The 69753-nt window shown below is 37.3% G+C and overlaps 9 protein-coding genes across 13 annotated transcripts; 5 read left to right on the plus strand and 4 right to left on the minus strand.

Annotated features, from left to right (window-relative positions):
- Positions 1-3057: 3057 nt before the first annotated feature.
- LOC103456013 (protein NONRESPONDING TO OXYLIPINS 2, mitochondrial-like) lies at positions 3058-5596 on the minus strand. Of its 3 annotated transcripts, none has more exons than XM_008395636.4 (3): positions 5366-5596; positions 5052-5209; positions 3058-3313 (listed from the first exon to the last, which is right to left on the minus strand). In XM_008395636.4, the coding sequence occupies exons 1-2, from the start codon at positions 5494-5496 to the stop codon at positions 5062-5064; spliced, it is 279 nt and encodes a 92-aa protein (XP_008393858.2). In that variant the 5' UTR covers positions 5497-5596; the 3' UTR covers positions 3058-3313; positions 5052-5061. The 3 variants fall into 3 exon arrangements, with proteins under 3 accessions (XP_008393858.2, XP_008393859.2, XP_008393857.2); XM_008395637.4 differs by having other exon boundaries at positions 5091-5209; positions 5366-5595; XM_008395635.4 differs by having other exon boundaries at positions 5034-5209; positions 5366-5594.
- Positions 5597-6181: 585 nt separating this feature from the next.
- On the minus strand, positions 6182-9235 carry LOC103456014 (uncharacterized). 2 transcript variants are annotated; one of them, XM_070813852.1, is made up of 8 exons: positions 9062-9235; positions 8488-8697; positions 7581-7641; positions 7398-7434; positions 7215-7292; positions 7015-7087; positions 6839-6878; positions 6182-6649 (listed from the first exon to the last, which is right to left on the minus strand). In XM_070813852.1, exons 1-8 carry the CDS (start codon positions 9092-9094, stop codon positions 6600-6602), a joined length of 582 nt encoding a protein of 193 aa, XP_070669953.1. In that variant the 5' UTR covers positions 9095-9235; the 3' UTR covers positions 6182-6599. The 2 variants fall into 2 exon arrangements, with proteins under 2 accessions (XP_070669953.1, XP_070669954.1); XM_070813853.1 differs by lacking the exon at positions 9062-9235 and adding an exon at positions 8805-9017.
- A 1482-nt stretch (positions 9236-10717) lies between these two features.
- LOC103456015 (uncharacterized) lies at positions 10718-11810 on the plus strand. The gene has a single exon (XM_008395639.4). It carries the CDS (start codon positions 10894-10896, stop codon positions 11635-11637), a length of 744 nt encoding a protein of 247 aa, XP_008393861.2. The 5' UTR covers positions 10718-10893; the 3' UTR covers positions 11638-11810.
- A 983-nt stretch (positions 11811-12793) lies between these two features.
- On the plus strand, positions 12794-16003 carry LOC103424708 (ultraviolet-B receptor UVR8). Of its 2 annotated transcripts, XM_070814883.1 has the most exons (4): positions 12794-13198; positions 13717-13758; positions 14281-14366; positions 14442-16003. In XM_070814883.1, exons 1-4 carry the CDS (start codon positions 12925-12927, stop codon positions 15750-15752), a joined length of 1713 nt encoding a protein of 570 aa, XP_070670984.1. In that variant the 5' UTR covers positions 12794-12924; the 3' UTR covers positions 15753-16003. The 2 variants fall into 2 exon arrangements, with proteins under 2 accessions (XP_070670984.1, XP_070670983.1); XM_070814882.1 differs by lacking the exon at positions 12794-13198 and having other exon boundaries at positions 13717-13836; positions 14208-14366.
- Positions 16004-16330: 327 nt separating this feature from the next.
- LOC103456017 (nuclear pore complex protein NUP85) lies at positions 16331-22133 on the plus strand. Its single transcript, XM_008395641.4, has 18 exons — positions 16331-17000; positions 17141-17243; positions 17345-17455; positions 17573-17656; positions 18147-18218; positions 18359-18415; positions 18647-18766; positions 18865-19065; positions 19256-19366; positions 19465-19502; positions 19705-19861; positions 20413-20514; positions 20654-20710; positions 20868-21014; positions 21116-21186; positions 21261-21348; positions 21453-21509; positions 21717-22133. Exons 1-18 carry the CDS (start codon positions 16597-16599, stop codon positions 21909-21911), a joined length of 2175 nt encoding a protein of 724 aa, XP_008393863.2. The 5' UTR covers positions 16331-16596; the 3' UTR covers positions 21912-22133.
- Positions 22134-22294: 161 nt separating this feature from the next.
- On the minus strand, positions 22295-26943 carry LOC103456018 (protein unc-13 homolog). The gene is made up of 5 exons (XM_008395642.4): positions 26251-26943; positions 25006-25872; positions 24182-24637; positions 23808-23997; positions 22295-23719 (listed from the first exon to the last, which is right to left on the minus strand). Exons 1-5 carry the CDS (start codon positions 26803-26805, stop codon positions 22782-22784), a joined length of 3006 nt encoding a protein of 1001 aa, XP_008393864.3. The 5' UTR covers positions 26806-26943; the 3' UTR covers positions 22295-22781.
- A 2989-nt stretch (positions 26944-29932) lies between these two features.
- Positions 29933-31575, plus strand: LOC103400190 (uncharacterized). The gene is made up of 2 exons (XM_029093314.1): positions 29933-31140; positions 31506-31575. Exons 1-2 carry the CDS (start codon positions 29933-29935, stop codon positions 31573-31575), a joined length of 1278 nt encoding a protein of 425 aa, XP_028949147.1.
- Positions 31576-32131: 556 nt separating this feature from the next.
- On the minus strand, positions 32132-37362 carry LOC103415461 (carotenoid cleavage dioxygenase 8 homolog B, chloroplastic). The gene is made up of 6 exons (XM_008353792.4): positions 37017-37362; positions 33928-34671; positions 33639-33832; positions 33003-33192; positions 32781-32883; positions 32132-32568 (listed from the first exon to the last, which is right to left on the minus strand). The coding sequence occupies exons 1-6, from the start codon at positions 37332-37334 to the stop codon at positions 32423-32425; spliced, it is 1695 nt and encodes a 564-aa protein (XP_008352014.2). The 5' UTR covers positions 37335-37362; the 3' UTR covers positions 32132-32422.
- A 26654-nt stretch (positions 37363-64016) lies between these two features.
- On the plus strand, positions 64017-65030 carry LOC108172533 (uncharacterized mitochondrial protein AtMg00810-like). Its single transcript, XM_017330214.1, has one exon. It carries the CDS (start codon positions 64017-64019, stop codon positions 65028-65030), a length of 1014 nt encoding a protein of 337 aa, XP_017185703.1.
- The last annotated feature ends 4723 nt before the right edge of the window (positions 65031-69753 follow it).

Here is a 69753-nt window from a genome sequence, read left to right on the forward strand (position 1 = left end):
GTATTTAGGGTTCCTCACAAGTACTTCAAAACTCCTTTACATGAGAAAAAGGGCTTAAAATTCTATTATGATTCATGAATATAAAATTATAAAGGTAACCGTTATCTCACTTAATTGTTATTACATTGTAAAAATGCAGTGTTTTGTAGTAAACTGATTCTTTTAAGTGTATGCCTGTCACATCCTAACCTGGGCGGTCCGGGCTGGGATGTGACAATGCCTATGATGAAAATATGCATTGTTAGCAGTGTAAATTAATTTAGTGTGCAAGGATTTTGCAGCTCAGTTGATTAGAAGATTAACCTTTGTATTTGAAGCCTCGAGTTTAAATTTGATTTTTCACACCTTCAATATCGTTCGTACAAAAAAGTTATTTTCTAGTAAATGAAAATCAAATTGTTAATTGAAGTTGACATATGCTATGATATTGCATACATGTGCATGGAGGATCCAGGCGGTGCTGATCCAAATGTCTGTTAATTAAGTTTAATTTGTACATTGTCCTATAAATTAGTGATATTTTCTTAAGCTGGCTTTCTAATTCGTACGATTTTCTGTCTCTGAAATTTGATTTGCTTCTTATCGTTGGCCAACAAAGTAAACAGGAAAAATAATAAGAAATTAAGCAGGGAACCTTTAGCCTTAGTAGTACTGGTGGGAATAATTTAATTTAAATAAAAATTGCTTCTTTAATTATTAAATAGTTAATTCTGTTGAATATTTGTACATTAGCGTGAGGGTGTAGCAAAGTTTGCGGTGGTCACGTGCCTCTTTTTCATGCCCTCATGCACCCAGTCTCACTGGTTTATGATGCCATCACTGACAAACGCAAACACACCAGTTTCTGCATTAATATTAATTTGTAACAAACAATAAAAATAATATTAATCTTATAATATAACTGAATATATTACTTTAAAATTTAATTAAGTTTAGCCTTACTTTCTAATGTCACGAAAAGGGGGAAATGTAAATGACAAGTAAATTGCAGGTGGTTGATTGTTGCATTGGTTATAGTTTTCCTTTTTAGTTTAATAAGTTTTGAATTTGAACACTCCTTTTTTTTTTCTTCAATGTAATTTAATGTAGAATATCGTGACTCTTCATCCACCGGAGAAGAAAATGCTCCAATTTTTCATTCTTATATGAGGCCGAAAGGTTTATTAGCAACAAGTTAGCACGAAGTGATTCATCATACTCAAACATGAGCCGGTATTTTGAAACAGAATGAGAAAATTTGAATTTGATTAATTCCACTCATAAGATTCCAAACAATTAGAAAAGTACGTTACATTCGAGTTAGGATTAAAAATATGTCCTCGCACTCCTCAATAGAATGGAGTTTCGAGCGAAAACATCGCCATACTTGTAATAAAAATTATTTTCATGATAGGAAATACTTTTGAAGAAAAAAACACAGGCACTCAATTGTTATTTCACTGTACAATTGAGAAATGTCTTTAACCATACTTATTGCCCTAACTACTACTGCACTCAACTGTTATTCAACAACTGTTGCACTAATAAGATGAGATGTGCTTACATCTATAATTTAGTTCTTTAAGTGTTTTACACCAACATTATCAGATGTTTGAATTAGGATAATACAAAATCGAGATTAAAAGTGAATTAATTCTGTTACATTTGACCTGGTAAGGAAATGAGAATCCCTTCAACCACACTTCATGGAAGAAAAAGCAACTCCACTCAATAAAATGACCAAATCAAGCAAAGGTGAGAAGACTGCTCATTTAGTTGGGAGGATTAGTTTAAAGCTTAATACTACTTAGCATGGTCATTAGTCACTAATTGAAATCTTTGAAACCAAAAGTAGTAAATGGCTTCCATGCATGGGGGCATATGTACATGTTCATTATTAAAGGGTTTTGTCCCCTTTCCCACCACCTCTTTATTCTGACAAGGACTTGGCCACCATTTGTATAAGCTTCCCAAAGCTTTTTCTCTCTCAATTGCCCTAACATGGTAACCAACCAACTTTGATACATTTTATTAATTAATTAAACTTCCATTCAACAAGTAGTAACTGTACAGATACACAGGACAGGTTATTTGTAGACACCAGCAGAAGGAGCTGCTAAAGACAACTGTTTATTTATCTATGGAGTGGGGTTTTGATGTTCATAATATAAGATTTGAAATATCTGGCAGTCATGGCTCGTTCAGTGGGTAATGGATTTTTAGTATTATTCTGGGTCACGCGATATCACTATTCTAAGATAGACTAAGGAAAGGAGAAGTGTTTAAATTCAAGACGTAATGAGTTGAACAACAAACCCTATCCATCATTGCAATTCAAAGACAATGACTTGCAACTACTAAAACTGCACAGACTGAAGTGCAAATTCACCCAACTATAAAGAATCAAAATCGCCCGTACAAGCAATAACAAGACAGTAAAAATCGAACACATGATCTAAGGCGAAAAAATAAAGTATTATTAACCACTTGAGCAGTAAATCGCTTGAATACGAAACAACCGATTAGATTTTGGTTACACTTCAATCATGTTTGGAAAGTGACACATTGACAATGAGTTCCGTACATGCACATAGCTTGGATCTGAAAGCAGTGTGTAGATGCAGAGGACCTTGTATAGAGAGAGAGCGCACATGTAAGTGTATTGTGTGATGGAGCAGTTAGGAGGCATTGAAATTGGGACTCAGGCCAAGCTCTTTTTTCAAACAAATGGGAAACAATTTGGACGTTTTCAATTTATCACATCGACCGCCCCGCATCCTCACCTGCCCTTCACGTTTCCTATTCCTAAACCTTTTATCAAATTTCATGCTACGTGGCAGAAACCCAATTGCCCACCTTGGCAACGGCGCCTTTACTTAACTTCCAGGTTAAAAGAGAAAGTTGGAAAACTGTAACTTACAACACACGTCAAAATATCACCCTTTGAAATTTAACAAAATCATCACTATTATTTTCTCCTCTACATTGCTGCTGTGCCGTTATAGAGTATACGAAAAATCCCGAAAATTCTACTACGCTGCAATGTATGACATGCATGAGTGAGTGTACATCGGTGTATAATGGAAATTTCTGTGGTAGCCATGGGGAAGGTAAACAAAATATTTGAGGGAGAATTTAAAAAATTATAGCAACGAGTCAGAGAATTCATTTCTCGCAGCTACTGTGCTACATCTTCAGGATACAAAACTGTTTAGAATTTAACTCCAATGGATGATGAAAAGGACTTGCTGGTAGCAGAGGTGATGAGACTGATCCATTGGCCTCTATCTTCCAACTTCTTCAATCTCTTATCGAGGCACGCTGAGACCTAGTTCTGAATGTATTAAAGAAGCAGAAAAACAAGCAATGAGTTATAATCAACTGATAGTAGCACATCTTACTAAAAACGACTTAAACGAGTAAACTACCTCCTTATCAAACTGCAGAACAAACTAAACCAGACGTATAATCAGTATTACTACATGAAGTGCGAAAAGTTCAGTGGTTGCAAACTACTATTAGAAGTTGGTAAATGAACCTATTTTGATAATTGAAATATCTTATTAGGAAGGGCAGTCAGTAATAATAATAAAAACAAACATCCATGCTTCTGTTTACCACTCTGTGCATATATAGAAAAACTGCGTAAAGGTTAAGAATCAAGTGTTGGAGACCCAAAGAATGAAGGGTAATTCACTCATAAAACAATATTATTGTTTTCACATCTATCTTCAGCCTTAACAAAGAGGATGGAGCCTCCCACATACTGACTATTGACGTCAGAATGGGAAAAACACACAATCTTCATCTGATGGCTTATACCCAGAACAGAATTAGGTTTTCAGGATTGTGATTAGAGAAAAAGTCAACGACAGTAGACATCTAGAAGTTAATTATAGTGCATGATTAAATAAACCCTTACATATCACCAGGTATTCCAGCATGGAATTGTAATTTTTACTATCACTATCATATACAATCCATGAAACGAATATGACTCATTTAGATTGATAATGTTCAAGCATTCATCAAACCTAAATAGACAATACAAAACAGCTTAGATGTTAGCACTGAACAAAATGGTTAAAGTGACGACCGTGTCCACGTTTGTAAGGACTTAAATGTCTGGAAAACAAATTGAAGCTCAAACTCCGACCATGACTTCACAAGATCATCTGGGGAAAAACATCGAAACATTATGAAACTGGACCTCAAGAATAGGAAATTTAGGGTAGAGACAATTGCTTCAGTACAGTGCATGGACTAGATGCATACCCCTTTTTCTCTTTTTTTAAGACTATAAAGATTATTTGGCATTAGTTTCTCAAAATACATCAGATGGACAAAATTCTTCTTGAAAGTTCCTATTATGTGGTATGGGGTGTGCAATTTGGCTCCAGGCTTCCATGCATAAAACTTTTGATGAAATCTTTCTTCCCATGCATAGAAGTTTAAAAGTCACTGGCTTTAATCTAATAATTTAAAAGTCACTGGCTTTAATCTAATAATTTAAAAGTCACTGGCTTTAATCTAATAAAGGAAAACACAAAACCAATCAAGTTTGAACACCATTGGCAGCATGAAACACCTACCATCCCCAATCTAGGTGCCATAGCTAAAATTTGAATCTTTCCGAAAGCTAAAGTATTATCACAGGTAACACATAACAATAGACAAATTCAGAATTGTGACATGTTGTATGTTATTTACTTGAGCAGTACTAATACTCTACCAGTTTTAGATGTTATTTACACTCTCAATTTTCTAACTAGGTGGTCCAAACTTGCTTCTGTAAACTTAATTATCAGACCAAAAATATGGCTAGAAAAATCACAATAAAAAAAAAGAACTCAAGTTTGCACAATCTGAGTAAGAAGCTAATAAAGACATAAAGGTTCAGACTGATCTACATGAATACCAATTTTCTACCTCTTCGTTTCACAGATTTTGCAACGACGAGTAAACAAATTGAGCATTATAAACTGAGAAAATGAAGATCAATACAAATTCAGGATTCAAATTTTAGCTAGCTATAGAGTAAAAAAGTTGCTTACAGATAATAAATACAATACATTGGAGAAATCAAACTCCTGGGTTTGCACCAAGCGTACCCTGAGACAACGACCTTGAGCTCCTAGAGTCAATGCCAAGGCACGACGTGAGCCGAGCTGAAGACACCGCCGTGTGAAATGGAAGCAGAGATTGTAGACAACCCAACTGCGGAATCGGCCTGAAATTCAAAAATATCGAAAAAAAAAGTCAAGAGCTTTGCTGATTTGAGGAAATCCCCAATTGAGAAAACGACCTGAAATCCAAAAGTTCGACAATAACCAATTGAAAAATTCCCAAAGACTGAGAATTTTACAGGTTTGAAGGCTTCGCGTACCTTGAGAGATTGATTGAAGGGCGGGTGGAGGGGAGAGAAGACATGGGAGTGGCCTTGAACGCCGGTTTGTTGACGGCAGATTTGAGAAGAGAAAAAGCCGGCTTCGAGAAAGATCTGCAGCGAGAGGCCATTGGAGCACTGGGCGGAGAATGAGCGGAGTTAGGGTTTTGGGGTTTAACACTCACAGCGGTTGGAAGTTGGAACTTGGAGAGGCAGGGATTCTAGTGGGGTTTTTGCATTTTTGGGAAAATTACCAAAAGGTCATGGAGAATATTATTATTTCACTTAGCCAGTGTTGGGTGAGAAATTATATTGTGAATTACGTCAGTTGGGTAAGACAATGTACTAAATTTTTCTGCGCCCAAGTTCTTATTTTTGTTTCCGTAGGTTAGGTTTAGAATTCTATTTTGTCAAAAGTACGGGAAGAAAAAAATTTGTCGTAGTTAAAACCAATTAGTCACATAATAATTAACAAGAGATTTGTATTGTTGGTATTAAAAAAATACAGTAGCTTAATAGATTAAAAACTTTCACTTCTAGAAATGTATATTCTTGCGTTAGTTTTCTCTTCTCGTATCGCTTGTATCAAACAAAGTGGTTTTATGGAAGGGAAAATATTGGATTAATGTTTCCTTTTAACAAGAAAGTGTACTGGGCTCACCTTCTTTCCCCAAACAAAAAGAAGATTGTTGTAATTACTTTCATCACATGACGCTTTTGAATGGTGAAATTGGAAGCTGTAAATATTAGATTGTTGTACATTTACATCTTTCAATTTCACCATAGAAAACTTCAGGCTGAATTCTTCACAAGCAATTACCAACAGTAGATTCATTGCCCAAATCGACGAGTTTTCGTGTACACAATTCATGCTACATTTCGGCAGTCAGGAGAAATGAATGATATTAATAGACCTAAAAATTTTACAATTTGTCTAGCAAGCTACACGTCCACCTTTCCTTCCTATCTTACCTCCGTCCGGGATGGAGAGGGGTTAGGTCTACCGGGAACTTAATGGAAACCTACTAGAGAACCAACGACGTTTTTCCTTTGGATAAACACTAGGGAGAAGAGAATCACGTCTGGCCACTGCTTGCAACGTGATGTCAACCACCGTCACCTTGATTTACATTTCAGGGCCTCAATTAGAGAGGCAATAAAGAAGAAGAAAAAGCTACCCACGAATACGAGAGAGACATGAAGATGGAGGAAGCCTTTGCTTTCTACGGCACTATCATAGAAGAGCCTGTTTCCCAGTCACTGAATCTACTGATTCTTTTGGTCCTGCACAAAAACTGAGTAATGAGAAGACAGTGACACCTCTCGCTGTTCTTCGGTTATACATTTAGTTATGGGTGAACTTAAAAGCAAGTAATGTAGAAAGCCTAAATAATCACTAGACAGCCATGTGGTAATGTCAGATTTTTCTGTACTCTAAAATCTAAAACATATTTCCAAGTGTGAGATGCATACCAGGTCCAATGGCAAGAACTGTCTTCGATCCACTCACAACCTGGGAAAAATAAAGTGAAAGTCAAGATCTCAACTACACTTATGTCGAAAATCCAATACTCCTCACAAATATGCAGTTCTCGTACTAGTTGCAGACTTCAGAGTAATTTTGTACTTGCATGATTACAATATCTTACCTGTGTTCGCCCTGCATCAGCAACGACAAAAGTTGGAATGCCAATGTTCTCAGCTGCTTCCTTCAGCTTATTCCTGATTTAGAAAATTCAAAATTATAACAATAAAGAGTAAAATCTTAGCCCCACAATTCATCCCAATAGAATCGTATTTATTTATGTTATTTAGAAGTCAGAAGTTCAGAACAACATCACCGACTTACATTTCTTGTTGATTCTTGCATGTAACCACTATTTTGGGTTGCCCGTATTGCTCCCACTGTCTCAAAAGGGATCTGTGGCTGCAGTGAATATATACTGTTATAGCGTTGATATAATGAAACTTGTAAATAAGTATATGACTCGTGAGAGGATCCACTGAATCAGCAGAAACCACTCATAATCACCTTTGCATCAGTTCTGCATACGCGCCAGTGGCAGCATCTGCAAGTTTGTGAAAGAAATATTCATTAAATGGTTCAGCAAAAGGTTTCGAAGAATAAGGTGTTGAGGTTGGGAGAGGGAGTCTCTCACAGAAATCAATATTAGATGCAAAAACATATGTAGAGTAGAGAATCTAAGGTACTTACGAGCACACTGAGATGCAATTTTACCCGTTGTCATCTTTAGGTCTCGTCTAACTACCAGTACCTGTCATGAGCAGTTCAGCACTTGAAATCAGAGAATACATCAACAACCAAAATAAGAAACCTATTAAGCAAAGGAACTCAAATCATTTATTCATTACTAATCTGATAATAGTACTACGAAGTTAACAACCTCTATGAGATACGGGTATGGCTATTCATTGGCATTGGTAGAAAGAAAACCTGAAAAACACAAATGCGACATACAACGGTTCCCCCAAAACATGGGATGGTAGCTTTCTTTATTATTTATAACTTTTCATTTTTTAAAAACAAAAAATCAGACATTTTTCTTTGTGTGTACAAAAGAGGCCAAAGGAGGAGGCAGAGGTTCAGACTCTGGCCTTAGTTGTAGGGGCAAATGCTCTCTACCACTGGAGCCATGACACCTAAAACTCAAATGGTCTCGATGGAGGTATTAGTCATAATTTTTTTTATTTTTTTTTATTTTTATAAAATATCATTAGGGAAAGTTGCTCCCAAATTCATGAGTTCCACTTTGTTATTGTTGCATCTCATTATCGATGCCACTAAATAACCTTACTCATCGACACACAATGACACAACGCGATTTAAAGAGCATGCTTATTTGTCTATTGTCTATATCGCCCTGGCCAACGAGATTCTGATATAATTAAACAAATTCATTCATCAAGTTTTCTCAATGATAAAAAAACCAGACCCTCTATAATTAGGCCTATGCATCATGTTAACAAATATTAAGAATGCAATTATGCAATAAACCAACAATAACACTATTCCACGCAACGATTATTCAAAAGCGAATAAGCCAATAGCATAACAACTCAATAGGATTAATTTTTAAGAACATGAGGCTCCAAAGACAAACCATTTTAAGTTCTTCACCACCATTGACATTGCTTGTGACCAAACTCCGCTGTTGGAGCTGGCCTACCGAAGCAGTGTTCTTCTTTGATCGACCCTTACCAGGCTGTGATAAATCCAGCAACAACCCAAGGATGAAGCCAATGACAACTCCTGGAATGAAGTTCTCTGGCTTAAAGCTCACTGCCAACCATTCTCTTTCTTGCTTCTGTGGCTGCATTCAGTAACACCCATGACAGTAAAATCGATACCAATTCCGGAAGTTAGCAAATTAGGATAAGAAAGCGAACTATGAAATTGAAATTCTCCTAATTTTGTTACCTGGGTCATAATAACTAGAAGAAATTCTCACTGAACCAAACTTATAAATTTATAATACAACAATATGGGCTCTTTCAAACTTTCTGATTGACCCATACGAAAAAAGAAGCAATATTTTCTATTTGGAAGCTGGGAAATCCGTGTGTTCTCCATTTTCCCGGAAAATTCAGAAAACCGAACCCAGAAAATTTGGAACCAAAAACGAGAGAAGGAGAAGTAAAAGTGATGAAATTGGAAGGAAAGATAACAAGTAGTACCTTGTTTGGATGCTGAGAAGCGTTTCGAAACATGGGTTTCGTTCAGTGGTTTGAGTTGAGAGCAACGAAGACGAAGAGTAAACTGCTCAGTGCTCTGAGAGAAGCAGAGAGATTTTTGGTGGGCTTGTAAGCCGGAGGATGAGGGTAAGGTAAAGGTAAGGTGAGGGATGTCATAGGGTTAACTCCTTTTACCGTTTTCATTTTATCTTGACCAATTCAGCAAAAGTGGGCCCTTTTCGTGCCAACAAAGCAGTTTTAACCCTTTTTTTTAAGAGAGTTTTAACGAAACACTTATGGTATTGTTCACTTTTAACGAAAAACCACATTTTTACCTTTCCTGGTACTATTCACTACACCTTTATTTGTCATTTTTCGTTAAAACTAAAGTTTTTTGGACTTTTCGTTAGTTTTTTTTAGAGGTATTTGTTGATTTGTCCCTAAACTTGTATGAACCTGCCAATTTTCTCAATTGAACTTTAATTTTAGCTAATTACCTCCCTAAACTTTTATGATTAGCCAATTCCCCCTCGGCGTTAGATTTTAAAAACTTTCATTCAATTTTTCATCCATCCGTTTTTTAATTGTTTTTGCCCTCATATAGTTGTTTTCGTGATCAAGATGGATGAAATTTTTGATGAAATTTTTTAAAATCTAACGTTAGGGGGGAATTGGCTATTTATAAAAGTTCAAGGGAATAATCGGCTAAAATTAAAGTTCAATGGGGAAATTGGGTAATTATAAAAGTTCAAGGGGGTAATCAGCTAAAATTAAAGTTTAGGTGGGAAATTGGCAGCTCTATACAAGTTCATGAGGTAAATCGACAAATATGCCTTTTTTTTAACGGAATAGTAAGGGTAGACGGTAGATATTCTAGAGAAATAAATTGAATTTAAAGAATGAGGATCCCCGGGATCCTCAAAATTGTGTCCGTTTATCGTACATCGTGTGGTCAGAAATCATTTTAAATACTTTTATTTAAAATTAAATATGAATAATACTTTACAAAAATTAGCCACACGATGTACGATAAACGGACAAGATTTGAGAATCCCTATGAGAACGAATTTGAGTTTCAAGAGTATTAGATGTAATTAAAGTCTTAGTGGTTGAAAGGCGTTGAACTCTTGCATGACGGCGTGAGCTTGAACTCCGTCGATAGTTAATCTAACAAAATCTTTCGTTCGACAAAAAAAAAAAAAAAATACAAATATTTTTGTTTCTTTAGGGCCTCAGTCGTTCAAACTCACAAAACTTTATGGGTGTAGGCCCAAAAGAACCAACATGTGGACCTAAGTCACCGTACATACATTGTCATATAGTTTTAACCAACTGACCTAACTCATATGCGTTTGTAACCTATAATGTTAATAATCTTTTCTTACTATAATATGTTGCGTGTACTCTAGGGGACACCCGAGGCTTGTTCAAACAAAAAAAAAAAAGGACCGAAGTGGTGGAATATGTGCATTCCCAAGCGGGGAACGCAAGAATCGTCCAAAGAGAAAGTATATACAAAAGGTTGGTAAGAATTTAGAGTTATATAGGCTCACTTTTTTGGGTGCTAGCTAATGCATTACAGAAAATAAATAGTCTTGGAGACCAATTTGCAAGTGCAGAAAACAAATGGTTGCCCTATAACGTGGCTTGAGGGTCTACCATCACAATCCAATTCCCTACGCTCCCGCTATCCCTCACGTACTCCTCCATCTCACACAAAGAATCCCACCATTCCCACATAACAAACAGTTCTTTCCCATTTCTCACATTTTTTGTTCTCCAACAATACAATCACATTTCCGACTGCCACCCTAACTGCATGCGTAACTGCCCTAATGGAGTCCGTCGCCTCCAACTCCTCCCCACAAAACCACCGCCTGGCCCAGCGGCCGCGAACACGTATCATACCCACGCAGCCCTTCGCCGACCGCATTCTCCGAGCCCTGCACCACAACCTCCGACTCCTTCACCACCGCGAATCCAACTTTTCTGTGTTAGGTGCCACGGGGAATGTGTACACTGTCTCCTTATCCGCCACCCCTTCATGCACGTGCCCTGACCGTACAACCCCATGCAAGCACATCCTCTTCGTGTTCCTTCGAGTGTTGGGCCTCCCCCTCGATGACGCGTGTCTGAGGAGGAAGACGCTGCGGTCGTGCCAGGTCAGCCGCCTCTTAGGGCTGCCTATGCTGCCGGAATCACTGGCGGCTGTCAGCCTTCGAGAGAGGTTTCATCAGCTGTTTTTTCAGGAATCTTCGTCGACAACAAGGCCACGCCATGACCTGGAGATTGAAGAGGGGAGGAGCTGCCCTATTTGTTTGGAGGAGATGGCGGGAAGGGAGGAGAGAGTGGTGGCTTGCGGGGCGTGCAGAAACCCTATTCACGAAGAGTGTTTGATGAAGTGGAAGCGGAGCAGCGGGAGAAGGTCGGCGAATTGTGGGATTTGTAGGGCAAGGTTGAAGGATATTAATAGGATTATGGAACAGGATAAGTACTTGAATTTGGCTGCTTATTATGCCACTAATCATGATCAAGATGACATTGACAATGCTGATGAGGGTCTATATGGTAATCGTTGATCGATCCAAATAATCTTTCTAATGTAAATTAAACTAAATTATTAGAAGGGATGATTTATAATTGTAAATAGATTGAGGGATTATGTAGATTTGAAAAGGAAATGACAAATTGCTCAGGGGAAACTTGAAAATTAACAAAAATCTCGAAGAGATGGCCAAGGGTTTACTATTAATTACTCGAACAAATATTGTCTTCAATTTTCATATTACTGTCTACAAGCAGGCATGAGAAGTGTTAGATTTTATCCCAAAAAGATAAGTGTAAAAATAACGAAAATTACGAGTATTTTGAAAGAAAATGACAAAATAAGTGTTTTTTGCATAAATTTGATGAAACTATAGTATTGCTTAATGAAAGAGATGGATGCTGACCAATTCATGCACATTCTAATGTGAAAGAAAATATGTCGTGTCACTTAGTATACAGACTCGTTACGCCTTATAGAAAAAGAAATGTATATTCGATGCCATGGTAGAATCTCTCATTGTATTGTGAAATGAATTGACATGTCTCGAATTGTTGATTAAGCAAGAAGTTAACTATACATTCAGTTGTGACAGATTTAGTCAAATATAATGATCAATTGTTTGACAAGAAACAGAATTAAGTGGATAAGCTTCTTAATTCCAGTTAAGCATCTGACAATCACAACTTCACACTACAAATCAAGAAATAGATTAGCATTATCAAGGTCGACTAAAGTCACCTTGAACAAGACCCAAGTTTTATTTTTGTTTCACATTTGATTTACGGTGTTTTTCAATTGGTTGCTCGTAATTGCATGGAAATTTCAGGTGTTTTCGTCACCTTCTTTTAAGCCCTTAGTCATAATAACAAACAATAAGGACAATAACAAAAGAGAAGTTCGTTGTGATCATCGAGCTGTCAAAATACAATACCGCCTCATATTATACCGAATGTACAAAAGGACGATTTGTCGGTCATCAACAAAAAAGAAACAATTTTATTTTTTATTTTATCAATTAATAATATTTAGATTGGATAAATAAATAAAAATGAGATAAATAAATAAACACGAGTGCGTAAAAAGCGTGGGAAATTCCAAATAAGAAAATATTACGGTTAAAATGTGCTCAACTGTCACATAGGTAGTACATATCTCTCAAAATTTTAGCATATAAGGGGTAACTCTCACTGGCATTTTGTCATACATCTGGTCAGCAGGGTCATTGCACAGAGAAATTCCTGCAAAAGAAAAAGACCTCTGCTTTTTTCATCGGCATTTTCTCAAACACCTTATCTTCTGGGTCTCTCCAGCTCCAAAAATGGAAGAGGAAAGCGCCAGTCCTCCGCACGGCCGCAACTTGTCTCGCAAGGTGGTGGCGGTGGCCGCCGGCGAATCACACACTCTGGCTCTCACCGGCGATGGGTTTGTGTATTCGTGGGGAAGAGGCATGTTTGGGAGGCTCGGGACCGGTTCAGAATCCGACGAGCTCTTCCCTGTCCGAATCAAGTTCAATGATCCTCGCAGTGCAAAAGGAACGGGGCTCAAATTTGTGGGAGTTGCAGCCGGTGCCTACCACAGTCTTGCTCTTGCTGGTCAGTTTTCAGATTTTGATCAGATTTTGGTGTTTTCTACCGTTTAATGTGTGATTAATTCTGATGGTTAAAGTTCACAACTTTCCTCAGTAGTGGGTTAGGCCGGTTGGATAGGGCGGTGTGCCGGTCCTCTTGCACCAAAGTTTGAATCCCGCTTCCCGTAGATTAGAGTAGTTTAAATATTTTCTTATTAAAAGCTCATTACTGTCCTCCATTTGCATACATAGAAGGCAAATTTGAAGTTTTTACTGGGTGCTATTGGCATTTAAAATGCTCTTTTGTTTTTGTTTGTTACAGTGATGGGGTTTTGTTCCTTGACAAACTTCATGATGATAATATAAATAAACCAACTATACAGGTTAGTGTTTAGTCAATAAGTTAGATATCAGGGCCAAGAACATGCATCTGGGAATAGGTTTAGCCGGAATCTAGTTCGAAGATTGAAGTAATACAACAATGAAATAATCGAACGCTAGACATGATTCTGCTGTGTTCTAACTTTAGTTTTGTGGTGGCAGATGATGGATCGGTTTGGTGCTGGGGTTACAACATCTGTATCCTTCATTATAGGGTTACATATTAATTATTAATTCAATGCAACGAAATAACTTACTTATGGAAATTGAAGGTCGCACTTGGTGCGATGGCAAGTGCCTTCGCCCATGAGCGGTAGGTCTCGGGTTCGAGACTTGGGAGCAGCCTCTCCATAAATGGGGGTAAGGCTAGCCGACATTTACCTCTCCCAGACCCTGCGTAAAGCGGAAGCCTTGTGCACTGGCTACGACCTTTATATTCATCACATAAGGTTTGTGGTATCTCTTTTAAGAGGTCGCACTTGGTGCGATGGCAAGTGCCTTCGCCCATGAGCGGTAGGTCTCGGGTTCGAGACTTGGGAGCAGCCTCCTCATAAATGGGGGTAAGGCTAGTCGACATTCACCTCTCCCAGACCCTGCGTAAAGCGGGAGCCTTGTGCACTGGGTACGACCTTTTATGGAAATTGAATCCCTAGTATTTGCCTTTGTGTTTGCTCCTCGTTTATATTGTTTAAGTTCTTGACTGTTAAATGGATGGCCAACTGGGTGTAAATGGAGAAAATTCTTTGGTGCCCTGCTTGCTGGAGCAGTTTCTTGTTGGGGGATCTGCAACGGAGAGTGAAGTGCCACTTAAGGTATTGAAGAAAATTGTATTCACCGAAATAAATACCTGATGAAGATAAGAACCTTACATGCTTTTTTTGCATCAGGTTTGTTCTGTTAAAGCTGGAGGAATGACGTCCCTAGCAATTGATAATCTAGGTACCCTTTGGGTGTGGGGAAATTTCCCACATGAAAGCAGCAGCAATGAAGGTGGGTTCTCTCTGGTGAGCAGTTTCACCCCAACTCCTGTTTGGGATTTCCATGGCCACGTTGTTGTGAAGGTGGCATGTGGAAATGAGCACGTTGTGGCCCTGGTTTCTGCCGAAGAAACATATAAAGGTGAAGATCTTGTTTGCTTCTCTTGGGGCGGTAACAGCCATGGCCAGTTAGGCCTGGGGGATAAAGAGAGCAGGAATCGTCCCCAAATAGTAGAACCTTTTGATCACGACTCCTCTTTCGCAGTTTATGAGGTAGCATGTGGGGCATTTCACACGGCTTTGCTCACCCACAAAAAAAGGCCAAGTGACACATTGGAAAGTATGTGCTGGACTTTTGGCCTCGGAGAAAATGGGCAGCTCGGGCATGGAACCACCCGAAGTGGATTGTCTCCTGAACCTGTGAAAGAGTTGCCACAGTACGTATATCTGGTGTCTGTTGACTGTGGCTTATTTCACACTAGTGTTGTTTCGTCCGCGGGAGATGTGTGGTCGTGGGGAATGGAGAAGGGTCTTGGCCTATGCCCAGATGCGAGTTTTAGTAGGACTGATTCGGGGGATGCCATTTCTCCCCTACAGATTAATGAATTGAATGGTGCAAAATTTCAGGATCCAATCCAAGTTGTCTGTGGGGCTGCCCATACTGTTGTTGTTGCAAATGATGGATTTAAACTTTGGTCATGGGGGAGAGGAAGGAGTGGGGTTCTCGGAAATGGTAAGACAACTGACTGTTATTCTCCTGCTGTTGTCTTGTGGCCTCCGCTTGCAGATGATTTCAAGCAAGAAGAATTCAATACTGTCGATAAGAAAAAGCCTCTTGATGACGGAGATAACACTGGTGAAAGAAATTTGACAGAAGACGCCAAAGAAGAGAACAGGTTGTCTTTGGCAATGGAAGAGATGAAGCTTCTGCAGTCAAAACTTTCAGTCATGGAAAAGTATACTGGCATACTTCATGGTTCAATATTCGGAAAACCTTTTAAAGAGCAGGATATTCCAGTCTCGTTGCAGAACTCGGGTACTTATGACATTGCAAAGGAATGGGAGAACATGTTAGAGTCAGCAGATCGGGCCAATCTCGTCAGGCTGGAAAAGTTCTACCGGAACATGCTTGCTGGTGTTAAAGACAAGCTAATGAAGAGAAAGATTCAAGAGATGATAAGGGAATGTCTCGGTTCTTCTTCGATAAATCCAGGCGTGTAATTCCAAAATATGAAATACAAAGGCAATGCAAATATGTTTGAATTTGTAATACAAATCTCTTTGTAGTTTGTACAGAAACTTTGCCCAGTTGGTTTTCCCAAGTGCTTGATATATGATGTCAAGTGAGAGTTTGATTAGAAAATAAAGAGATTATATGTAATTGTGGGGAACAATCCAAATTATTTGTAATTTGTGAGTAAAGATATTGGGGATCATGTAATTTGTGAATAAATATATTGCGGTCTATAAAATGTGATCTCTCTATAGCATCAATTATCGAAAAAAATCCAAACTAAATGAAAATTGAATTGGCTGGAACTAATGATTCCACTCAATTGTAATTAGGTTTGATTATTACTAAATGCGAATTCGTACCAAATTATTATGATTATTAAGAGAGAGTCGAACTTAATTATGACATTTATAACCATATAATAATTAATCACAATTGGATAGATAAGAGCCGTAACTATAAGCTAGAAAAAGACAACAATGGCGCCTGGATAACATTTATCTGTTGCCAAACATACCAAATTGTAAACGGGAGGATTCAAAGGAACTGAGCCTACTCATCAAATGATTCGGACTATTGAAATTTAATTCAACAGCTACAATTATTATAACTTTTAAGGATCCTCTGTTTATAATCGTTGGATCAAATTTCAATGATCCGGATCATTTTACGAGTAGCTCAGTTGAGGGGATCCGGTTCCCAAATTGCTCATTCCGTCTTTAACTTTCACCGCTACGCGCGTTTTGACTCTCCCTCTAGTTTCTCCCCCTCACAAAACCTCTCCCAAAACCCTAAATCCCATTCACTCCCCACTCCCATCTCTGGCACAAAATGCCCGGCGTCGCCTATGACTCCGGCGACACGCCCGGCGCATTAGGCTCCAATGACACCGCTATGGTCCCATACTCGCCGGAGATCCGGCAACCCGTCGTGTACTCACTTCACCACGGCCTCAACCCTCCGATCGCTCGCCTCTCCATCTCGTGGTCCCGGGGCAACACTCTGCGTGTGTCAGTTCTCCGTCCGCCTTCCGGCGAAGACTCCGAAAAGGATGAAGTTGGCGGGAAAGTGGTGGAGGTGAGGCTTAGTAATGGAGACGGCGAAAATGGCGATGCGAACTGGCGGAGGATCGCTTACGGTTCTGTGCCGCCGTTCGCCCTACTACAGAGCCGGAGGAGCTCGGTTGCGAGCTTATCGAAGGTGTCAATGGGTCCGTCGTTGTACAACATTGATTGGTAATAGAAATTTTGATTAGTCTGTTTGGTTGCTGAGAAAAAAGTATACAAAAATCTGCAAAATATCTAATTTAGTTTCTTTGGATTCTTCAATTCTCCCCAAATTATGAAATGTGACTCCTTTGAGAAAAATATATTAGGTGGGAGTATGTGATGGAGTATAGCAAGGACATAAATTCACTTCTTGGTAGCTCTAAGTCGCTTCCTAATCCAGTGATCGAAGACCCGAAAATGGTTTTAAGGGTAAATTCGAGTAATTTCATGTGGTTTTTTATACGATCTTCCTTTTCCGAATTACAACTACAAACATAATTGTTAGGTCTAATTCCAAAAAGTTAATGTAGAAAGTTGAGGAGCCTACTGCTTTAAAAGCTGCGTGGGAGTTGATGGAGATATTTTATGCAGACAAACAATCTCAACCATGGTTACCCGAACGGCTTGTTGATTGGCTGGCGGTAATGATCTTGTTCTCTTCCCTTTATTTGTTTATTAGTTCTTACACCATAATTTCAGCTGTTGCTTTATGATGGTCACAAGTCACAACTTGATGCTATGCTTGTGTTTCATGGCAGGATCACGATAGTCTACTTTCCAGCACACAGCCAACAGTCCATTCGAAGCTTGTGGATTTTCAAAATGAACTTGTTAGGTTACAGGTTTGACCTGTCCTGTTCCAGTTTCAATCAAATCTTTTCATCTTTCTTTTGGAATTTCATTAGCGTTCATGATTCCTTAGCTGGCTCTGAAACACTTCTTGGAGTCTTACTGAGGTCTATAACGGGAACACAACAGAACTCAACTATGGCTGTTTTTAATTTCTAGCTAAGTTTTTGGAACCTATTTATGTTACCCTGCTTGTTCTCTTCATCCATAGGACCATATGCCGCTGATAGTTACTTTATGGATTCTTTCTCTTGTTACACTAGCTTGTTATGTGGTCCTGTCAATTAAAATTATTTTGTGAATGTGATTTCTTTTTTATATAATAAAGCCTAGTAATCGATATAGTAGCTTTCTTTTGATTTTAATGTAGTTGGTGTAAAAATTTTGTTGATGAAGTTCCACCTCTGTGGGTTATGTCTGGTCAATTTGTCACACACTGGTTCATAAAGATATTGGAGAATTTGATTAGATTTGTTTCCGCAGGTTATTGAGGACGATCCTAAATATTGGGAAGTATTATCATCGGCATTGTCAGTTGGCTGGATTGAGATTGTGGTTTGTAGTCTTAAGGACCCTCTCCCTTTTCTTCTATATTACTTTTTGTTTTATTGCTCGAGTTTTCTGTCTTCTGAATTGTTAAATAGTTCCATTTCCAAGTTATGAAAGACTGATAGATGCTGTTTGATTTTGTGCAGGTGAAAATGTTGCGGTTACATGGATCTTATCAACTCCATCAGCTTGGAAAACGTGAGGTAAATATATTGAACACGGAATAGGTGGTTTATAATATATTATGATGTTCCTGCTACCTCCTTTTAACTTTCCATTTGTTCAAGTTCTGTGCTAATTGTTCCGTGAATCTTTTCCATATCTGGCCACAGATCACCATATTCGTGTTCTAATGCTCCATGTAAATTTGTATTGTGTACTTTATGGATTTAGCACTGAAACAACTGATGCCTGTCCTGTGTGTAACTAAATAGACAGAGAATGGACTTGTAGAGACAGTTTCCGTCCTTATTTCAAAGATGCCACGCATGCGTCCTGAAGTAGAAGATGGAAAGTTAGGTGAATGCTTCAAAGCAAAGCCAGATTTTATCAAGGTGTGTTTGAGCCTGTAAAAACTTAGTGTTTTTTTTCTATTCTTGCTTTTTTTTTCACCCTACTGTAATTTGTAACTTTAAACATCCTTGTTGCCTAGGCATGGGAGAAATGGAGAGCGCAAATTACTAAACTTGACTGCAGTGCGTACTGGCGTCAGTGTGATCACCGTCAAACCCGGGAGGGGTTGAAAAATATGATACAAATTATGCTTGGAAACACTGACAATCTCTGCAACGTAACTTGCCATTGGATAGAGCTGTTTGTTTCTCACTTTCTATATGTCAGACCATTCACAGTGGTAAATGCCCAATTACAATATCCTTGTTTGAATAGTTCTAATTACAGGATCGTAATTAAAATTTCCTAATATGATGTAATTCAAGACTCTGGATAGATTGTGAGCTATGTACCTGTCATCTCTTTTTAATACATTCTTATGTCTAGCAGCTGGACTATAGTTGAAAACTAATTCCTTTTCTAAAAATCAGGGTCTTGAAAGCATGCATAGCCTAGCCCAGAAGTGCATGCAGTTAAAACCAATGTCTAGTTCCCATGGGTTGATAGCAATTCTTCTTGGAATCCTAGGGGAAAATACCGAGGTAAGTAGTTTGGACTAGACACTAATAGTGTACCAATCTATTTATTTTGTCCATGTTTTTCTTCTACTGAAACCTTTGGGTGTTTGGAAATGGTACAGGTTGTCCTAGCAGAATGCTCAAGAGCATTTGGGCCTTGGTGAGCTTCTATGTTCTCTTGTAACTGCGTGTATTTCAGCATTTGGTCCAGAGAGGCTGTATAATGTTCAATCATTCCCCAATTCCCCCCAACCCACCAATTTTTAAAAGTTTAAATGGCTTGTGAGATTAAAAAAGATTGAATGTGCTACTACTTTGTTATTGAAATTCATGTAGATGTAACTCTTCATTATTTGAAATAGGATGGTTGCCCATGCCATTGAGTTGTTGACCACTGGGAGCGATGAAGCAGAACTTCTTCTACAGGAAGAACGCGATAGCTTGGGGGGAATTAGTATAGCAGAATTACATCGACTTGTCTATGCTCAAGTCCTATCGTCACATCCATTGACTTGGCAAGTGAGTGCAGATGAGATAATTCTAGATTGTTTTTGTTATGAGTATTGCAGTACTTGATTCATGATCCTGTGCTTTTCCAATTTTCATAGACAAATTAGCATATACAATTGTGCGCCGAAGGCAAAGTTTTTTTTGCTATTACAGTATTTGATTAGGAATCCATGATAATAATTAATACATAAAATGTATGTTACTTTTTTGAGAGAACCACTCTTATGTTTTGCTCAACGCAATGTGTATGAACTTTTTCTAATGCTCTACAAGCACATGATTTTTCAAACCATGTTGGTCATTCAAACTGTTTCTACAATGTTTGATTCTAGGAGGCTTACTGTTGTGATTGTATTCAGTCCTCTCAGTCGAATCAAACTTATAGGCATATAAAATTTCTAGTCTTGCACATTGCGATTGATGATTTCTTGATCACTATCAGTTGAAGTGCTTATCAAGTTTCTGTTACAGTTTCTCTTTGTTTCTTATGACATTGAGTTGGTAAAACTCACAGTGCACGTACTAAATATGTTGATGGTTTGATGTTCTCATGTTTGCAGATTGCTCCAATTTACTTGACATCTTGCACGAAGCAGGGAATGGCTTTGTTAGAGATTCTATTGTATAAGCTGCCAATTCAACATAATGAAACGCTACTTAAGGTGATAGGCAAAGTTTTAGAGCCAAAGTTTATTGTTACTAGCCATTACACATGGTTCTTTTTCCTGGATTGTCGATCTTTTCTTTGTGTATACTTGTGGCTGATAGAAAAAATAACATTATTTTGAACTTGTTGTGCAGAATATAGAGATATGCCGTCTTTATGAACTTGACACTGTTAGTTCAAACATTATGAAGGTATGTTTAAATTTGGAAGGATTGTCTTTTATGTTCATGAAAAATTATTGTCAGATTATGTACTTTGTACGAGAAATCGGATATAGGAAATAGTAACCACTTGCATGATCTAGTGTATAGACTGGTACTTTGTGTTTAAAAGGTTCTCAGTTTTTAGATTGCTGGGGTGTACCATTGGAAGCATGGTAGGAAAGGTGCTGGAGTTTTTTGGCTTCAACAAGCCCGAGATGAAGTTCGTCTTAGCAGGATTGCTCAGCAATTGTTTGATTCTGTTGGAAAGTCGATATCTGATGAAAGTTTCAAGGTAAAATATTATTTGTTTGCACACAACGTGAAATATTGATATTAGAACAAAAACCAGTTTCATTTTAGAAGCGACTCATTGGTTATCGTTTGTGCATACAGCAATGGGAAGGCTTGATTGAATTGTTGGGTTCTGAATCCAAGGCTACAGGGGGTCTCGACTTTCTGCACAAGTATGAGTTTTGTCTTTTGCATTTTCATAATTATCCTCCAGATTTTCACACATACAACATTTGGTGTGCTGTAGGTATAGGGATTTCAAAAAGTCCCTTAAGCAAGTTTATGATGGAAAAACTACTGATGCTGCTCGGCAAGCTGTAGAATCTTTGATATCGGTTAGTGTGCAACTTTTATGTGACTGGTCCATTCGTTGCGTGGGATATATAGTTTTCAAGGCTTGAAGTGTCTCGTAACTTTTTTTTTCCTTAATGAATTGCAGCTTATGAAAAACCCATCTACGCCCCAGCGCTTTTGGCTGCCTCTTCTGCATGACTCGGTAAGACATACGATATTGTTGCTAATCTGGATTTGGACATAAACTTCATATAGTATGAGTTAGCGGGTGAAGGGCAACATTTTCTTTACTTTTGCATCAATTTATGTGTAACGAAAAGCATCTTTTAGATTAATTAAACGCTTGGTCGCATTGATACACTTTCGTAAAAACATGATCTCTCACTGCATTTCAATTACTTTTGTGCAGTTAAAGCTGCTTAACTGGCCGGACCGGCCTCTGCTAGATGTGTCTCAGACAACCCTCCTGTTGAATAAACTGCAAGAGTTGTCCATGGCTAAGCTCCGTCCTGACTTTATCGAGGCAGACTTACCACCGCAAGCCCTCGTTTCTGTACGGTTAGCTCTTGCTGCAAATCTCGGCCGTGCCACCTTGGAGGAGTAAAGAAAATGTTTGTTTCTCCGGCAGCTCTGAGATGTTGACGTCAACATGTTAAACTGCTGTAATAGATGTTGTCTACTTTTGATATTTACCATCACATCTTCGCCAAGACAAAGTTTCAGCAAAACTCGAGGCCTGGTAGTTTCTTGCAGACATTCCCCGAAACATGCGTCTTTGTAAATTTGCGATATAATTTTAGAGTAAAAGTTGGGATTGCAGAAAGAATTATCTCAGGGCAGTGATTTTCACGCTCTCGTCTTCCGTTTTTGTCTCTGAAATTTAAAAATGGAGTCCGTAGTACGAAAAATCACTTCCCTTTTGGTCGTCGTATCCATATCCAGCCGATATGGAATCAAGTGTCTAATCAACTTTTAGGGATCCATAAATTGTCAACAACCTCACTTATATTACATTCTGATAAATATTATACGACCAACAAAACGATGCTGTTCTCTATACCAACAAGCAAACCAACAAACAACTGACAAATATATAACATCGAACATTCGGGGGTAAGAAAAATGCTGTGCAGTAGAGCATTTATAAAGAATAACATCAATCGCATTATATAAGCCTCTAAACGATGCAAATGAATGGAAAAAAAAGAATAATCGACCTCCAGAAGTCTGCGTCCTTCTCAACTCTTCTGCTCTCCAATCTTCGTGTCTTTGCAAACTGCTGGATTTATACCAAACTCTCGTGAACTTACTATACACGACCACTGCCAAGGGCAAATGCGAGCATCTCAGCCCGGTGATCATCACTTAATACACTTACAATCATTGTCTGCGCTTCCTAGAATTTTCTGCAAGACAATGCCCTCCAAAAGGCCATCCCGCGGTTATCTTTCCATGTACCATCCTCGCGTTAACTTTACAGTTTCTTGGGCAGATTATAGGTCTTCTTCAAAAACTTGGTAGCTGATTCATCATTCCTGTAGCACAACACGCGAAGGAGCGTGTTTGGTTCAGTTGGGTTCCACTGCCCAGATGTTGGCGGCAACGGGAGTCTGGACCTGGCGGACGAGCCATATGACTCCAAGGTCACCCGTCTAAACCGTTCGACGAGGCTATCAGTGTCTGTTCTGAAAAGGGGAAGCACACTTCTCACCGTTGTTGAAAACTTGTCTATCAATTCAGAAGGCAAGCCATCCCCATTGGCCCAGAATAGATCCTTGAGGGCTTTGAAATCGTCCTCTATTATTTGGGAATCCTGCTGGGAGAATGCACGAGAGGGGCCTCCAGCAAGCAAAACCAGCAAGAATCCATCAAATGACGCTCTCATTATGTCAGTTATAATCCGTGTACGAACTCTTTCATGCACAGTATTGGATATTATGAGTAAGTTCTTCTCCAGCCCGTCAAGAAAAGCGTCTATTCTACAAGAGGACGGTTCCCCAACATACAAACCATCCCACAGAACATGACTTAGGTCATGGAAGATCATTTTATAAGCCACTGCCTCACAAAGCTGTTGGATTGCTTCCACACAAGCTGCTGGCGTGAGTTCAAACTTTTTCCCCAGTCCATTTGAGAAGTCTTCTACATTAGCAGATTCTGAATTTCTGAGATGAGTAATAATCCGTTTCTCCAGAACCTCCAACTCACTCCGGATTCTTTGCAACGTATTTATACGAGCACACATCTGAGGTATCCCAAAGGAGTTATCCCCATTATTGAGTGTTGCAACCTGAGAGTTCCTCTTTTGAGGAACTGGCGATTTTTCTTTCTTTTTGCCAAAGCCTTGGAATTTTGATCCTATGGTACATCTGGTCAATGCCGGCATAGTGGGAACAAACGTATTGCGAGATCCTGCACAACAGAATGAACAATATTGGTTATCACAAAAAGAACATACCTTAGTCCACATACAAATAACTTGAGTTACGAAATTATTTACCACATCCAGATTTTGCCTTGGTTACGTAATACTGAAGACATCTATCAAGGCCAGTCATCAAGTCAGGAAGCAATGCAGGATGCATAGGTATTGGCAGCTGAAAGAATGCTTCCAGAGTTTCATCAAGGATTCGCAAAACTTCAACGGCAGATGGGGCATATCCATCTTCGTTTGCTTGTGGGTTCCATACCTGAAACATTGCAATGTAAAAGGTTATCTTTTGGAAAGATTCAGCAGTCACACGTAATGAGCAAAAATAACGAATGAAAAAGCCTAACATTAAAAGAAAATGCAAAGGAGTGTTCCAGATACAAGACCAAAAAATTGTATAAACATTTGATACAGACTAACAGATGAATATAGTTAGTGCACACCTCTTGTTGTAGATTCCTATCAATCCATTCTTTCAATCTGTCCACTCTTGTCTTAATCCACACTTTCACCAGATTCGCAATTGCAGTTTCAGCCTCGTAAGGAGGCATCTCACGAATTATTGCCTTGCCACCGTCATCACTATCTACAGAGTCTAGAACTGCTATAAGCACAAGATCTTTCTCCAGCTTATCTGCGGCTCTCAAAACTTGTACAGCATCTGGTGTCAACTCCGCTATACCGGATATGAATTGTTTAATCTCATTCGCATAGCAAGCGTGAAGGGTTGCCACAGCCACCCCGGCAGCAAAAGGATGCCATCTCTTCAATATTGGACTGAACACCTCTTTCTCCTTAACTGCCAGCTCACCAACGTCCTTTGCAAGGATGGCCAGAACAGGAAGGGGATTTGGCTGGTGTCTTGATGCTCTCCTGCTTGAATCTGCCTTTTCCATTCTCTGCCATATAAGTAAACAAATAATTTCTTGTCAGATAAAAAAATATACGGATGTCAATTATCATGTATATTTTCTAACTATTGTTTTTGTTCCTTTCAGGCCTTTCACAAAAACAGTCTACTGTTATGTCGTATGCATGATATGCCTTAAGCAAGCAATGCATACTCCGTATATTAGGCCTTTATTTTGGGATACATTGACAAAGCATCAACACCATGCAAGTTGTTGGATTCCAAATCCCACTTTAGTATCCATGCTGCGGACATCAAATGATACCATAAAACCAAAACGGATATGATATTCGTTGCATTTTCCCTCTTATTGAAGGAAGGAAAGGGGGGAATCAGTGGCAGATACTGAGGACTTGCCTGAGCAAAAGCAGTGCGCAAGGATGATCTGATGTAGGTGTCAATCCTGCTACGGGCAACATCAACTTCATTTTTCCTCCTCCTGCGGTACTCATTTGATATATCTTCAACTAAAATCTTAGCTGCTACTACCCCCAGAGAAACAATGGCCTGCATAGTGTCAATGTTACTGCTATCAAAAGTGTCATGATATGCAAGGAGTCTCTTCTCTGCCCATCCCAATATTGAAGTCAATGTTGAACTCAAGATCTTGCAGTACTCGGAATCCTTTGTTGCCTTTGCATCTTTAGCAACCTCAGCTAGCTGACTATCAGCAGCATACAAGAGGTCCAGTTCTACTTGACCAGTTGCAACAAAACGATGAAATAAAACCCAAGTAAAGCAAAGGTTATGGAGCATCTGGTTCATTCCAAGGATTGACCAGGTCTTCTTAATATGCTCCATTAGCTCGTCAACTTCCTCTATTATAGATGTTTCGTCGTGAAGATCAAAGCAGGCTTCTAGAAGCCTCTCATAAAGCCGGAGATTCAATGGTAACCCATCTGCCCAATGTGATGTATCATAGAGACCATCAGATGACCTAGAAGCAAGAGCCGTAACAGCATTACGAAGAACCTGCAGAGTCTCGTTATTTCTGCCAGTTTCAAAGGGCCTGTCCAATGCCCCATTAATAATTTGACGCAATCTCTGTGCAGCATTATTCGACTTGTCTAGTGGCACGTGGGGATGCAAGAGGAGACCGGCCTCAAGAATTTTGAGGGTTCTTTTCTGCCATGCATCGTATTCTTGCTGGTCAGTGAAATCAGAGGACTTGAGCTGCTGTAACAGCTCCAGTGGCACTACCACCGACTCAATTCGCCTTCCGACCTGCAATGAGTACAACAAACAGAACACTCGATCACTTACAACTCCAATACAAACGACCCTTAAACAAAAGCTCGAAAATACTGCTATAAAACTAAACATTCGGTGTCGCATACCGAGCTCGAAATGAGATTTTGGTTCATTTAACACTGTCAGTTTCATCAGATCAAACTACATTTAGTAAAGAAACAATTTTTGCAATCCAAATTGACCAAACCACTCTCAAATTTGAGCTAAACAATCTCATCACATCATCAGAATTATCAAAAACCAAACATTACCCACTAAAAATAATTCAAAGCAAAATTAACCCTTTCAAAGTCAGATCAACAAAAATCACAAATGAGAAAAGAAAAAAAAAGGGGAAGAAATTGAGCTGACCTGAGAAGCAGAAATCCTGAGCAGAGCTCTCCGGACTCTGGAGTCAGTGGCCTCAGAAATCCCCATTTGGATCCTCATCAGCTCACCCACCGTCATTGCCCGCCTAGGCTTTCCGGGACCCGACCCGGCCCCGGACCCGGCCGACCCAGGACTCTTCTTGGAGCCGGAGCCCGGCGATTTGAGACCCAATGCTTTCTTCATCTTGCTGGCAGCTGTGGAAGTGAGCGATCTCTGCAGCGCGGGGGAGTCGTTGGGGGAGTTGGCGTGTTGGGTCGGCGAGTCAGCGGAGGAGGGTGTGAAAGTCAAGGCCTTTCCGGTGGATGTGCGGCAGGCGGCGACGAAGATCTCGTAGGCGGTGAGTCGGAGGTCCGAGTCGCTGAGTTGGGTCGAGAGCTGGCCGAGCGGGGATGGGAGATCGGTGCCCATTGCGGAAATGGATCTGGTGGGTATGCTGAGTGGTTTGGCGGGTGAGGCGGTGGCTCTGGTGGTTGTGGGGGCGGTGATGCCTCTCTTGGATTGGCCAAGCGAAGAGAGGTCTCTGAAGAGGTGAGCCATTGAGGAAGATACAGGGGAAGAGAAGAGATAGAGTCCAAAGTTTTGGACTTTTTACTTGTACATTTTACTCTCTCTCTCTCTCTCCTCTCTCTTTCTCACACACGTCCCCGAACAGACAGTTTATTTATTAAAAATTTTTTTGTGTGACTTTTTGGGTGATTCAAAAATAAGTTTTTTGATCAAAAAAATAAAAAATAAATATATATATATATATATATTGTGTTTATTTTTATGAAATATTTGTCAACGGTTGCTATTGTGGTAAAAAGTCATGTATTGAATTGATGTCTCAACAAATTCTCAAAATATGAGGAAAGAAATGGCTACATATGAAAATTACCTATATTGTTGTTTGATTGAAACTTTATTTCTCAAATTCATGGTAAATCTATCACCCTGAGACTCGAGACTTAAACGGTGCTAAACAAAAGATTGTAAAACAGAGCACTATATAAATTCTATCTTCTTCTCCTTTTACTATTTCACTGCGGCAATGCTGCTTGTGAAACGAGTGAAATACAGACAAAAAGAGAAGGAGGCGTTGGCCCAAAAGAAAAGTTCATGGGATGTTTTCTCATGTTTTTGTTCCCTTAATTATTATTATTATTTTTCATCGAAAACTAAAAACATTCACAATTTAGAATTGTGATTAATTAAATAATTAATATATAATTCACAAAAGATGAGAGAGGAAGAAGGAGCATGGGAAAGCAACAATCCCTCATGCTTCTGGAACTGGAAAAAGGTCCAAATGAAAGCTGGAACACGCAGGCAAAAGATCGGTGGTCACCGGGTCCACAACTTCCCTTCTGTTTTTTCACTTGTATATATATTTTATTATTATACAAGGATTTTGCTAGGTTCCGTCGTTCTACCACGCTCGTCGGCTAAAATTAATGTGTGTTTGAAATTGTTATTAGAATGATTTAAATCGTTTTTATGAAAGTATTCTTGAAAATAAAATGTAAATGAATCTTAAGAAATTACTTGAATTAAGAAGCACATGTTTGGTGCAAGTCTTTAATCATAAACGTTTTTACCAAAACTTCAGTCAATCATTCAAAAATTACTTTCAAATAAGCCTTTAATGATCATGTACTGCTATACAATTGACCGAAATACTGCACTAATACAAATATCAAGTCGCACTATACTATAGTGTGGTCTCTACAATGCAATTTATAAGTTGTTACAAATTCAAGAATAATAAACTTAATTATATTATTTTATGAAACAAAATTAGCATCTTGGAAGTGACAAAAACTTCTCACCTGTTAATTTCATTAAAAAAAGTGATGCGTTTAGCTTTGAATTGCAACAGTAAATAAACTTCAGAAGTTAAATTGCGACAATTTACGCTACGTGTACCAAAACTTCGTCTGAACTACAAAGACAAGAATCATATCATTTATCGTAAATATTAAAAAAGTTGGATCGATTAAGGGTGAGAGGGTGAGGTTTCAAAAGGTTTAAGAGCGTAATACAGAAACTAGACAAATATTAAATACATACCGATGTCAGCAGCTGATTTTTCAATATATTTAACTATTTCAATCACTCATTTTTCGCAAATTATTATTTATTAACCTCGGCTAGTATTTAATAAATTATTATTTGTAGAGTCAAAGAAAAGATTTACAATGACAGTTGGTCGAATAATTTATATAATATAATATAATTTTATAGAACAAGATTAGTACACAACAGCATGGTTTTGAGAATGCTTACATACTATTTAATCAGTGATTACAAATAATTAATTAAAAAATTATTGTCTTAATTAGTCATGATCACCTGAAGCTTCTGATGTTTGATTCCTTCTTACGTGAACAGTTCCAGTTTCAAGTTCGAAAACCGTCGTCTTAAGACTCCCCCGTCTAAATAGATTTAGTTAACGGATTACAAATACTTAATTTTATTGGCTAATGAGTCCAACCGCTTTTGAAATAATTTCTAAGAAATTGTGTTTACACAAGCGAAAGAGAAACAAGAAAATTGGATTGCAAATTTGAATTTTTATTTCATCTATTACTTAAAAAATAAAAGAATACTACTGATTGAGAAAATGACTCCACAACAAATTAAACTAAATTATGGACTTGCTAATTTATTTATTTTTAGGAACGAGTCCACCATGTTATTATCCGACTCAATTATTGATGTTTTTGTGTGCATGTTCGTAGCATGTGATCGTCGGGTCATGTTTGAGTTTTGTAAGTTTACGCTTTGATATGCATGGCTGTGGAGAGAATGGCATGTCATTGTTTACGAAATTTCTTAAATTCTCTCGAATTCCTGTTATAAACTTCTTTAATGTTCTCATTAAATACAATCGAATTTCTAAGAATTTTAATAAATTATCTTAGATTATCTTTAAAGGAGATGTCAAATCTTAAGTGAAATGTCATGTAATCAATATGATGTTAAATGATTTTATTATGTGGGTCCCATTAATATATAAATTATTGATTTTGAAAATATTTTTAATTGATTTCTTTTTAAAATGAGTCATATAAATATAATTTATAACAAAAAAACATATCGGTTGAAAAAATAAAAAATTTGACATTACCTACATCAGCCATCAAATTAACATTTGACATTTATCTTTTGACATCTCCATTGAAGATGTTCTTAAAATCCTGATTAAAGACACCCCGAATTTCAAATAATCATTTTAAATCTTAATAGAGTACCTCTAAATTTATTAAAAGAATTAAAATTCTCATTAAAATACACCCTCTGCATGTCGAGAAAATTTTCATCAAGTCTGTAACTCATGAGGTACACTATGTGTTATTATATAAATGGCGAAAAGTTTTATTTATAATATATTACTTGTATAATGATACGTGATATACATCATCTGTTTCAGACATGCTCAAAAATCTCTCCTACGTGTCCCTGTCATCGTTGTAAAACGGATGCAACTTGCTTTTATGATTTTATCACCTGACCGTGGACAGATTTTTCAGTATGATCGTCACACGATATGATAAATTATGTGTTTCTATATAAATGATGAGTTATGTGTGTTAAAAGGTTAATAACTTAAAAATTAAAATTTTCACTACTTACTTACGTAAAAACACATAGGCACTCCCGCGCACGTAGGCTTAACAGAGACATGTCTCAGCTAGGCGATGACGAACTAACCCTAATCCTCAATTGGGTCACCGACCCAAAAGACAGACAATCGTTCTCCGAGGTCTGCAAGCAATGGCTGAGAGTGGAGGGCCTGAACCGATCCTCAATTCGTCTTCTCGAACCCGAACATCTCCTCCGAGTCCTACCCAGATTCCCAAATTTACTCCAATTCGAAGCATCAAAGTCCATCGCCGACTCCGACCTCGAACTCATAGCTCGATTCTGTCCCAAAATCGAAGTCATCGACCTCAATTCGAAAACCCCACGTAAGATTTCTGACAAATTTGACGAAGCATTGTTGTTTGATGATTTTGGGAACGACGGTCTGTGCGCTCTGGCACAAGGGTGTCCGAAATTGCGTAAGGTTTCGATCAGAAGGAGGAAGAATGTTGGGAATTTTGGGATCGTTTCGCTTGTGGATTTATCGCATAATTTGACGTATTTGGATTTAGGGTTTTGCAGCTTGGTTTCGGACCCAACCCTAGATGCAATTGGGTCTTCAAATTCGATTATGGTTTTGGGTTTGCAAGGATGTTCGTTGATTACGGATCGCGGGTTAAAGTTTTTGGCAAATGGGTCTTGCTCAAAAACCATGAAAAGGTTGAATCTTGCAGGGTGTGATAGAATCACTGATTTTGGGGTCTCCAATTTGCAGAATATGTGTGGCTTGGTGGAGCTGAATTTGGCGGAATGTGGTCCGAAAATCACTGACTCCGGAGTTGTTTCAATTGCTGCAATTCGATCTCTTAAAAGATTGAACCTGTCTTGGTTGATCAATGTGACAAATCAGACAGTTGTTGCTCTTGCTGAGAATTGCCGGAAGTTGGAGATGCTGGATTTAACCGGTTGTGAATTGGTAAGCGGTGAGGGCATTCTTGCATTTTCGAGTCATGTGTGCTTAGAGACAATTGTTTTCTGTTCTTGCTTCAATGTCAGTGTGTGTGACATTGAAAACTTAGTTCTTCGATGCTCGTCATTGAAGTGCATTGTGCTGGATAAAGGACTGAGAACGTGGATGCAAGAAAGGATTGGCTTTAGTTTGGCGTTGAGAAATGGATGCAGCTTACATCTCTTCTGCTCCTGTGCTCCATGTGTTTGGAAACCTTGCTTATTGACTGTTTGGTGTAAAAGGTTAAGAGAGCTTCTTCGTCATAGTAGAAGTGTTTTTTTGGGAGAAGCACCTGTCAGGTACACTTATTTTTTATGAAAATGACAACATATTTCTAATGGAAGCACTTCTAGCAGAATCACTTTGGCGTTGAAAAATGGATGCAGATAACAACTATTGTGCTCTGCTGCTTCATGGTTTCAGAAACTTGTTCATAGTTTAGTCTCTCTAGAGTTTATTAGCCCTTAACAGTTCAATTTGTCTATAATTTGGTCAATAGAATTTCAGTTTTTCAGCAGATGATTGGATTCCAATTTCTACCAAGTTACCAATGTTAAATTTCAAGGTTTCTGGGACCTTCATTTAGTTCCACATTAACTAGGAGATGGGCTCTGCTTGTTTATGTACAATACGTATTCATAAATATGAAATCTTTGTTTTGCAGACTTATTCTTGCATGTCATGTTTCGCTGAAATTACATGTTTACTTGGATTATGAGAAGGATTCTGTATAGGATCAATCTATTTCTTGTTTTCTAGGTATTGGATGGATTACATGTGTTAAAAGTCGTAGATTGGATAAATTGCAATAGTCATGGGTTAGTAGACGGCGGGAAAATCAGCAATCAAAATAGTTCCAATTCTCGATCCAGATTAGTAAACATGCCAAAAGTTTGTGCTCATTTTGTTTGGAAGAAAAGTAAAGGATGATCGGATAGTTTATACTTTAATTACATAAGCACAATGCAAATTGTCATGAACTATAGAGTTTCATACACGACAAATGAAATTAATGTTAAAAGGTGTCAAAAAATTCGAAACCTCAACTCTGTAAAAATGAATAAAACCAGATCAACAGATTGAAAATTCTGACCATTTCTTACGGACGTACTCTCTGCATGTAATTAGTTACCCATATTCTTATCTGTATGCCGAAATTGTTTGGTTAACTTTTGATTGAGTTTTAATTATCATATTCTTTTTAAAGACTGAATGTAATTATCAAATAAGTTTCAATTTTTAAAAAAATTTAAACAAAAACTGAAAATAAAATGAATATCAAACGGCCCATAAGATGGTGAACTATTTTTCGACAACCCTACAAATATAGTACATTATACGCAACGCTCACTTAAAAGCTTAAGAAATATGAACAAAGATATGTCACACTGCTATACGTAGCTTTAGCCTATATCTATCTGCTTATATGTTATTCATATCATATAACTTAATGAATAGCATATTTTTGTGTTCCTAGCTAACCATGACCAACACATCAACGCATTTGAAGTGGGTACATTTTTTGGCTAGCTGTAAATAACGAAACTGGAACTACCACTGGCTAGTTCATAATTTCTTTGATTATTTGAAGGGAACCCAGCATCCATGCAGTCCATATGGAAGACCATAGGGGAACTTTGCCCTAGCAATCTCTTCGAACGTTGATCCATCTAATAACAACGCATATCCATCTCCATTTTTCGCACTAATCATCGATATTACAACACCTACATCATGTACATATAAATGTCATAAAAATTGTTCCAAACGAACTCTTTTTTGTTTTTCTAATTGAAGGTAATTTTATAACATTAATGAGTCGTTTAATAATCATATTGTTTTTTACTTTTGACAAAAATGAAACTAAAAAAAAAATACTTTTGTGAATTTTCAAAATTTTAATTAGTTTAATTTTTAGTTTTCAGTAAAGTAATCTCACCATCATCTTCTTCGGTCGCCCCAGGACGGGCCACAAAGAACGGTTCGGATGGCACTGCCCCTTCATCGTACCAATTCTTAGCTTTCTTCTCTACCAAATCAATCTGCAAACATATATTCAAAGAATTTGAATAAGAAATTAGCTCGAAATCGGTATGATATAATACAAAGTGGAAAATGGAAGTAGGGCATGTAATTTTGTAACTTTAATAATTAACTATACCTTGGTGAGGGTGTTAGGAAAGTTGCATGGGCGCTGAGCTCCGCAAGCATAAGCGTATCTGTATTTTTGGCCCAGAAAAGCGGGGTTTATGCTGCACATGTCCATCCCTCTTCCATGCTCATTTGGGTCTAGTGCTGCCTCCAAATTTCCATATGGACTCCCATCCAGTGGTATTCTGAATCTACCAACCCTGTGTTTTCCATCAAAAGAACAACAACAAATTAGTTTACAAAACTTAAGTAATAATCTAATCATCAATTTCTATGTTATTTATTTTATAAAATTTATATAATTTACACATTTAGTCTCCTTAGCATTACCCAACAAATTAATCGCTAGCTCCACGTTAAATTGAATACACAATATTTTTTTGTCGGTGAATTTAGGTCACATATTGAGTTAATTTTGTGCTTTTTATTTTAGAAAATGATAGAGAATTATTATTGGCACTCCAAAAATCTAGTTGTCCACTTCTCATAAATAGTATTTTTCTTTCTAAATATAGAGAGTTTGAAGTGCACAACTACATTTTTCGATTGCCAATAATAATTTCAAAATAATAAACATGGTAAAAATTCAGCAAGATAACTTTTTTGTTGCTTTCATAGTAGATAGATATTCATGTCATGTACGTACTTAGCATCTGGTAGTACATCTTTGCCAGTATACGACCGAAGATTTTGTATCTTAAGCTTGTCCAGAATCGTTGTGTCAGCGTTGTGTTCGCAACAATCTGCAATGACTGCAGTCACCCTACCATCCTCATCTGTCTCCTCATAAGCATTAATGAAATGGAACGTAATGTATAATGGAACTTCCACACTCGCCACCTTCAAAACAAAGAAATTGTATACAATTAATAAATCAAAAGAAGAACAAAAGCAAAATAGTTAGTACCCAAAACATCAGATTGGTAGGAACTTACAATGTTGCCACTAGCTTTACACATAACATGCATAAACGCCTTGGAGTCAGGGTGCCACTCAAACTTGTACAAGGGAGTGGGTTCGGCCTTGAGCAAATTCCCAGCACAATACCTCAGTGGCATCTCGGGCACAATGATGTAGTGCTCGGTCACAGGGAAAGAGTGCACCCAACCCGGAGCCGGTCCACGGCTACAATCAACCCGCCCGATCACCTTCCTCTCATTAGTACCCGGCTCCATCCTGACTGCCAAATATCCTGGGTTGATTAAATCCGGCAACAAAGTCAAAAACTCGGTATCGGTCACGATAGGATGTGCCGAGTGTATCAAGCCACCCAATGTGTCACTGTACTCAAATTTCCCTACAGTTTCCAAGGTAGCCGGATCAATCACTATTGACCCTTTCTGGGTCTCTGTGAGGCACACAACCCGACCATCGGCGAGCTTAACCACTCCGGTGTTGGCGTTGTCAGTCAGTGATGCACCGGAGAATAGGTTGGCTAGCTCACCAATATAAGATAGGAAATTGTTAGGCTTAGGGACCTCAGAGAATTCACGGAAACATAATTTGTTGTTCTTCATGGCGGCTTTGTAGGCCTCGGATTCGATCTGGCGGTGGCCAGCAGTGAGGCGACCGTCGTGGAAGTGAAGTTTGACGAGCATGGCATAGCCGTCAAAGAGGTGGCGGAAGTTGTAGTCCCCGACGTGCCACAGCCCTGGACCATTTCTTAGGTACGTCCCTTTCTGCATGTGACATTAAGTTAATTATGAGCTAGCTGTATATTCGATAAATGTTCACCTTTTATAATAATATGGTGCTCAATAAATTTGAATCATTTTGTCTATAAATACCTGTAGATCGAAGTATTAGAAATACATTTGGAATGAGACACTGATACGTTCTGAAGCATAAAAATAAGGAAAAATTAGTATCCGGTCCTTAGTTTTTACTGTTCATTAACTAAGACCTTATTAGTTCTCAAATTTTGATTCAAGTCCCTAGCATTAATGTGATAATGAATTTACTTGTTTATTATATAATTTTTTAATATAAAAATTAGTAATTAATTTAGGGTTTAATACTGACACCTCTATTAAACTTCTAATTAATTTTCAATTCAAACATTTCCAAAATAATAAAAAATTAAATTAAATTAAGTTTGTACCTATTAGTTTTTTTTTATATATAAAAAGATTCTCAATTTTTTAATCTTAAATGTACCCATTCATATAATTTTTCAATTTTTTTAATCTTAAATGTACCCATTCTCAAATATATCAATTTTTTATATGTAAAATGTACCCTTTTTTTAATATAAAATCCATTCAAATTTTTTAATCCATGTTTAAACTTATATGGGTACATTGTTTTTCGTTGATTTGAGAATGTATCCATGTTTTGGTACAATAACTTTTTTTGTTAATTTTGGTTAATGTACCCATACATATATGTATACACACACACACACAATATAATAGAGAGTATAATTTATATTTTATTATTTTTAATCCCATAAATTATGGGTTTTATTTAAAATCTCATTAATATAAACAATTACAATTTTCAATTTTTTATTTTTAATTAAAAAAATATAGTAACTTACATTATTACATTAATGTCAGGGACCTCAATCAAAAACTAAAAACTAACAAGGTTTCAATCAAAGAATATTGATAGCTAAGGACCGCATCTAAAGTGTCCCTAAAAATAATTGGTAAAAAAATAAAAAGAAATGATAAGGCAAACGTCAATGACATTCTTGTCGAGGAGTTGTTGTAGCATTTTAAAAGTAATTAAAGTGAGGAATATATGTGTACTTAGGCCAGCACCACGTTTGTATGTGGCGATCGACAGAAAGTTGATTAATTTATTAATCATATTTAGCACTAGCATTTAGCAAGAAGACACACATCAAGGACAAATCTTCTTTCTGTGTGCGTGGTAGGCCTCTCACTTACGACGCAATAAAGATTAGAAAGAAAAAGCAGGATCAAATTAATGGGAATAAGAAAAGGGTTGAGCTTTCTTCTATTCCTATTTCCTGCAATTTACTGAGTAAAAAAGTTGTAAACATACCTTACTTTGGCTCACAACATCGTACCTAGTTATTTGGCTCTGTTATTGTTTATTTTTTGCCTAACCGTATCCGTTATTGTTTAATAAGTACCTAAAATCTCTTAATTTTTTACGTCATTTTAAATTGGTCTCAATTTTTTTAAATATTTCTAACAAGTACCCAACCTATTAAAACATCATATCCGTTAAGCCCAGTTAAATTTCTGTCAAATAATTAGGGTTTACTTCGTCTCCAAAATTAATAGAAGGTCATGGAAGTGTGGTTTCGACAACTAACAATCACCACCACCCCCATCAGGCCATCAACTCCAAACCCAACACACAACCACCAACTACACCCTATAACTCAAGCACCCAACATTGAGAAGAAGGTCATGGAGCTTGTTTCTGTTTTTGTGATTTCCTCATTCACCGATTCTTGGCTCGTAAAGCTTTCAGTTCTTTGTAGACGGTGAAGATGGTGGTGAGTGCATCACGGTAGTTTATACCATTTCAGCATCTTCCATGACCTTATTTGCGATGTTGGCGGCTTGAGTTGTAGGGTGGAGGTGGTGGTTGGCTTCCATTACCTTTTATTGATTTTGGAGACAAAGGAAGCCCTAGTTTTTTTTTTTTTTTTTTGTTGAGCAAAAGTAAGCCCTAGTTAATTTAACAGAAATTTAATTGGGGCTTAACAAATTGTGACAGTTTCAATAGATTAGGTACTTGTTTGAAATGTTTAAAAAGATTGAGACCAATTTTGAGTAACACTAGAAAGTTGGGGGATTTTTGGTACTTAATCCAAATAAATTCTATTGTCTGGGCAATAAAAGATATGATGTTATTATGAATCTCAAACAATTTATTACGTTGAATTTTAATAAACTTGAACAGGATTGACAAGGAAATATCACTCGTCCACATAAATTCTACATTCAAGCTTACATACATGTACATGAAATCTTTAGCAACAATTCTTTGATAGAATAAACCAATAATTATATATGAAATGAATTAGTGAACGATCACATACCAGCCACAATGGTATTTCTCCTTGGACAAGCAACTCTCCTTCCCATCTCTCCTGCCGCACACTCGTCCATGCCACGTGACTCCCGTCGTAACCATTGCCGCTCTCTCTTTTTGGGGGTGGATGAGTTATTGCCGGCAATGGTGGACTTGCTACGTTTGTGGACACCAAGCTCCGACCATTGTGTTTTTTTCTAGTATTACTCAAGTTCTTCTTTAAGGGATTAAACCCATCTTTTATATGATTGGAGTTCTCAGAAACGGCAGCTGTTGGCAGCAAAGAGAAGTTTCCAGTAGTGCCTGAAAATGTTATGGAAGCCATGAATACTAGCTAAGAACTAAGCAGCTGGGTGTCAAGAGTGGGTTAAAGAGTGTGAGGTGTGCTGGTCTTTATATAGGAGGGCCTGCTGGGAAAGATTGCAAATAGGGTAAATTAACTAATTAGAAACAGTGCTAAAGTGTCCTGTGCGAAGCATCTCAAATTTGGAATCTTAATTGGTGGAATTCCCGTTCACTAGCTGACAGAGCTAATTTTTTGTCTTGTTTTTTTTTTAAGAGAAAACCATGCTGTCAGTTGATAGTTTAACTAAAGACATCCTTCTTGGAAAAGGATCATCGCCTGATTTTTTTTCTAGAGATTTTAGGGATTTTGTGATCGTGACCGTTCATCATATATTGTACGGTCAAATTTTTTAGGTAATATTTATATTTAATTTTAAATTTTAAATTTTGAAATGATTTATGACATCACGATGTACAATGAACGGTCACGATTACAGGATTCCTAAGATTCCCAGAAAAAGAATCCGACGAGGATCATTTTCCATCCCTCTTAGGCCATCTCTAACCGAACGAGGGCTAGATGGCTCGTTTTAACCCTCTAGCCCTCCAAGATATTAATATTTTAATGAACAGTACATGGTCATATTTGCCTGCATCTCCAACCGAAGGCCAAAGGGCCATAACGCTCGCTTTAGCCCTATCACAAAAAAACGTCTCCAACCGAGGGCCAAACATAATTTATTATTTAAATTTAAAAACTACAACTTACGTTTAAAAACTACAACTTAAATTTAAAAACTACAAATTAAATTTAAAAACTATAACAACTTAAATTTATAGGAAAAAAATGAGAATTTTTAAATATTTTTTTACAAATTTTGGCAAAAAAAAAAATTCAAATTCAAATCTAACGGCTAGTTGATGTCAGCATGACGTCAGCTTGCCGTTGGATTTGAATTTTTTTTTGCTATAAATAGGATGGATATTGGGCTATAATTCACACACCTTTGAATTTAATCTATTTCATTTCAGTCTCTTTCAATTCAAGTTTACAATGAATTCCAATTTTGGATCCTCCTCGAATTCCAACTGAGGGTCTTCATCCAATTCCGAATTGGAAGAAAAGTGGGCGCAAATAAGACGAGCAGATGAAGAGTCTGATGAAGAATATGAAGCATGGTGCAACACACAATATGTGGCAGCTATGGCTGCGATCATGGTGTGTCAGCCAATTGAGGAACAACCTCAATGGGGTGGCTCTGTTGCTGGTCGCTCTTACAAACCACAAAACAGAACGATGACGCATGCCAATCTAATGAACAACTACTTCAACCCTAACTCGGTGTACACAGAAGATGATTTCAGACGCGCTTCCGGATGAGGCATCATGTCTTCGAGTGTGTACTTCATAATGTCCATCAGGATAATCCATATTTTCAACAGAAGCTGGACAAAGCAGGCCGCCCTGATTTCTCACCTCATTAGAAAGTTACTGTTGCATTATGAATGATGGCATGTGACTCCCCAACTGATTCGATGGATGAAACCCATGATATGTCTGAGTCTACATGCATTGATACTTTTACTGAATTCTGTAACACAATTGTTCAGCTTTACAAAGAGGAGTACCTCCGCGAGCCAAATCAAGAAGATCTGGATCGGCTCGTTCGCAAAGCTGAAGACCATTGGTTTCCTGGCATGATAGGGTCATTAGATTGCATGCATTGGAATTGGAAGAACTGTCCCACCAGATAGTAAGGAATCTTTAGCAGAAGGTCGAGAAAGCCAATTATTGTGTTAGAAGTGGTTGCCTCGTATGACACATGGATCTGGCGTGCTTTCTTTGGAGTCTCTGGATCCCAAAATGACATTACAGTTCTTCAGCGTTCACCCCTTTTCAATTACTTGACGGAAGGTAAATCACCTCAACTTAACTACTACATCAATGACCATCAGTACAATATGGGGTATTACTTAGCAGATGTCATCTACCCAAAGTGGGCGACACTTGTCCAAGCAATTCCAAACCCTAAAAATGACGCCGAAAAGTGTTTTACCTTACACTAAAAGGCATACCGGAAAGATGTTAAGAGAGCTTTTAGTGTTCTACAAGCATGGTGGAAAATCATCAAGGAACTGGCAAGCAAGCAGGTGGAGTCGAGAAAATTTGGACTTCATCATGATGTCTTGCATCATATTACACAACATGATTGTGGAGGATGAGCGAGATAGGTATATTGATGGAGAGTCCGATGACCAAGATGATCCAAATAGGTCAAGAAGGGCTCGTGCAAAAATATACGATGTGCCTAATTTGCCTTTCAATCCAAGAATTGGTAGTATCTTTATAAATGAGTACATGAAGCGCTATAGGATGATACGTTCCCATGCCACAAACAAGCACCAACAACAGGATCTTGTTGCACATCTTTGGGCCAAAAGAAGCATGGAGTAGGCGTTTATGTTTTATGTTTTTAAAAATGTTGTTTAAATTTCATGTTGTTAAATGTTTTTTTTTATGTTGGTTAATGTTATTTAATGTTGTTTCATATTGTTTAATGTTGTTTCATGTTACTTAATTTAATTTAATGTTGTATAATGGTTACGAAGTTATAGGAAAAAAATAGAATTTAAAAAATATATGAAACAAATTTTGTAAAATATAAGTTATAGGAAAAAAAAGAAAGAATTTAGAAAAAATATAAAACAAATTTTGTAAAATAGAAGTTATAGGAAGTTATAGGAAAAAAATTCGTAAAAAAAAATAACGGCTAGCTGACATCAGCTAGCCGTTGCATTTGAAATTTGGCTTAGAATTCCTGTCGGTTATATTCGATAGAAATGCTCAATTTTCTGGCCCAGCCCGAGGCTGGCTAGCTCATTTGGGCTAGCCGGTTGGCCCTTTGGCCTTTTCAAATTATGTGGGGCCCACGAGCCATCTGGCTTAGCCTTCGGTTGGAGACGATTTTCAGGTTATTTTAGCCCTCTGATCCTCTAGACCCTTCGGTTAGAGATGGTCTTAAAGCAACTATACTGTTGCAAAGGCCTTCTAGGGCAAGTCACTATTGAATAGCCTCCAATGAACAATTATTACCTTTTGCATCTTCACCCTTACACTGAATAACCATGGTAATAGGCAATAAAATATTAGTATTTTTTAGGGTAAAAGACAGTTTACTACCCTCATGTTTCGTGGTTTTCAACATTTAATACATCAATTTTTTTTCGTCTCAGAGTCATACCTAAAGTGTAAATTTTGGGACAGTCTCATACATCCGTTAGTCAAACTGTTAACTTTGTCGTTAAATGATGACGTGGCGCCCACGTGGACAATGATTGGGCGCCACGTGTCATTAAAAAAAATTAAAAAAAAATAAACTATTAAAATAATTAATTAAATAAAAGTTATAAAAAAAATTAAAAAAAAAAATTCCCCCGATCCTCTTTTCCCCACCCCAATCCCCCTCCCTTCTCCCTCTGCACCTCTGCAAATCCTTCCTCCTGTGGAGCTCTGCTCATCCGTCCTTCCCCAGATCTCCAGATCCCTCTGCACCTCCATCCTTCCCCAGAACCCCTTCGTCTTCCACGACACACACACCCACAACCCCTTCGTCTTCCGTGACACACACACACACAGCCGTCAACTTAAGTCTTAAACTGAACTAATAGTTAATTTGTTTAGGGATTAAACGATAATTTACTGTATATTTTTATATGTTCGGTAAACTCTCGCTATCTGGTCTTAGTTAGCAAACTGGAAAAGAATTTAAAAACGGGGAGAAAAGAAAGACTGTGCTGGTCAAGACGCCTCATGCACCAGATGGACCGTCTCATCTGCCTCTCTTTCCGGGGATAGAGAGAGAGAGAGAGGTAGAGAGGGAGAGAGCAACTGCTAAAATCACCGCCGATCGGGACCAACCCAGTATGCAGTTAAAGCCCTTCAACTCCTTCAGCATCGCCTTCATGATGAGCGGCACACTCTTGCTCGTTTTCTTCTGCAGCTTCCTCAAATTCCCTTTTCTATCAACCTCAATCAAACCCATCAACGATCCGACCAAGTTCACACCCGACCCATTTACCAACTTGATCGGCGTCTTCAGGAAGTGGGATGCCCAGGTGGGTTGCTCTCGTTTCAGAGAAAAGCACAAGCTGCAGATGTTGCAGAACAAGTCTTCTTCTCTGCAGCAAATTCGCGGCGAATCGGAGTGCGGGGAGGCGAAATCGGAGCATGTTAGCGTGCTGGTGAAAGGGTGGACTTGGATTCCTGATAATTTGGATAGTTTGTATTCATGCTCGTGTGGGTTGAGCTGCAAAATTTGGATAATTTGGATAATTTTGGAGCTGCAAAATTAACTTGTATTGGGATGGAGGGGGTAGAGCTGTGGAGGAAGACGAATGGTTGTGGGTGTGTGTGTCGCAGAAGACGAAAGGGTCTAGGGAAGGATGGAGGTGCAGAGGGATTTGGGGATCTGGGGAAGGACGGATGAGCAGAGCTCCACATGGGGAAGGATGTGCAGAGGTGCAGAGGGAGAAGGGAGGGGGATCGGGGTGGGGAAGATAGGATATGGGGAATTTTTTTTAAATTTTATTTAATTAATTATTTTAACAGTTTAATTTTTTTTAAATTTTTTTAATGACACGTGGCGCCTAGTCATTGTCCACGTGGCGCCACGTCATCATTTAACGGCAGAGTTAACAGTTTGACTAACAGATGTATGAGACTGTCCCAAAATTTACACTTTAGGTATGATTCTGGGACGAAAAAAAATTGATGTACTAAATGTTGAAAACCACGAAACATGAAGGTAGTAAACTGTCTTTTACCCAATTTTTTATTTTATAAAATAATACAAAATAATCTTATTTGTAATTTCGGATAAAGCACCTAGAGCATCACAATAATTCCCTACAATTTCTTCACATCATGAACTTGGAACTTGTATATTTGGACTCCTGGCAACTTTAGGAACATAATTGGGTCCTTGTATGCACCATCGGTGCACTGGGAAGTGCAGTGATCCTAGACCCGAGAGCTTCAAGCTCTAGCTTGTAGTTTCAGGTGAGATTTCCTTGTTCCTTTGAATATTTGGGATTTTCTTGCTGGTGTTGTGATTCCGAGTGAAGACTTAATGGTTAAATTGTGTTCTTTTTGCTGTGCATGCTTCCTGTTTCGTTTTTCCACAATCCGGCGAGAAAATCCAGCGAGCTCCGTGACCAAACTCAGTCAATCTCGACCACGATTGTTACTTATAGTGGTAGAATCTTGTTCCTTTTCATTTTAGCATCATTTTTGTGCTTAAATTACAATTTTTAATGGAGTTTTAAGTCGAGATCTGAATCGGGATGAATCTTTGCCAAATATTCCTGTGTTCTCCCTCGAGAGGTCCGGTGACCCATGTTTTAAATTGTGGCTGATGTTAGCCTTGCATCACCTCTACCTCGAGCTCTCGGGCCCTCTGTTGCGCAATCGCCCACATGGGCTGGAGATGATTGCTGGGGTTATTGGGTCATCAAAGTCGCCGATCCATCGGGCTCCAGTTCCTGCTGAAGCTGCTCTTATTAAGAGCATCTCCGGCAGTTTCCAATTGTCCTTGCAATTAGGTGAAACTACCTTCTTGCCCATAAAACTTGCTCCAGTAGTGAAAAAATAAGAGGGCAATTTTGGGAAAGGCAGGTGCCCTGCTGATTATTGCAGAGGCTTGCAGCCTGGTGGATCACCAACAGATAGGGTGGCCCACCCCACGCGAAGGACATAGAGCCAACTTACTTAAATCAGGCACAAAAATAGCCGTTGGATTTCTAAACGGTCTGTCGATCAGAACCACTGGATTTCCAACGGTAAAACAATAAAAAATTTTGAAAGTTTCGACGGCTAGGATTAATTCAACTTTCAAAATTAAAAATAAAATCTAAAAATTTACCAAATTTGTAACATCCCACATCGACTAACGGAGAGGGGGTGATGTGCCTTATATGTACATGTCCACCTCTTATAACACGAGACTTTTTGGGAACTCACTAGCTTCAGATTCCATCGAAACTCCGAGGTTAAGCCAGATTAGGCGAGAGCATTCCTAGGATAGGTGACCCCGTAGATTGTTCTCATGTGAGTTTCCAGAAACAAAACCATGAAGGCGTGGTCGGAGTCCAAATAGGACAATATTGTGCTATGGCGGAGCCAGTCTGGGATGTGACAATTTTTTTTTAAATTATTAAAAATGGTAAAAAAACTTACAAAATTCACGCTTAAAATTTGTACAAAGTTCAACACACTTGCAAATTAAACAAAAATCTACAGTGATAACTATATGGTGGCATAGGACGAAGAAAAAACATCAAAAAATAAAAATATTGTGTATAGTAATCGTCCTTTTTAGTCCTTCTTCCAAACGAGTGGACTTGTACAAAGACAATTATTGTTTAGAGTGAATAGTAAGGGCAATTTTATTGCCTTGCCCTCCAAAATTGTCATTGCGCTCCACTAACTGGTAAAAATGCTCTAAACAAGTGCTTTAAACAACTGAGCTACAAGAGCTCATTACCAGCTAACAAATAGCTTACAATTTTTTATGTCATAATATTTGTGAGAAGAGTGATGCTATTTAGTGACCTCTATTAAATTAAGGACACTATTTGAATTTTTACATGTAAGGATCAATACTCATTGGATAATGTGACGTGGCAACATTTTAGTGTTTAGCCATCTATATATGTTAACAAATCAACGATTATGATAACAAGTAACATTCTCATAATAAATTGTCATTTTTATGCATGTTGATAACTTAAAGGTCTCCATATATTGATTGAACTTTTCAAAAATTATAAGTGAATTATGATTTAAAAAAAAATATTTAGATTATAATGTTTGTATGATAAATTGATGTCATGTCGTCATGCAATAAGGAAAACAATGTTTTTTTTTTATTTATAAAAAAATTCTAGGGCGATACGTCCAAATTAATTACTATATCATTTTGGTAGGGAAAATAAATAAATTAATATATATCTTGGCTTGCACACAACAAGAACTCACACGATTGGGATACCGTATATATGCAATATAAAATTATGATGATTGGGTTTCAGCTTTCAAAATACTATTTTGTGCGGTAAAATGTCATTGTCAGATATCGTATATGTTATGTGTAATTTGACTGATATATAATCGACAAGAATAAATGGACGGTATGCCTAAGAAACTTTCTTTGTAAATGATAATTGACCAGAAATTGTTGGTGCCGAAATTCAGACGAAGCCTGCACACGTATTTGGCTCGAGTGTTTTTTGGTCTCAACGCTAATGGCTCGAGGGAAAGAGAGAATAGACAAGTCACTGTTTGAGGCTGCCGACTAACAGTGTTTGGGTTCAAATGTGTGTGAAAATTGCATGTAAATCTAACTTTTTAATCAAATGATTGTGCACTGAGTGCAAAGGTGATTTAGTTAAGTATTTTTTCTTGCCTAGTGGGAACGAGCACTTAACTACATGACTTGAAATGTAAAGAAAGTAGTAAAAAATATAGTAAGATTTAGGCCATAAAGGTCAAGATAATGCTAGAGAAATCCACCGAATCGCTGGTATCATATTGGAGCAGTACAAAACATACACATCTAAGAGGGTTGTAATGTCACATCAACTAGATCATACCATGGGGTGGTAAAGATGTAAAAGTTCTAGATAGTGAGAGTGTTTGCTTCAAAAGAAGACATTGAGACTATAGATGAAGAGTTAAGAGAGTTTTTGCTGAAGAGCAATTCAGGTTGGGTTGAAAAGCAATTGGGTTGATTAATCATATAGATTGAATTTGATGAAAATCCTTAACTTGAAGGCCTCTGGCTCTATTTATAGACAGTGGAGAAGGAGCGACCTCGATCATATTGCTGAGTTGGGGCACAAGTAGATCGGTCATTTGGTGCTAATAGTTACTGTAATTCCTAGTAAATGGCCTTTAGATGTGTCTTGTGGCAGTAGTGACATAGGCATTTAAGAAAGCAAGATATTTTTCAGTTTGATCGTCTATGTACTAGACGCGGCTCGATGAGAAAACTCTTTCTGAGCCCTCATACTAGTTGGGGTGGAACGAGGTGGTCGTCTGAACCATTTTCTGAGATAAGATCCCAAATTGGGCTTCAAAGTTGGTAGGCTGTAGTCGGTGGCTTTTGCATAAATAAAAATAATTTGTCCCCATAGCATTGCCCGAACATATTGTGGTATCAAATTTGAGTCCATTTTACAACTCACATGGAATTTGAATCTTTTATCGATGTTTTGTGCACTATTTATTTGAGGATGATGCTAGGAAAACCACATATATTAGGAGATGGTTTAAATGTTTCTACAAATTGAGGTATCCTATCAATTTTGTACTTCAATTTTAATTTTATACATATGTGCCATATTTATACAGCCAACGACGATTTTGTTTGTAGAAGTACGTATAAAAGGGGAAGTCGCCGTATATTCTTTTCCTTATGCCTGAATATTTCGTATAGAATTTCAAAATTTATTCACTTTATTTTAGTATCTCCTAAGTTAACATTGAGACAAATTATACACACACAATATGTGTGTGTGTGTGTGTATCATTACATATATGTGTTCTTTTTTTTTTTTAACAAAAGTCTTGGACGGTCACACGTGAGTTCAAGTTAAATCAAACATTATTAGAGTGATAATTTAGGTTATACTTTCTTTGGGAGGAAACAAGATCGATAAGATCATCAATTATTTTGTCCCAACGTATATAGTGTCATCTTCACAACTTTTATATTTGATCGCATTTAAATTAATCTTTTCAAAGAAAATACAACCATGTAGTAAGGTGTGTTTCTGTTGGTAAACTTGTTTAACAACACATTTAAGTTATTTGAGGGATACCTTATAAACGATCACAGACCTTGAATTTTAATTGTCTGTTTTGGAGTTGACCAAGCGTGGCTATTAGATTGTGTATTGTTGCCAGTAAACCAGTTCTAGAGGTGTAAGGAGGGTGTAGCATTCTTTCTCCTTTGTTCAGAGTTTTCACAATGAATTTTCTTTAAGGTTCCAATGAGGCTCCCACAATTTTTGCAACTATTTCTGTACTGAAATACAATACCCTACAAAAGTGTCCCTTAATTGAAGCTCCCTCCATAGACGTGTGCCACTAGCAAGGGTTACGAATTCATATTAATTGGTAAATTACAATGAGATCATTTTGGTTCACTCTTAAATGAGGTGATGCACCAGTCAGTACTATGATATAGTGGTATTTATCTTCACTTATAAGTGAGAGGTCTTAGGTTCGATTTTTGTCAAAAACGAATTTGAACCATATTATTGCTAGCCCATTGTGAGGCTAAGCTCATTTCCACAATTTTAGTGTAGATAATATCGTTTGTTGAAAAAAAAAATGTGGTGATGCTCACCACCTCATTGGTTATCGTTAAATTAGTTTAGTTTAATTGATCTAAGACATAAAATCTCAAAATTTAAATTATTCTAAAACAATGAATTGATGGTGAGCATCATCAACCCATCAACCCACTTTAAGGGTGAGCAAAAATATTCCCAATTACTATACAGACCTTTATTTGACTATTATATATTTGGGTTGTGTTCTTATTGGTACATGCAGGCGGCAAGTTTTGAGCATACATAACGTCAAATATTCATCAATTTTTGAGTGAAAGAATAAATTTGCAATTGGAAAAATTAGTATTCAATCTCTAGTTACTAATGTTCATTGACTGATACCTTATTAATTTTTAGATTTTGATCAAAGTTCTTATCATTAATGTAATAATGAATTCACATGTCAGTTACATAATTTTTTTAAAATAAAAATTAATAATCAGAATTTTAATACTCACGCCTTTATTAAACTCCTACCTAATTTTCAATTCAAAACATTTCTAAAATAAATAAATAAATTAGAATAAGTTTGTACCCATTAGTTTTTTTTCAAAAAAATGTTTTCAATTTTTCAAATTTTTAATCTTAAAATATACTCATTCTTAAATATACCAATTTGTTATATGTAAAATGTACTATTTTTTTTATATAAAATCTATTCAATATTTTTCTAATCCATTTTTAAACTTATATGGGTACATTCTTTTTTCTTTGATTTGAGAATATATCCCTGTCAAGTTTAATCGAAGAAATTTACTAATATTATTAAGCTAATATCTTTTTTTTTTTGAAGAATGTACCCATGTTTTGGTACAATAATTTTTGGTTAATTTTGATGAATGTACCCATGTTTATACACACACACACACACAATAGTATATTTATATTTTAATATTTTTAATCACACAAATTATGGTTTTTTTATTTAACATCTCATTAATATAAATATGTAACATTCCACATCGCCCAGGGGAGTGGATCCTGTAAGTCTTATATGTATATTCTCATCTCTACCTAGCACGAGGCCTTTTGGGAGCTCACAAGTTTCGGGTTCCATCAGAACTCCGAAGTTAAGCGAGTTCGCGCGAGGTCAATCCCATGATGGGTGACCCACTGGGAAGTTCTCGTGTGTTTTCCAAGAAACAAAACCGTGAGGGCATGGTCGGGGCCTAAAGCGGACAATATCGTGCTACGGCAGAGTCGAGCCTGGGATGTGATGGGGCCCGAGCTGGGATGTGACAAAACAACTATAATTTTTAATTTAAAAAATATAGTAACATACATATAAATAAATTATCACATTAATTTCAGGAACTTCGATTAAAAATTGAAAACCAACAAGGTTTCAATAAAAGAATATTCATAGCTATGGACCACATCCAAAGTCTCCCCAGAAAACTTCATTTTAATCCTTAAAAAAGATGAGTTTTAGATTATAACCTTGTGTAAGATTAAAATCCAATTTTAGTCTCTAGTACATTTAATCATCTCATTTATTAGCTATATTTTGATATTTTATTTTATTTTATTTATTTTTGGTTGAGAATGAAGCTTCATTAATGAAAGAGAAATACAATTTGTGCTAAGAAATGTCTAAACCTAAACAAAGCACAAAGTCCTACACAACAAAGCAAACATAAAATAGAAACCAAGCCCAAAAAAGAGAGCTACAACCTCAGCCACAAAGGGAGGCCCACACAAATTTAGGCTCATAGGTTACAAAAGAAATAATGAACAGTAAACCCTAAGCTCCAAGAGCCAAAAACCAGTCACCACCGCTGATACCTCCACGAAGGAAGACATCACACCGAATTGAAAAATGCACCCGAACCAAAAACTAGTTATGAGAGTATTATGCAAAGTCAGTCCACCACGCCAAAGCCTTCATAGCCACACCTGCAAGAAAAGTCACCAAAAGTAACAGGAGGAGGGGAGGGCGAAAGGGGTGTGTAAAACACCTTTGTTCCGACGTGAATCGTTCCACACTTCGCCCAATTTTTCCGGTAAGCCGGATTGACAGTGAGCTTTGAAAGTTGGGCCTTGTGTCAAGATATAGCCCAACACTCCGAGATCTAATTCCTGGTTATGAGTTGGAAAGGATGAAGGGCAAGAAGAGGGAGGTAGGAGAAAAGGGTGTGATGGGGAGGGAGGAGGGGGATGGCGGTAAGTAGCAGTTGGTTGAGGAATGGGTACAAAACTAAGACAAGAGCTCATAAAAAAACATAGAACCAGAGAAGAAAAGGACTAGAAGAAGGAAAAATAGAAGAAGCAAGAGAGAATGAGGACTGCCACCGACCCAAAAGCCAAAGGCTAGGGCCGGCGGCTAAGAAGGGTTTTCTTTTGGAGCTTTTTCAGAGAGAGAGAGTCCCGACCGTGTGCTATTTTTTTATTTTGATGTTTTATTTATCTTTTTGTTTTTATTTTAATGTATTAATTACATTTAAATTTAATTTTTATTTCATTCATCATAATATATTTTAATGTCTATATTTAGGCAACTAATTTTTTTATAATATATATTCCTATAACAATTTTGCATGTTCTTCATTTAGGTACATTAATACATTTGAATATTTCAGTATATCCATCGATACAAACATATAGGTACATTAATTCAATATAATGCATTTCGGTACATATATTTTGGTACACACGTTTGAGTATTGACTTTTAGGTACATTAATTCAATATACTATATTTCGATATGTACATTTTGGTATTGACATTTAGGTACATTAATTAAATATAATACATTTCGGTACATATATTTAGGTTCATTATAATATATTTCGGTACAATCGTGTAGGTACAAATATTTCGGTACAAAAAGTCAATTTTATATATTTTGGCACAGTCATTTCTATACACTTATGTATTTATATATTTTTGTATCACAAATTTCTTTTAATATTTTCTCATTTATGTTCATTTATAATTAAAGAACTAAATATGTGCATATTAATAAAATTAAAATTTAATGTGGAGAGATTAAATAAAAATACACATTAAATAACAAAACTTGAATATAAATTTTGATAAAAGTGCACTTCAAGGGATTAAATTGAATATTAAATCTAGTAGCAGATTTTTTCTTTTAAATTTTAATCTTTTGCAAGTACCTGAGAATATGGTCAATGAAAAAGCCAAATTTGAAAAAAAAGGCATCTTTTTTGTTACAAATTTTGCGAATATGCTAATTAATCATATCATCGTGACATCCTCAAAATAACACTTCATATGAAAATTAATGGTGACAAACAAATGGTTTTCATTTAGGGAGCTTTTAATTAATTTCTTTACATCTTAACCACGAGAGGAGCTACATGTAGACCGACAGTTGCCTCGTATAGCTTCCCACTCTTCATGTGGCTCTATATAATTAGCATTAAAATACATTATTTTTTATTTCCTGAATTCTTGAGGTTAGTTCCGCCACTAATTTCAATCATCTTAATTCAATTATTTTTCAATCCACCATGAACCACTTTAAGTGTAGACTTTGTATCTTCTGGAAGAAATGCATCATGTCATGAGAGGTAGCTTGAATCTGATATGTCTATGATGAAGTATAGTACTCCTAATATGATTATTTCATCAAATGTTTTGCTAAAAAAAGGGGATCGGTACAAGTTTCGCTTTCATTTCAAATCCAAGATGCGATTAGCTCTCTCATCTATTTAGTGTTAAGAATACCAATGCCACAAAAAATCATGTTGTGGTTTGAAAGATTCCACTCAAATGTGGGATTGATCTTCAACCAATTGAAATCAATAAATCAATTTTGACTTATCCTTAATCAAACCGGTCACTAGCTAGGACTCGTACAGAATTTTGGATGAAAATAATTCTGGAAAGGAAAATAAAAAATTAATCACCACATAATTTGTGTCAAAACTCCACAATGGGGAACAATACAAAAATTCACAAGGAGAAAAAAAATGACAAGGAATTTAGAAACAAATGTTATGGGTCATGGTAGTATGGCCGTCGAAAGTGGGTGAGACAAAACAAGCTTGTTGGGCCATTTCAGTTCCAAAGAAAATTATGATGTTTTCCAATTTCCATGAATAATCCACCATTATTCATGAATTTAGTTCCCACTCAAATTCCTAGTCCATACCCATTTAGGAAAATGGAAAGCTCAACTTGTTGATTAATGTATATTTTCTTCCACATGGAAAACAAAAGGGCACACCTCATCCAAAATATCACTTACTTTGATAATTAAAATTTGTTTGGTGCCATTAGCGATATACACTATATTTGTAGTAATTTGAGTGAGAAGTTAAAACCAATAGAATGTACTTAAAATTTAGAGTAAAAAGAATTTGACTCAATAGTCTCCAATAGATGATGCTAAGAGACCAAATTTTCAAATCAAATAATGTGACACCAATAAGAAATAAGCACGTTAATCAATAGTTAATTAATAAACCAATCATCAACAACCACATCATTTGGTTTATACAATTTGGCTTAAAAATTTGGTTTCCCTTAGCTTTGTACCCTTCTCCAATGCACCATAAAAATTGGATTCTATAAGACTTTGGAGTAATACTTAAAGTTATATTTCAAATTAGATATAACTCTAGAGTTAAAATTGAAACTCCATCTTAGAAGATATAAAAGTTAAAATAATTATTTTTTGTTTATATAATTTAGAAGTATAAACTATCTCCAATACACAAGAATTAAAGTTTAAAACTCAAATTTGACCTTGTATGCATTTGATACAGAATAACTTGCACTACTTCGATTCGAGTCAAATATAACTTTAGGGCATGTTGTCTGCAAGTAATGTTTAACATTCTCACATGCGTTTATATGTTTACTATGTATTACGTACTAAGAGGAATGAAATTGCAAGGAAAAAGTATCATTCTTAGTTATGTGTGTATTAAGACCAAAGAAGTGAATAAATAAATAAATCCCACTGTGATTTTGGCATACAGGTAAAATCAAGTACGAGATCATCAATGAGCAAGGGGAGTTTATCTCATACTCATTTTTTCTTCTTTAATTTTTGTTAAGCATGTTTACTTACAAGGAATGAAGTGGGAGAGAATGAATATCATTCATATTCATCTGTTTATACTAACAACTAAAGAAATGAAAAATAGGCGAACCGAGATCTTGTAAATTTTGGACATGACATACCTGAAAAATAACGGTTTTCCATTAACATAGCGGAGTTGTTTAACCATTCTCAGTTTTCATTCCTATAGCATATAAGTAAACATGCCCATTATACCCATACCAAGTAAGTAAATATGCTAAACTTTTTATTGTTGGGTCGTAGATAGCTTAATCCGTAAGTACGTAGAGTATGATGAAATCCCAAATCAAGTTATTTAAAGAATGATTAATGGCCCACTTGACCTAATGGACTCGAGTGCCTCCATTCAAAGTCATGTCTGGTTTGCTATTGGATGACTACTCTCCCGTTGCCTGTTGCTTAGTGAAATCAAGATTCAACACCCTTGTAATTGCCTGTCTCTTCATGCCCTAATTGATTCCCACAAATTTTTAATCAAAGAATGATATAATTGCTCGAATGTGGCGGACAAAATTAAGGTTTCCCCATACAGGCAACACCTTGTTTAATTAAAACTAATTAATCTTATTAGTGGGTGGCCCAAAACCATGATATGAATGTGTGGCCGGTGCTGTTAAGGAGTGCTGTGTCAGCTTGTCATAATTTGTGTTGATTAATTAGTCGTTAGATCAGCCTTTGTTTTTGTAGTCTTCTTTGGAGCTAATTCAAGTCAATAAAGCAAATTGATTCCATTCCTTGATTCAGAATTAGTGGGAGGAGAATCGATTTTATAGTACACTTAAAAGTATTACAAAATCACTAGCTCATGATGAATTATGATTTCATAGAATTTCCATTGTCGACATAGATGCTCTTATAATAGCTTTTTAACACAAGTTCTAGAACAGATGAAATAATATGTAACAATATTTGATAACGAGGTGCCGAATTTTAAGTACAAATGAATGTTATTACACAACGGTAGAACCCTAGCTACCTCAAGAACTCTTCGTTGTTCAAATTCCCTACTCTCCGTCTAACTTGGAATAAAAAGGTCACTTAGGTGGCAAGTAAATGGGTTAATTAAAGGTGCCTAAGTAATATATATCCTTCTTAATGTTTGTTTAAATAAAAACTACTTTCCCATAAATGAAAACCCATGCGAGAAAAAGTAAAAAACCTCCAGTCATCGATCAACAATCTGTCAACTCCCTTATGGACGTGAAAAAGAAAAAGGTCCTCTTCCAATGTGGACATATATATATGGGGTATTTAGATTTTAGGACCTATATAAGATAATTTTTAGATTATAACCTTAATGGGTTTCAAAATCTTATTTTAGTCCCTAATTTAATATTCACCGCCACATCATATTATAAGATACCTCTATTACCTACCATATTTACAAACTTTGCCATTTAAATTGTCAACCTATTCTATAATTAAGGCTTAAATATATTCTGTTAATAAACCATTCGTCAATAAGATAAATCCAACTAAGGTAAATTATACTAATTTATACTTGCTGACAAACAAATTAAGTCTATAGTAATTTTAGGTTAGTCACCTTAAGAAGTCGAAGATGAAAAAATCAACTACAAAAACAATAGGTTAAAAAAATTAAATAATAACCCTTAATATATATATATATATATATATATCACAAAAAAAAAAGTATAACAACTCCTTATTGTCTATATATAGGAATTGCATAAGTGTCGGTACATATGTGTAGGTACATACATGCACATAGGTACGGAAGTATTGGTATGGAAGTGCCGGTACATACGTACACATAGGTACATACATACATATAGGTACGAAAATATTGATACGTTAGCATCGGTACAAAAGTATCGGTGCGGAAGTGTCGATACTTATGTACATATATATAGGTACGCAAATATTGATACATAAACATCAAAAGAAAAAATCGGTAGATTCGATGTATGAGAAGGTAAAAATAAATCATCAACACTAGAAAAAAATGATAAAAGTAAATCATGCACTATTAGATGCATAAGAAGAAGAAATATTAGATGTGGATGGTGGCCCTAGCCCTCTCTTCTTACACGGTTGAAGATAATTTTTTGGGTTGGACAAAAAGTTTCATTTTTAAGGAGAATCATTTATGTTAGTAATAAAAATGAAAAGTTATAAATAAAATAAATATAAGACATTATAATTCACTCAAGGATAATATAGGAAGAACAAAAATTAGATAAAAGGAACTAACTCTGACATTAAATATAAATGCTGACTTGGATATAAGTCAAAGGACTATAATTAGTTTTTTATCTTGGTTAAGGTTTTAGTCTAAAGATTGTAGAAAGCCAAGACTCACAGTTTCTAAATATCTCTCATATATTGATTCAATGTAATAATCTTACAGTATGCAGCAGTGTATATATAGACAGTACACTGCTCTAATTACAATTATATCCTTGTCTAATCTATCTATTTACATAAGAAACTTAACACACATCTAACTAATTTTACTTGACTCTTTACACCCCCTCAAGCTGAACTTGGAGGCATCGAAAGGTCCAAGAGCAAGCTTGGATTGCAAATACAGAAATCTGGATTTAGACAGAGATTTAGTATGAATATCAGCTAACTGATCATGAGAACACACATACTGGACTTTGAGAAGATTAGCAAGGACCAACTCTCGGATATAATGGTAATCAAGTTCAATATGTTTGGTTCGAGCATGAAAGACTGGATTAGACGCAAGAGAGATGGCAGACAGATTGTCACACCAGAGAGAAGGGACTTGAGGAAGATGAAGGCCAAGATCTTTGAACACTTTACAAATCCATGTGATTTCAGCAGCGGTGTGCGCTAACGATCTGTATTCGGCTTCAGTTGATGAACGAGCAACCGTAGGTTGCTTCTTAGCACTCCAGCTAATAAGATTGGATCCCAGAAATATGCAATAGCCACTAGTAGATCGGCGATCAAAAGGGCAGCCAGCCCAATCAGCATCAGAATAGGCAGTAAGATGAACAGTCCCTTTCTTGAACCACAAACCATGACTCACAGTGGCTTTAAGGAATCGGATAATACGTTTGGCGGCTTGAAGATGGGGTTCTCGGGGAGCATGCATAAATTGACAGACTTGATTGACAGCAAAAGATAAATCAGGTCGTGTCCAAGTTAGGTATTGCAATGCACCGACAATAGATCTGTATTCTGTGGGATCATGCAACAATGGACCGGTGTGATCAAGTTTATGAGAGCCAAGAGGTGTGATCAAGTTTATGCATAAATTGACAGAGGAATTCACTGGAGAAGGATCAGTAAGAACAGGAGATGCACCAGGAAAGGCAGAAGATAAACTCTGAAATGGAAAGGTAGTCTCATCAAAAAGGACATGCCGAGAGATATAGACACGTTGTGTGACTGGATCAAGACAACGATACCCCTTGTGTTGAAGACTATACCCAAGGAAAACACAGGATGTACTTCTGCTGGCCAACTTGGACGTAGTATAAGGTCTGAGCCATGGATAACAACAACAACCAAAAATTCTGAGCCGAGAATAATCTGGAGAAGTGCCGAAGAGAAGTTCCCAAGGGGATTGCAGTACACCACCAAGGGGAAGTCGATTAATCAGATAAGTAGCAGTGGAAAAGGCTTCAACCCAAAACTTATGAGGCACTTGAGATTGCACCAAGAGTGTACGAGCAGTTTCAACCAAATGACGATGTTTCCGTTCAACACATCCATTCTGCTGAGGAGTATGAGGACAACTAAATTGTTGGAAAATGCCATGAAGTTTAAGAAAATGCTGAAATTGGTGACTAGTAAACTCACCCCCTGAATCAGAGCGAACAACCTTTATTTTATTACCAATAGCGTTCTCTACATAGGACTTGAAGTCCACAAAGGTTGAAAATACAGAGGACTTGGACTTTAAAGGAAAATACCAGCTATACTTGCTGTAATCATCAACAATAAGCAAGTAATATCTATAGCCACTCACTGATACAACAGGAGATGGGCCCCAGACATCACAGTGCAACAGTTCTAGACTTGCAGTAGATACAGATTGAGGAGAACCAAAAGGAAGCTTGTGATTCTTTGCTAAAGCACAGTCTTTGCAGAAGAAGGCCAGAGAGGATGTGCCATGGACAACAACTTTATTGGTAGACAAAACTTTACGAAAAATAGCAGAAGATGGATGACCAAGTCTGCTGTGCCATATGCGAACATTAGCAGCAGTACTTACAAGGGCAGTAGGAGAATGAGAGACAGTGGAGAGAGCAGGTGAACCATGAAGCGGAAAGAATCCATCTTTAACTTGGCCCCGCAAAAGCGTCCTCCCCGTAAAACGATCCTTGACAGAGGATCCATTAATATCAAGAGTCAAAGAACAATCATTATCTTTAATAAACTGATAAGCAGAGAGAAGACTATGCTGCATTTGAGGCACATGAAGAACATTGTGCAGTTTAAAAGAGTGAGCAGGAGTATGTAAAATAGATGTGCCAATATGATCGATAGACAGACCTTTACCATCTCCGATGTACACCTTGTCTTCACCATGATAGGGAGTAGGAGATTGGATATTGGATATATCATTCGTAATGTGAGAGGTAGCACCCGAGTCGATGAGCCAAGAATTGGAGGACTTTGCAGTATAATGAGCACACATGGCAGCAAGTTTAGCTGGAGAAAACTTGCCTGAGATTTCTGGATTCATTCGGTCGAAGCAATCAAGAGCTTCATGACTGGTAGAACCACAAATTTGACAAGAAGTTTTGTGACCTGAAGAAGAAGCAGGACGATTGAATCCAGAATTATAAGATCCTCGATTGAAACCAGAGTTGAAATTACCACGATTGGAACCACGATTGTAGTTGCGATTAGAACCACGGGAAAATCCTCGGTTAGAGCCACGAGTGTAGCTTCTGGTAGAATTATACCGAAAAGAATTCTGAAGTGGTGATGCGCCAGGATTTGGAGCAACCAGAGCGTGTGGTGGTGGTGTAGGAAGGAGAGGCGCTTGGCTTTGCACAGAGAAAGCATGAAAAGGCTCAGAAGAAGAAGATTTCTTGCGACGCTCCATGGATAACTCCTTAGTGAGCAACAAGCCATGTAATTCATCCAACGAGGTAGAAGAAAGACGAAGTAAGATAGAATCAGTGAAAGATTCAAAATCATCAGTGAGACCGGCAAGAGTCGCAGCAATGAGATCACGATCGGTGACAGAGGCACCAGCGGCAGTGAGAGAATCTGAGATCTCCTTGATTTGTTGAAGATAGTCAGCCATGGATTGAGAGCCTTTCTGAATATTTTGAAGCTTCGAACGCAATTGATGAATGTGTGCATCCGAGACACCACCAAAACGCTGCTCAAGTTTGAGCCAGAGATCACGAGCGGAGGAAACACCGACGGTGAACGGAATGATTTCCTCAGAAAGCGTCGAATTGAACCAGATAAGCAGATTCTGATCTTTCTCATACCATTGCTCAAAATGTGGATTGATTGAGCGATCTGGAAGAAAGGGAGAGGGACAGGGCTCAGTGCCATCAACAATCCCTAGAAGCTTGTAGCGACGAAGAATCGGAGCAAACAAGGCCCGCCACGGCAGATAATTGGATCGCCGGAGCTTGATCGGAACCATACTGCCAATGTTCTGAATCGTGAGAGAATGATACATCTGAGAGGTATTGAGATTTGGGGAAGAAGAATTAGGGTTTGAAGGAGGCACCGACTCAATTGGAGAAGAAGAATCAGAGGGAGACGCCATCAAGATGCAAGAAAAAGAAATCAAGAATCTGAATCAGACGCAAACAATCACGTCGGAGAAGACGATCAGAGAGGAGCGGAAGATCGAAGAAGAAAATTGCAGGATCGAAGAGAGGCCGTGAGGCGGTTTGGCGATGGTACCATGTAGAAAGCCAAGACTCACAGTTTCTAAATATCTCTCATATATTGATTCAATGTAATAATCTTACAGTATGCAGCAGTGTATATATAGACAGTACACTGCTCTAATTACAATTATATCCTTGTCTAATCTATCTATTTACATAAGAAACTTAACACACATCTAACTAATTTTACTTGACTCTTTAAAGATAATCTTTTTCAAGGATTAATATCTAGTTTCCTCTATAGGGGGGTAGGATATATATATATATATATATATATATATATATATATATGTGTAATTGTTTCATTTTTCTTGAATATGCTGAAACGAAGCCGCAACATTATTTCCTTCATCAAAGTAAATAGATAGATACCATTTATGATTCTATTAGAAAAGAACTAAAACCATGGATTGTAATTGGATTGTTGTTTTTGTGTAGTATTAGAATTAGAGCATTTACTTCAAAATCAACTGTGTTGCGTCTTGTAATTAACAAGCAACGATTAAATTTGATTTGGCATTTTCTTTCTTGTCAAGCCGTTCACTTTTATTCCTAGCTAGAGTGTTTTGTTGTTAGGTGAACAAAACTACATTATCCAGTGGGTATTGACCTGTAGCTAATTAACTAGGCATGAGAAACAATATATCTTGTATGTATACATATGTATGTTTCTTTCTTTTGTGAAGCACATTAATTGGTAAAGCTCTCTTATATTTAGTGATAAATACCATAGCATATGATCGAGCAGAGAGGTAATGAGTTGAAAAATAGGGTTAGAGTTCGAAGCTTGTTCGTTATGGACAGGATATTAGTAAGTCGCACAGGTTAGAAAGTCCCTATTGATTGTGACCTGATATGGATTAAAGAAAATTGAACTTCAAGAAATATATATAGGCACAAGATATTAAAGATGGAAACAAGTCAATATTAGCTTAATTTATACCTCCTCCAAAAGATATTGTTTTGACGCCAAAATATAATTGAAACAAGTACGTTAATCAACACTAAGTTAATAATTCAATCATCTACAATCATATTATTTGATTTGCAAATTTGTTTTAAAAATTTTAATCTGCATTTATAAAGCGCATGATAACAAAAACCAGAGCATGCGTGCATGGGAACCGAAGAGTTTTCTACAATATTCTATACTATATTAGTTTTACGTCGCGTTTATTAGGGAATTTATATATTTTGATTTGGACAATGCAAGGAAGATAAATTATATTTTGTAAATCATATGACGTAATTGTTAATTATTGAATTATTACTTGAATATTAATTAACATGCTTTTTTTCTATCGGTGACACATCAAATATTTTACAAATTTAGTATAAAAAATTAGTTTACCTAGCATTACTTTTTGATTCTAATTCTTATCTTCTTATACTATTCTAGTACATCTTCCTTTGATCGTACTAAAGCAGTACTTGAATCCAGTGGCAGAACCATAAAATTTTCCCATAGAATCAATGATGTAAACATAACTACAAAAATCTAAACGAAAATAACAATGAAAAGTTAAACAAAAATACATTTATTCATAATTCAAGGTAAACTATAAGAACAAAATTTGCTGCTAACTGCACTACTTATAGGATACCGACCGTAAGACCATCTCCAACCCTTGGGCTAAAAGCCAAATTTTTTAGCCCGGAAAATTTAGCTTTTAGCCCAGAAACATCTTTTCTGCTCCAACCCTTCTACCCTAAAATTTTAGCCCGGAATTATTAAAGAATGAAATTAGCCTAAATTTTTTTCTTAAATCAATTTAAAAAAAAATAAATAAATATGTAGATTATTGTAAATTAATTTTATGAACATTTTAATCTAAAAAAATTTAAATTCCTATAAACATTTCGCATTTAGCCCGGGGGGAAAGCTGGGGGGTATTTGGCCCAGAAATAGCATTTGGCATTTAGCCTAAAATTTTAGCATGGATTGGAGAGTGTTTGGGAGGGTAATTTGGGGAGTAATTTGTCTTTTAGCCCAGAGTTGGAGATGGTCTAATGGACTGCACTAAAGTGCCTTCTATTAGTGATGGTAAGCGTTGAATTATGTTACAAATATCATATTTATGGTATTTTAGTTATTAATTAATTAGAGACATTTACAATGTCACTTATTGTCCACGTGTTGAATGAACAGTGGATATAACTTATAGGTCAGGTCGACGTGTTCGATCCATTTAATGATAGGACGTCAAGAAACTTGAGAGCTCAAGACTTTAAGGCTGACTCATAACCTATATAAAAGGGGACAAGTATACCTTAAAAGCGGCCATATGCACAAGAGTAAATTTATATTACATTGGTTTGAGAGCTACTATAATACGCTTCAATTATATGGTAGACTACCACAATAGACGTAACCCATTTTTAAGGGTGAACTACTTAAATTATGTTATCCATAATTTCTTTATATTTCGAGCCCACCAAGGATTGTTTGTATTGGTCTTGTGTTGACCTCCCAACTTTGAGTGTTTACAAATTCTGTAAAACCTACTCAACCCAACTCACTTAAGAATGATTTGAGTGGCTTTTGTTTGGCCATTTCTTGGGTGGCAATGAGTTTCAAAAATGCGAACCCAAACCTATTAGGTTGCCCAATTTTATACGATGAGTTTTCTTCAATCTGTCAATTGTCAACCACAGATTATGAGTGATCGTCCACTATTGTGAAACAAGACATCAGTACCAAACGTGATTAATTGTCCAGCAAGAACTATATATTCGAAAAAAATGTTTCTTCATGGTTCTGAAGGTATTTTTTTTTCCTTTATTAAACAACATTAGGCCGGTTAGGGCAATTTTTAAACCTGAGATCTATTAAGGATACTTATGTAAATGAAACTGTTAGTTAATACTTAGAAATGTAATTCAATATTTGATATTAGTTAATCAGGTTAAATGTGTAATTAGTTAGTTGGAGTAGCTAATGGTGACAGCTGTAAATGAGTTGTATATATACAACTATAATGTAACTTTATTCAGTTAGTAAATGAAATGATATTCTTTTCTAACATGGTATCACTCGCCTCTGTCTAACGACTTGATCCTTTTTCCTTCGTCCCTACGCTTTTTGCGACTCTTCGTTGCTAAGCTTCCATTTTCTTGAAGCTTCTTGCATCCGAAACCCTACTTTCTCCTGCAATCTTCCATGGCGACCTCGGCTTCTCCCTCCAACGCTGGTTCTCACGATCCTCCTCCTCCGATCGTCGATTCCAGCTCTAATCTCTCTTTTGCCTCTCATGCTGCTTCCATCATGATTCAGAACATTGGTTCTCTGGTTCCAATCAAGCTGACCACGACGAATTACTTGACCTGGAGTGCCTTGTTCGCTCCCATTTTCCGTCGGTACAACCTTGCAGGCATTGTCGATGGCTCGCTTCCTCCACCGCCTCAATTTCTCACTGATGTTGCTGGATCTCGCACTCTGAATCCAGCATATGTTACCTGGTATGAGAATGATCAAAACATTCTCATCTGGATCAACTCTACACTTTCTGATTCTCTGATTCCCTACACGGTTGGAGTCAATTCTTCCCGAGAACTCTGGGCGAAATTGGAATCCCGGCTTGCGACTGCTTCTCAATTGCACATTCATGAACTCCGTTCTCGTCTTCGAACCCTAACTAAGGGCGATTCTTCTGCTGCCCGATTTCTTCAACAAATTGAAGAAATTGCTGATGCTCTTGCTAGTGCCGGCGCTCCGATTGAAGATTCTGAGATCATCTCTGTCATTCTTCATGGCCTTCCATCTGAATATGACTCGTTTGTTGATGCGATTCAGTTTCGCCTTGGTTCCACGACAATTGATGAACTTCATGGCCTGCTTCTCAGTAAGGAGATTCAATTAACGACTCGGAAGAAATCATCTTCGTCTTCGCCTTTTCAGGCATTTCATTTTTCTGCTGGCCTTCTTCCCACGCCTCCCTCTCAAGCTCTTCTGGTGGCTCCAGACTTCAATTCTCAAGGCCGTGGCCCGGATCGCACCTCTTCTTCTGCTCGCGGTGCCATCTCTAATTCTCGGAATTTTCAAGGTCGTGGAAATTTTCGCTCTAATAATTTTCGCCCCAATTTCAATCGCCAAGGCTATCCAAAGTATAATCGTGGTCGCTCAAATTTCTACTCATCTGGCAAGAAGGTTCCTTGTCAAATTTGTCAACAATTTGGTCATGAAGCCTTTGCTTGTCCTCACCGCATGAATCCCCAATTTTCTGGTCCTCATTCTCCCTCTGCTATGGTTGCCAGTACAACCACTTCCTCTCCAAATTGGATTGTGGATTCTGGCGCTACATCTCATATGACAAACTCGGCTAATCATCTCCAAAATTCGGAACCTTACACAGGTCCTGAGCAAGTTTATATTGGCGACGGCAAAGGTTTGCCAATTCTTCACTCTGGATCTTCTCACTTACCTACTTCTCATTACAATTTTCAGCTTCGTAATGTGTTACATGTCCCTGACTTAAAACACAATTTGCTTTCTGCAAATCAATTTCTCCTTGATAATTGGTGTTCTATGCATCTTTATCCATTTCACTTCACTGTGAAGGATATTACTTCGGGGAAGATGCTTTTTAAAGGACCAGTGCATCGTGGTTTCTATCAGTTTCAACCTCTCAATTCTGCCTTGGTGAATGCTTCTCATCTTGCCTTTGTTGCTTCGGCAAATGCATCCAGGGATGTTTGGCATCAACGCTTGGGTCACCCCTCTCCCAAGATTATTAATAAGTTGTCCTTTGCGTCTTGTATTTCTGTTTCTAGTCCTTCTCATCTTCCATTCTGTAATGGTTGTGCTTTAAGCAAGAGCTCCAAACTTCCGTTTGTTTCGGTACTGAGTAGGACTAGTAAACCTTTAGAATTACTTCACACTGATGTTTGGGGGCCAACCTCTGTATCTTCTGTTCATCATCACAAGTATTATGTCATTTTTGTGGATGACTTTACCAAATATTGTTGGTTCTTCCCTTTGCAATACAAATCTGATGTTTTTAGTACTTTTGTGAAGTTTAAGGCTCATGTTGAGAATATGTTGTGCCTCAAAATTCAAACTCTGCGATCTGATTCTGGTGGTGAATATTTGAGTTCTCAGTTTTCTCAATTTCTTGTTGATCATGGCATTCACCATCAACTCAGTTGTCCTCACACTCCGGAGCAAAATGGTTGCTCTGAGCGTAAACATCGACATATAGTGGAGACTGCGAGGACATTGTTGACAGTTTCTCATGTTCTTCATCTTTATTGGGATTATGCTTTTGCTACTGCAGTTTATTTGATCAATCGAATGCCGACTACATCCAAAGCTTCTTCATGGGAATTATTATTCAACCGATCTCCTTCTCATCACACACTGAAAATCTTTGGTTGCAGTTGCTTTCCTTGGTTGCAGCCTTATTCTTCATCCAAGTTGGATCCAAAAAGCAAACACTGCGTTTTTCTGGGTTACAGTCTCAATCACAAGGGGTTCAAATGTCTTGATCCTACTTCTAAAAGGATCTATGTGTCCCGCCATGTCATCTTCGATGAGTCCAGTTTTCCTTTTCACCTGCCCATCTTTGCCCCTCCATCTCCACCATCCCATATTCCTCATCCTCCCTCTCTTCCAACTCAATTAACCTTCTCTCAACCCATTATCATCCCCCGTCCTTCTTCTCCAGAGCTTTCTCCGGTTTCTTCCCCTCCTACTGCCTCTCCATCCCCTTCCCTTTCCCATACACCTTCCCCTTCTCATCTCCCTACAAATATCCATCATATGCAGACCCGAGCTAAATCTGGAATCTACAAGCCCAAGGCCTTTACTGCAACCAAACATCCTCTACCCTCTCATCTTTCTCATGACTTTGTTCCTACTACATATCTTCAGGCCTCTAAATATCCTCACTGGCTTAAAGCTATGCAGGATGAGTTTCTTGCACTGCAGCAAACTGGAACCTGGACTTTGGTTCCTCCTTCTTCCTCCACCAATGTTGTAGGCTGCAAGTGGGTTTTCCGAATCAAAAGGAAACCCGATGGTACTGTTGAACGATATAAGGCCCGTCTTGTTGCCAAAGGCTTCCACCAACAGGCCGGCTTGGATTATACAGAGACATTTAGTCCGGTTGCTAAACCGGTCACAATTCGGATTCTCCTCACTTTGGCAGCTCAATTTGATTGGTTTCTAAATCAGCTTGATGTCAGCAATGCTTTCTTGCATGGTACTCTCTCTGAACAGGTGTTTATGCAACAACCACCCGGGTTTGAAGACTCTAATCATCCCCATCACATTTGCCATCTCCGCAAGTCACTCTATGGTCTCAAATAAGCTCCTCGAGCTTGGTATGAAAAACTTCATGGTGCACTTCTCTCCTTGGGATTTACTGGCTCTCAATCCGATCACTCCTTGTTTGTCAAGACTGATCCCATGGTGTTCGTCTTAGTCTATGTTGATGACATTATTGTCACTGGCCCATCTCCTTCTGCTTGTCAACAAATCATTACTCGGCTTAGCTCTCTGTTTCCTATCAAGGATCTCGGTCCCCTTCACTATTTTCTTGGCATTGAGGTGAAACGGTCTTCCCAGGGCATTTACATCTCCCAAACCAAATATATACTGGACTTGCTTAAGAAAGCTCACATGGATGGGGCCAAACCTTGTGCTACTCCTCTGAGTACATCAAAGCTTGATCATTCCTCTCCTTTACTGGACAATGCTGTTACCTACAGATCCCTTGTCGGAGCCCTTCAATACTTAACTTGGACTCGGCCTGATCTCTCTTTTGCTGTGAATTTGGTCTGCCAATATATGCATAGTCCCCGACATTCCCATTTTCAGGCTGTTAAACGGATCTTCAGGTATCTTAAAGGTTCTATTGATTTGGGATTATGGTTTCCCAAATGTTCCTCTTCTCCATCCATTACTGCATTCTCTGATGCCGATTGGGCAGGTTGTCCCCTTGACCGAAAGTCTACTGGTGGTTTCTGCATTTTTCTTGGCTCTTCTCTGATTAGCTGGAGCGCTAAAAAGCAACCTACTGTTGCTCGCTCATCCACGGAGGCTGAGTATCGGTCTCTCGCCAATACTGCTGCTGAACTCACTTGGATTTGCAAACTTCTCGTGGATCTTGCTTACCAATCTCCTTCTATTCCCCACCTGTGGTGTGATAATGTCTCTGCTCTGTCTCTGGCCAAAAATCCTTTGTGTCATGCTCGTACCAAGCATGTTGAGCTTGATTACCATTACATTCGTGAAAAGGTTTTAGCTCGCGAAGTTTCTGTTCACTATATTTGCACCCAACAACAGGTTGCAGATATTTGTACCAAGGCCCTTGCTAAGGATCGGTTTCATTCTCTCCGCAACAAACTCTCCCTTCGATCTCCTCCGCTCAGTTTGAGGGGGGATATTAAGGATACTTATGTAAATGAAACTGTTAGTTAATACTTAGAAATGTAATTCAATATTTGATATTAGTTAATCAGGTTAAATGTGTAATTAGTTAGTTGGAGTAGCTAATGGTGACAGCTGTAAATGAGTTGTATATATACAACTATAATGTAACTTTATTCAGTTAGTTAATGAAATGATATTCTTTTCTAACAAGATCATGAATAAATGTTTTAAGCCGTAAAGCTATATGCCCGGTCATCGTTCTAAAGTTTACTCTGTTTGTAATAATGTGGTCAAGAAAACCTAATGAGCCGACTCCAAGTTAAGATTTCTTGCTTTGCAAGAATTGAGAGAGGGACGTCTACCGTAAACAGCTTTATCTTTGTTTTACAAAAAGGCTATTTTCACGACTCGAATCTATGATCTTTCAATCACAAAAGAAAAACTTTTCCATTGCGCCAAGTTCAAAAAGATTTTTTATTTTGAACGAAAAGAAAAGCCCTGCGGGCAACTAAAACTAGTAAAGTGAACCTAAGAGACTCTCATTCTTTAGTTTGATTAATTTTACCGGGAAAAAGAAATGCAAAGATGATATTTTACCTCTTTCCTGTTTATGTAATCTGCAATTTTTTGTCCTCAATCATTTTTTCTTCATAAAACATATTTGTTATTCGGCCTCATTTTACCAAACAATTAGATTTTCTTGGTGCATTAAAACCCATTGGAATTTTTTTCTCTCTTTATTTTGGATGAAAAAGGCTCATTATATTTCAATGTTTGCTCATCTGAAGGTCTGTACGATATTCCAAGTTTCTAACTGTAGTTTTTTTTTACATCTCATGGGACTCTTCTGTAAAATACCCAACCCAAATAGATTCTTTCAACTAATCACATGAATTTCACATTCAGCCCAAAATGTTGACAAGTTTGCATCATATGGGCCAAACCCTAATTCCACATAATTGGATGCTAAATCTTTCTAGACGATTATATCTATCTGCAAGATCTTGCACATCTATAAGCAGAAGAAGCTGAATTAAAGGGCTCTGTTTTGCATGCAGTTTGCAATGCATGATTCACAATACTGCAACTTGTCCATGGAAACTTTCAATAATCCCTGCTGCCACGAACATGGTGCTTCATCTTTCATCCACATGTCACAGAAGGAAGAACGAATTACTTCATTAATAGTTGGCACTGTTAAAAGTCTGACACATACAAGACGTACCAAATAAATGTTTGAGAGGACTATTCCCCACGCTATATCTTTATCCATATATCTCAGAAAAACATCTTGGACGACAAGAGAAACAGGAAAATTGAATGGATTTTGTCAACATATACTACCCTATAAATTATTGTGCGGTGAGTCTGATGGGACGTGTATTTGATGTTTCCCGGCCCACAGCTTGGAGTTTTATGGTGAAAAGGTCGATCAGTCCTGCTCATTGTCGCAAACTTAATTATATGTCATGCAGCGGCCAGTCATGGATATTGGCTAACAGTAGCCACAGTGACAAACGACGATAAGTTGCATGATAACCCTGCAATGCAGGCAGCCAGCCATGGCGCGATTCACATGGGTCTAATTTAATCTGTCTGCCTATGTGCACCGAGCTGCATGGGTTGCTCCGTTCCTATATGTCAATAGATTTAACGTATAAACAGAGAGAAAACTACTACTGACAACACCAGTTCAATCCAATCTATATGTCTAAACGCATAGCAAAACTTGAGCTCTTTCAAAGGTCTCTAATGAAACATGGCTTTCATAGTGAAAATGTTGTTATATATCTGGTTCATTGTTCATTGCTCGAAAGAGATAAGACGTGGTCGCTATCAGATCAGATCATCGGAGTAGTCTTATATATCTTGCTAAATTACCATATAATTCATCTTTCAACAGCAAATTCAGAAATAATTTTTTTGGTGGAGGCATGATGAAGTATGGCTCTCAAGGAAATATATGTTCACCCCTACTTTATAAGGCATCTTATCAATCAACTTTTGCCCCCCAACCTTAAAAGAAAACATCACATAAACAATGAGCTGTAATGAAGACTGCTATAGGGTATTGTGATGACTGGCATGAATGTTGATAGGGAGTAATAGCCTTTCATTGTCTCTTATGTGGATCTACCATCGACACTAGTATGACCTTCATTCTCGGAAGGAGAGCCTCTCCCGATCTTTCCCTCTAAAGCTAAGAATCAAGTGATCCGGACCTTTAAAATTTTGATCTAACGGCTAAAAATAGAGAAGTTAACAAAAACTTTTAAAAGCTAAAATAATTTTTTGCCGTTAGATCAAATTTTAAAGACTTGGATCACTTGATCCCTAGGCTTTGGAGGGAAAGATCCGGAGAGGATCTCTTTCCTTTATTCTCAAGTAGAATGACAACTCACTCCGATGTGTAGTTTTTATTTTATTTTGTTTTTGTTTTAATAATCAACTAGCTAGGAACCTTTTTGTTCTCACATTCAGAACAAACACACTAGCTAGCTTCATGGCCAAGAGTTATATATATTCATATATACGAGAGATCTTCAAATCTTTAAAAGATAGTAAAATTATGAATAATAGTTCAAATGGATAATATAAAAACATAACATGTAAGATTGTTAAAAAAAAAATGTTATGCTATTGACATGTTCAACGAGTGTATTTTAAGTGTGATTTGACCTGAACCCTGTTATAGAAGCTAGGGTGAAATCATCAATCTAACTATTAGTCAACAACTGACATTGTAAAAAAAGGAAAAGGATCCTTGCCGGATACTTTTTCTAGGGATCCAAAGGATTCCGTGATAATGATCGTTCATCGTACATCTTCCGGTCATAAATGATTTGAAATTTAAAATTTAAAATTAAATATTTTCGTAAAAAAAAAATCCATGTCCTACACTATTAAATGTTGAACAAGTACAATTCACGCAAGGCTTAGGTTTCTGAGGCTGTCACTGAAATGAATAATTCTATAGGCACTAGCAAAAGTTAATTGAATCCTCCTGGAGCACTGACTAGTTAAGCCTGGCTTAGCTTTAGTCCATGCATCGTTGTCCCCCAAGGCCTCTGGAGGCACTTACATGTGCTGGTATCGTTGACAAAAAAGCTCCGGGGAGAAAAATGGCCTTTGGTTCAAACGCCGCAAAGTCGTAGGCTCGCAGCCCGGCCATCCTCTCATTTTCTTGCTTTTCCATACTCTGCTAATTCTACTTTGGACCACGTTGTACGGCAGTCCACTGATAAGTGGACACGTAACATCACCAAAAGTTGTGGTACGTAGTGCATGGTGTGGTTGTGACTCCTACGTATACGATCGAGTGTCAATAATTTTCACTTGGTGCACCTCTTAGGACTCGTCATATTAAAAGTCTCACTACATCTACATGCATATCATATGGTTACTTTGCCCGACATGGACGATCAAATATATCTAGTACTTTCGATTTGAGATCGTGTTTAGGGGCTAAAATAGACAACCAATGTTCTATTTTTTTGTGAGACCCATCAACTTTTAGCTGCACTGACGAAGGTTATTCTCCTTAAAATTTCCTAGTGGGGGGCGGGTATGCTGAATGGAGCTCTTTTGTTCAATATGTCATCAAAGATGGTAAAGCACTAACTCCCCTCTCTGTGATTTTGGGAAAGTAAAATAGCTCTATTGGGATTGTGATCAGAACAGAGAGATTTTTCAGTGTACTTGGAACATGATGTGGTACATTACGTGTCATTGAGATACTTGTGTTAAAAATTTAACAACTTAAAAAATAAAACTTCTCTCCACTTATATAATGACACATGATGTACCACTCGTATTCCGGAATAAAAATCTTCTAGCGAGAACAAAATATAGAAGTAGTGTTATTCTTTGTTATTAGGAATTACTGTCAATAGTCTATCTAATTTGAAATAATATTTTTACACAAGTAATTAATAATATAGGGAGTAAAACTCAAACTCGAGTGAAATGTGAAATGCTCTTAACATTAAATATATATTGTCACGAGAAAAAAGATAAACATATCTCTCACTAAACTGAGCGTTTGCAATGGAAATAATAATGTCATCATGCATCTTTCATAAATAATGTGTTATTAGGAGAAAAGAGGTGTGTGCGTGGAACTATAGAGAGTTCATAGTGTCAATTTATTTGATATATAGATGACCAAAGGATATATTAAATTATTCTTATTATTTTTTTTGCCAGAGATGATCTAAGTTATGGTTATAATTTGTATATGGTGAATTACTAACGAGTGGACTGTTGTTTTCAGTGATGGAGTTAGAATTCTGAGTGAGGATAGACCTTTCACAAATATATATATATATATATATATATGCATGTGTGTAAAAGTTGAATTCATAACATGTTAATATATGCAATTTGTGTAATCTTCACAAAACTGAAAACCTCTATTAAATTCAATACTAAGAAGAAAAATATGTACAAACCTAGATAACCAAGTAAGAGGTAGACTGTGGAATGCTAAAGAAAATACAAAGAAGTAGAAAATTAAGGATTAGGGGAAGAGGTCTGCAAATAAGGAAAAAGAGGGGTTGCTTGAGAAAATTATAGGGTGTATAGTATCGTTAGCTGAGAGAATCAAACTAGTAGTGGGGTTGCTTTTTTCATTTAAAATGAAATTGCACGTCTCTTCTAAAAACTCCCATACCAAACTCATCGTTTCATTAAACAGTCAAACAAATTCAAAACCAAAGCAATCGTTAGCTGAGAGAATCAAACTAGTAGTGGGGTTGTTTTTTTCATTTAA

The sequence above is a fragment of the Malus domestica genome, chromosome 15 (assembly GCF_042453785.1).
Source record: "Malus domestica chromosome 15, GDT2T_hap1".
Taxonomy (NCBI): Eukaryota; Viridiplantae; Streptophyta; class Magnoliopsida; order Rosales; family Rosaceae; genus Malus; species Malus domestica.

Bases quoted from the DNA above. Each gene is read 5' to 3' on its own strand.
- LOC103456013 (XM_008395636.4), bottom strand. From the start codon at position 5,496: ATGGCCTCTCGCTGCAGATCTTTCTCGAAGCCGGCTTTTTCTCTTCTC. The intron at 5,210-5,365 runs GTACGCGAAGCC...TTTGAATTTCAG, and splicing joins CCTTCAATCAATCTCTCAAG to GCCGATTCCGCAGTTGGGTT.
- LOC103456014 (XM_070813852.1), bottom strand. From the start codon at position 9,094: ATGTTTCGAAACGCTTCTCAGCATCCAAACAAG. The intron at 7,088-7,214 runs GTAAGTCGGTGA...TTTCTAAATCAG, and splicing joins TGCAAGAATCAACAAGAAAT to GAATAAGCTGAAGGAAGCAG. The intron at 6,879-7,014 runs GTAAGATATTGT...TATTTTTCCCAG, and splicing joins CTGATGCAGGGCGAACACAG to GTTGTGAGTGGATCGAAGAC.
- LOC103456015 (XM_008395639.4), top strand. From the start codon at position 10,894: ATGGAGTCCGTCGCCTCCAACTCCTCCCCACAAAACCACCGCCTGGCC.
- LOC103424708 (XM_070814883.1), top strand. From the start codon at position 12,925: ATGGAAGAGGAAAGCGCCAGTCCTCCGCACGGCCGCAACTTGTCTCGC. The intron at 13,199-13,716 runs GTCAGTTTTCAG...TTGTGGTGGCAG, and splicing joins CCACAGTCTTGCTCTTGCTG to ATGATGGATCGGTTTGGTGC. The intron at 14,367-14,441 runs GTATTGAAGAAA...TTTTTGCATCAG, and splicing joins AGAGTGAAGTGCCACTTAAG to GTTTGTTCTGTTAAAGCTGG.
- LOC103456017 (XM_008395641.4), top strand. From the start codon at position 16,597: ATGCCCGGCGTCGCCTATGACTCCGGCGACACGCCCGGCGCATTAGGC. The intron at 19,862-20,412 runs GTGAGTGCAGAT...TCATGTTTGCAG, and splicing joins CACATCCATTGACTTGGCAA to ATTGCTCCAATTTACTTGAC. The intron at 21,187-21,260 runs GTATGAGTTTTG...GGTGTGCTGTAG, and splicing joins GGTCTCGACTTTCTGCACAA to GTATAGGGATTTCAAAAAGT.
- LOC103456018 (XM_008395642.4), bottom strand. From the start codon at position 26,805: ATGGCTCACCTCTTCAGAGACCTCTCTTCGCTTGGCCAATCCAAGAGA. The intron at 25,873-26,250 runs GTCAGCTCAATT...TACTCATTGCAG, and splicing joins TCAGGATTTCTGCTTCTCAG to GTCGGAAGGCGAATTGAGTC. The intron at 23,720-23,807 runs GTAAATAATTTC...TCTGTTGTGCAG, and splicing joins CAAGGCAAAATCTGGATGTG to GATCTCGCAATACGTTTGTT.
- LOC103400190 (XM_029093314.1), top strand. From the start codon at position 29,933: ATGTCTCAGCTAGGCGATGACGAACTAACCCTAATCCTCAATTGGGTC. The intron at 31,141-31,505 runs GTACACTTATTT...TTTGTTTTGCAG, and splicing joins TTGGGAGAAGCACCTGTCAG to ACTTATTCTTGCATGTCATG.
- LOC103415461 (XM_008353792.4), bottom strand. From the start codon at position 37,334: ATGGCTTCCATAACATTTTCAGGCACTACTGGAAACTTCTCTTTGCTG. The intron at 33,833-33,927 runs GTAAGTTCCTAC...TTTGTTTTGAAG, and splicing joins GTAAAGCTAGTGGCAACATT to GTGGCGAGTGTGGAAGTTCC. The intron at 32,569-32,780 runs GTGAGATTACTT...TACATGATGTAG, and splicing joins GGCGACCGAAGAAGATGATG to GTGTTGTAATATCGATGATT.
- LOC108172533 (XM_017330214.1), top strand. From the start codon at position 64,017: ATGGTGTTCGTCTTAGTCTATGTTGATGACATTATTGTCACTGGCCCA.